The sequence below is a fragment of the Rhinolophus sinicus genome, linkage group LG04, assembly GCF_036562045.2.
Source record: "Rhinolophus sinicus isolate RSC01 linkage group LG04, ASM3656204v1, whole genome shotgun sequence".
NCBI lineage: Eukaryota > Metazoa > Chordata > Mammalia > Chiroptera > Rhinolophidae > Rhinolophus > Rhinolophus sinicus.
Window position 1 is genome coordinate 35344650 of NC_133754.1, and position 72089 is coordinate 35416738.

The 72089-nt window shown below is 33.6% G+C and overlaps 1 protein-coding gene across 3 annotated transcripts; it reads left to right on the top strand.

The window, feature by feature from the left end:
• The first annotated feature begins 17344 nt into the window (after window positions 1-17344).
• Window positions 17345-36851, top strand: SLITRK5 (SLIT and NTRK like family member 5). 3 transcript variants are annotated; one of them, XM_019752888.2, is made up of 2 exons: window positions 17345-17482; window positions 20578-36851. In XM_019752888.2, exon 2 carries the CDS (start codon window positions 20586-20588, stop codon window positions 23457-23459), a length of 2874 nt encoding a protein of 957 aa, XP_019608447.1. In that variant the 5' UTR covers window positions 17345-17482; window positions 20578-20585; the 3' UTR covers window positions 23460-36851. The 3 variants fall into 3 exon arrangements, with proteins under 3 accessions (XP_019608447.1, XP_019608446.1, XP_019608448.1); XM_019752887.2 differs by lacking the exon at window positions 17345-17482 and adding an exon at window positions 17746-18056; XM_019752889.2 differs by lacking the exon at window positions 17345-17482 and adding an exon at window positions 18666-18732.
• Window positions 36852-72089: the final 35238 nt, after the last annotated feature.

Below are 72089 nucleotides of genomic sequence, written 5' to 3' on the forward strand. Positions count from 1 at the left end.
AATGCTAAGCGAAATAAGTCAGACAGAAAAAGCAGAGAACCATATGATTTCACTGCTATGTGGTATATAAATCGAAAACAAAAGAACAAGACAAATAACTAAAAGAACAAAAACTCATAGACATAAACAATAGTTTAGGGTTACCAAAGGGTAAGGGGGCAGGGGGGAGCAGGGCTCTAGAAGAGGGTAAACGGGGTCTAATATATGGTGATGGAAAGAGAGCTGATTCTGGGTGGAAAGAGAACTGACTCTGGGTGGTGAACACACAACGTGAGATACAGATAATGTATTATAGAATTTTACACCTGAAATCTATGTAACTTTACTAACAATTGTCGCCCCAATAAACTTTAATTTAAAGAAAAAAAAAGCAAATGTAAGAAATGAGGTCAGGTTAAGGGTGAACTGTAGGGTTTTGTGAATATGCCTTGGAGCTTCATATTAAAATCAGAAGAGGCAAGACGTAAAATCTCCACAGGACTTCCTCTTCTAAGTTAGGCAGTACCAGGTTTTAGAAATATCAGGTTAGAAAGATTAAATATTTATCATTCCTACAGCAACTAATGTTTGAGCATATTTTGAATTTGACCAGTGAATTTACCAAAATTTACTTCTTTTGTAATCATTTTTGTTCCTAAATTGCATTACTTTCGCTAATACAACAGACTGTATTAAAATAATAATAATAATATATTTGCCTACTGACTAAGCTTCGTCTTAAAGTGTAAATTTCTTTATATAATCTGCATGTGTTGGCAGTCACCCAACTCTTATTTTGTATCACACAATCAAAACAAATCAAAACACACAATCATACAATCAAAACAAACAAACAAATAAACAAACAAACAAACCAAAACCCATTTCAGAGTGTCTCATTTTCCAAAAACATTCATCAGACTCCCTTAACAGTTCACACTGGAAATTCAGGAACTCAGGAGGGCAGAGTACTTTAGCATCACATATTGCTCTTAGCAGGCAAGGAAGAGTTTCTAGAACTAATTGCTCTAACAGCTGCCAGAGTTTTCTGCAGTTTTTTTAAGCTAAAATAAAGTGAATTTAACGGTCAGCGACAACCTGCCTAGTCAACCGATCAGGATTTACATAGCTATACATTTCTGAAGGGTTTCTTCCCTCAGGAGCCCTCTGGATTATTGAAGGAGTTCTTGGGCCTCAAAAGCTACAGTTACTATGACCCCAGACTCTCCCTCTTCAGTGTGCTCAAGCTCTGACCCCTGGGTTATTCTACATTCTGTAAAATTATGGCCGGGGGTGTAAGAAATAAAATTTTAAACAGAAAAAACAAAACAAAAAAAACACACACACATCCTTCAACTCAGGTTTTAGGACGTAGCAAAGAATAGATAAAACAGGCTTGGGAACTTTGACTAAACGTGCCATCTAAATAGTTCCCCAACATATGACCTTGGTATAGATCATCAAAGCAACAGAAATATTTTATAAACATATGAACCCCCCCCAAATGCAGTAAAATCTAAATCATTGGATTTTTCCCAGCAAAAAGTGTCTATTAATCAACATTTGGATATAATAAAACATTATTTGAAATGACAGCCAATGTAGCAGATCATAATCTTTATGTGAAAGTCATCAAGTAGCTTGACTGCTGAGAGATATAAGTATTAGTACAATATTGTTGCAAGCTACCACCAATGTAATTTCAGATTAGCGAGAAGAGTTTATTTGCATACATGTGGTAAGTGTCTTTTGAAATTGGCAGCAAGAAAAGAATAAAAACAAAAACAACCAAAAGAACTGTTTTCAGGATGACATGCATGGTGAGTGCATTTATTATGCTCTGATATTTGAAAATTGGGTACTCCACATGTGGTATATACATTTATCATTTTCACTCACTTTCTGCTAGCATGTGCATGCATGCATGTATGTATGTGTGTATGTGTGTGTGTCTGTATAAACTCCATCTTCACAGCTATGATAGCAAAGTTATTACACAGATTGATGTCATGTGCAAAGTAGTATCTGTAAGTTAAATGCACCAAAATTAATCTTAGTGGAATTTTTCTTCAAAATATTTTCTTCAAGAAGGAACACATTTTTTTCTTATATGTGACTTTCAAGGTCATAAATTGCACTGTAACAAAAGTATGTCTCTTAGGGGCTTTTAAAAAAATAAACATATTAAATAACAAAGTTCGAAGTTAGTAATGTTGTGTACTTAAAATACAAACTAAAGGAGGACAAAAATCATTCAAAATATACAAGCTATATATATATATATATATATATATATATATATATACACATATAGATATAATAGCAATGAAAACAACATTTCTGATATATATTTGGATGCATACTGACAAAAATTAATGGATAATAGATCAACATAATAATTTGAATTAATGCTAAGCATATATAATGTTCTATATGCATGATAAACTAAATAATTTACACTAATATTTAATATTCCTAGTAATTTAAATTGGCTGTCCTATATTTCTGTATAAAATTAATCTGCACTTTTATATCTCAACATGAACTATGGTACTACAGACTTATTTTAAATATATCCAAATTATATATTTATCATGAAAACAGTTATAAAAATTGCTTTTTAATTTCTTTAGTGTATCAAAGTATATTTCACATCCAAACCTAACTTAACTTCCCATACAATTTCATTATAATTTTTCATTGTTTATGATGTCCTAAACTCAATACACAAAATTGTAGTTTCTCCTCTACTCTGTCCTCTAGACCTTTGGGAAAAAAGTACATGCATGAGTTTTATAAAATTCATCATAGGAAATGTGGTCTGGCAAGCACTCCCATTTTCTTATTGCAGTAGCCAAAAGGAGATGGTGAAATCTGCAAGCCAGCAGCCACTTAATCTATGGCAGACTCTTGGTGCTATAAATCCATAACTAATCAGAATCAGGTGATAATGAATGCAATTTGTCCTGAACAACGTCTATTCTGAGGGGAAAAACTTGGCTGCAATCCTATGTGGCCTCCTCCAACTCTTTGCTTTACAGCATTGACTTAAACTATGTTGGTGCCTGTAACACCTAACACTATAACAACAAAACAATAATAATAGCTAACACTTAACTAATGCTTACAATGTGCTGGGAAGTGTGCTAAACCTTTCGTATGAATTATCTCATTGAATCCTCACAACCAATGTAGGATTTATCTGATATAAATAAATTAACCAATACTTTAAGCAGTCATTAAACGGCAGAGATGGAGTTGGGGTCCTAGGGAATGTTTATCTAACCTTCTGTTTTCAATCACTGAATTGTTTGTGGAAAATTCCATCACACAGTAAAAAGCAACAATGCAATAAAAAAGAACACATATCTCTGAAAACATGAAATGGATATATTTTAATAAAGAATTATTGGATAAAAACTGCAATGACAAACATGTCTTTTTACACCTATTTTTTCCTAAACAATGATTTGAAAAAAATAACACCACTATACACTTCAGATTTTTGTCCAATCTCCTTAAATAATCTATCCTGAATGCTCTTTGGAAAAGCATTCTGCATTTTAATTATGTCTTCTGTTAAAATGTTATCAAATTCACCCAAAAATCCAAAATATAAAGTCCTTATAGTCATTTAGTTGATATCAGAAATGTACAGATATGAGTCCCTGATATGAATAAGGGTCCCTAAGCATCATCTAACCAACGCGCATAACTTAACCAGTATTATAGGACACTTTCATCACAGGCCAACTTCATTTATCTCCATAAAGTTAACCATCCTTTTGGCTTGATTTCTTTCTGTCAGTGAACATACATGTTAAGACTACAATTTAATAGCTTACCTATTGCTCATCTAATATGACAAAGTTCTTCTATAAACCAAATGGACTTCTAGGATCATTCAGTATATGAAGTTCTTAAGCAAAGGCATAGAATGCTGCTGAAGTAGCATGGAACCAGTGGTTGTTAGTGTTATATTTTTATTTTGTGCTTTTCGGAATAAGTCAATTATCAAGTTAACTCACACTTAGGTTCAGTCTAATGTACACTGACTAAGGAATCAAAAAATTGGGGGACCTATCTAATCCTTCAATAACCAGAGATGAACTTTGATTAAAACGTTCAAATTGTCTGGGTCCTTTAAATTAGGGTGTAGTAGTCCATGATTCCCTACAGCCACTGCCACTTTTTGAAATTAAATGAAATAAGCTTTCCATTTTTATTCATTATTTCTCATACTCACAATTACAAAAACATATTCAAAAACTGACATTTTAAAAAGCTTCTAATTGATTTTACTTTTAGATGTGATTAAAAAAAAATTTTCCCTTGAAGTAAATCTCCAATAAGTCACTAGATTTGAGGAATCAGATTTTTATATTTAGGCACTATTGATCTGCTAAGTGACTCAAAAATTAAAAACTGATACATTTTCAAATGGGTTTCTCCATTCAACCATGAAGTTGAATAGTTACCAAATAATGAGCTAATCCACTTACCTCCATTTGGACCTCACCTAATCTATTACAGAAACAAAGATTTATAACGTTTAAAATTTTTCAGATAATTTCTAAAAGTATATGAAGCTTTAAAACAAAACAAAACAAAAATGATTAAAAGTCTGAATAACTTGTTATCTCCATATGGGCATATGGATAAACATTTTCAGCATAGTAATCATTTGTCCTGAAAACACCTGATAATAAATTGGGACAGATCATCCCAAATTGAAAACCGTGTTTGCAAATTTACCTTGTTTTTTCTATTACTCTGCTCAGTTACATGACACATTTCAGAAAAATAAAATCAGTTTGTTCATTTTATCAAGTATACATGGAAACACAAAATACCTGTTCATGCGCGCATTTCTTCACTGTCATGCGGGAGACCCTGCTCGCTGCGCCATTTGTCGTGCGGGGCGGCCTGCGGGGTCTCTGCTCCCGCTCCCCACATAACGCAGGATATGGTGAGGCCAAAAAGGACACCTACGGAGCCATAGATGGGGGAGTCATATCACTATATTCTCGCTGGCGGCATCTGCCTCTCTGCAATCCGTTCTTGCCAGCTCAGCCACCATCTTCTTGCTAGCCCCCATTTTCTTGCTAGCATAACCACAGCAGTTATATTAGTGGCCAATGGCTCACTGGTTACAGCTGACGGCCAACTAGCCACAGCTGATGGCCATGCAATCACAATTGATGGCCATTTACTACCTGAGCCAGCACCTGTCTATGTGAGGCCGAGAGCCTGGAAACTGCTTTCTGGGGCTCTGTCCCCACATTCACTCATTCATGCTCTAACACACTCTGCCATGTGGGGCAGACTGCGGGGTCTCAGCTCCAGCTCCCCACACAAGAATGCAGGATATGGTGAGGCCAAAAAGGAACACACACGGAGCCACAGGTAGGGGTGTCATACCACTATATTCTCACTGGAGGCTGGATTCACATGATGTGCGACCTGCTGTACACTTTTCTGCCAACTGACTGACTCTCCTCCCCACCGCAGCCGCGGCAGTTATATTAGTGGCCAATGGCTAACTGTCTACAGCTGACGGCCAACTAACCACAGCCGATGGCCATCTACTACCCAAGTCGGCACCCCCCCACGTGAGGCCGAGAGCCGGGAAACTGCTCCCTGAGGCTCTGTCCCCACAGTAATGCAGGACAATGATGCTTCATCTGCTGCAAATACATAATTATTTATTACCGGTCAGGCAAAGATTAATCATTCTTCTGTGGTTATTTTTTCCATGGAAAAACTAGTTGTCAAATTCTAGTTTCCACAGATATTGTCAGTATACTGGAAGGACTGCAGCTGTACTATGAGTCTCATGGACATTTAACTTCTGACAGCTGTGAATGCTTCTTTGTGAATGCAGACATTGCTCTTTGACAGAGTTTCTGGAAGAACTCCAAGATGCATTCTCAAGTGCTGCTGCAGGCTCTCCGAGTGCATATTAGGAGAAGGTGGTCAGAAACATCATGAATTGCTAAAGAATACAAGATACTTGTATTCTTTCTTTCTACACACATAATCAGCATAGTTATAAATAGATGAAGTGATAGTGATGAATCTGATATTTAGAACTTGGAAAGCTTGGAGATTCATAATTATGCCAAATCATTCCATGTATAACTTTCCTTATACTGAGGAAATACTGACACACCCACTGAAATATTTTCTTTGAGTTTGATGGCGATACCCATATTGCATTTGTAATAAAATTCGACTATTTAACTAGGATGATCAATAAGGTTAAAGTCAGATTTTTTTTTTAAATAACAAAATAAAATGTAGCTGTTTGGAGTGGATGTTAGTCGATTGTGATTAATATTTTCATGAACTAAAATGATATATCAATTAAGAAATTTAGTCATGAGATTGTCATTGTGTGCATTCCATTGAAAAAAATTAGAAAATACGTCATGCCAGTTTCAATATTAAATTATTTATATAACATTCATGTCACAAAAGGGTAAAGGGTTGTATCCCAAAATTTATGCTTGTAAAGTTTGATATGATCCCTCCTCAAAGGAACCATTTTAATATTGATTTTTTAGGAGGTATATAATGCTTGCTTTGCCTACTGTTTTATTAAATATAAAATAATAATTTGTAACAAATTCGGAAATAGGAAAAAACTATTATTAGAGACATTTTCTACTTCAGGAATAAGTATACTGTATATATTTAAAATGTATTGTTTTATGAACCATATGTATTCAAGTTACTGTGACAACAATTTCTGAGAATTAATAATGTTTATAATATTTAAGGTAGGTCAATATAGAAACAGTTTATTTATAAACAAATCTTATAATCAGTTTAAGATATATATTATTGCTATAATAGTTAAAAGAGTAATATTATGTAGTATTAGTAATTTGAAATTATTTCTTCAGTTGACTTTCTTAGAATACATTTGATATTATATAAATCATGAATCACTTAGAGTATATCTTTATTAACCCTAATTACTAAGTATTGATATATACAATTTCCACTTTTCCTTTAAACTGTGGTAAAAGTCCAAAAGTGTGGATTTGAATCGGCATAGTTAATTCAAAAAGTGGATACTGAGATTACTTTTTATTCATACCATAGTCTGGATTTTCTATATACTGTTTGTATGAAATATGGAATATCACCAACTACCTTAAAACTCAGTTTTCTCATCTGTAAGGAAACATAACACCTCATGAAGTTGTAATAATTCCATGAAAGAATGAGACAATCTTATAAAATAGCTAGCAGAAGGAAATGATTATATGTGTGATGTTTTATGTATGCACACATTTTATTTACCTTTGATTTTGAATTATAAATAATGAGTGAATTGCCTGCTGATGCTTGTGTTAACTGTGGCTGGTAAATCACATTACAAAATGAACAATCTCATCATTAGAGATCCAAGATGGCGGAGTAGACAAACTCTGCGTGCATGCTTCTGTGAACACATTCAAATTACAACTAAATTATAGAACAATCAACCTGGAGAGCCATCTCAAGTCTAGCTGAACAGAAGTCTTACAACTGAAAATATAAAGAAGCCACGGCATGAATGGTAGGAGCGGTGGAGACACAGAATGGGCCCAAACCTCCCTGTGGCAGTTGAGAATCAGGAGGGATATCTCGGCTGCAAAAGTTTCCCCTAGAGAAGCAAGGGACCCCAGCCCCACACACCAGGCTCCCCAGCCTGGAGTACTGATGTCAGGAAGAGGCAACCCCACACTTCTAGCTATGAAAAACAGTGGGGATTCCAACTGTTTGGGTGAGACAGAAGGCTGCAAAAAAAAAACACAGATGTTCTCTTAAACAGCTCATTCGCAGACTCACTCGCTTGCAAGCACTCACCTTGGGTTCCAGCGAAGGGATTGTGACTGGGGTGGAGGAGCTCGGAGACATATGGGCAGACTGAAATGTGTGTCTTCGTGGGGAGTACTGGAGGACAGTCACCATTTACTCTCTGTGAAATCCTACTCTGTGCAGCTGGCAGACAGGAGGCAGCTTTATTGTGTTGAGCTCGCCCCCCACACAGCCAAATCTGAATCTGATTAGTCTGATGAGCTCTGCTGCTCTGCTGTACTCAGCCCTATCTAACTCACAAACCACTGGAGGTGTTTTCTCTGTGAGCAGACAGCCCCTCAAGAAAGAGCATCACACTCTTTCTTGGAAAATTGTCAGAGAAAAAGTCTATCAAAAATATGAATAATAAAATGGCAATAGCTACATATGTATCAACAATTACTTTTAATGTAAATGGATCAAATGTTCCAATCAAAAGACATAGGTGGGCTGAATGTATAAGAAAAGAATGCCCTTACATATGCTGCCTACAAGAGACTTCAGATTGAAAGATACACACAAATGGGAAGTAAAGGGATGGAAAAAGGTATTTCATGAAAATGGAAATGAAAAAACAAAAAAAATTGGAGTAGCAATACTTATACCAGATAACATTGACTTTAAAACAAAGGCTATAATAAGAGACAGAGAAGGACCCAGTAATCTCACGTCAGGGTATTTATCTGAAGAAAGCCAAACGCCACTTCAAGGGGTTATGTGCATCCATATGTTCATTGCAGCATTGTGTACAATGCCCAAGATGTGGAGGCAGCCTGGATGTCCATCAATGGAAGAATGGATAAAGAAGAGGTGGTACATATATACAATGGAATATTTCTCGGCCATAGAAGGGAATAGGTTCTTGCCGTCTGCGATGGCATGGATGGACCTGAAGGGTGTAATGCTGAGTGGAGTATATCAGACAGAAAAAGATAGACATGACATGATTTCACTTATATGTGGAATCTAAGAACAAAATAAACAAACAAAACAGAAACAAACTCGTAGATACACAAAACATTTTGATGGTTGCCAGATGGAAGGGGGGTTTGCGGTGTGGGTAAAAGAAGGGGGAGGGTGTGGGTAAGAGAAGTATAAATTGGTAGTTATAAAATAGTCATGAGGATATAGAGTAAAGCTTAGGGAATATAGTCAATGATATGGTAATAACTACGTAGTGCCATGTGGGTACTAGACTAGTCAGGGGGATCATTTCTTATATAAATGTCTAACCACTTGGCTGTATACCTGAGATTAACATAAAATAATGTTGAATGTCAACTGTAGTTGATCAATATAAAAAGGGGGGGAAAGGGGAAGGGAAATAACACATCCAAATTTCCAGGTATAAAACATATAAGTCATGGGGATGTAACATATAGCATGAAGAAGTGATAGCATAGTATGGTGTCAGATGGTTGCTGGACTTATGGTGATCACTTCTTTAGGTATGCAAATGTTGAACAACTATGGCATAACCCTGAAACTAATATTATATTGTATGTTAGCTATATTTTTAATAAAAATCTTATAAAGAAAATAAAGAAAACTCTCATCAAATAGATTCCTATTCTTTGGGAAAATTCAATTTATGTCTCCCTATCTATATGTACTAGATTATTTCTAAATGTTACCATTACAACATTATAATGAAATATTTTTAAATATAATAATACCTAGAAATAAATTCATGAGTGTCTTCGTACCAATACGTGGCAGTGTAGTCATTGATCAAAGTCTATCTGCATAGAAGTCACTACTTACATAACATAGCAATCAAAGACATGGATTGATTGTACAATGAATTGTGCATATCATACTGATGATTCAAATTCGAACTGGTTATTTGCTCATTAGGATATGTCACAATCAATTAAAATTGCAGCCGACATTGTAATATGTCATATGGCAATAACTACAAATCTAGTATCGCTACAAAAGCTTTATTAGATTGATGAAATGTTTTTGATCATGACATAAAAAATGCATCATGTAATATCAAACAAAAACTGAGTTGCCAGAGATTTGTTTTTCACAGAAGGTACACCATTCACAAGTTAGCATTCGGTTACCAATATTTGTTTAAATGAAGATAACTTTACATTTCAGGATAAAGTAAATAATTTAAAATCTACAATTTAAGAGCAAAAATTCGATATTATTTTCCTTCCAAGGGGAATATATTTTAATACTTATCATTTGATTACCCAGTGTGGTAGTCATATGGTCCGTTAAAGAGAAACTATAGTAACGTCTTTACATATAAAATACGTGATGAACCTAGAAAGGTGTCTCATAAATGTAAGTGCATAATTGATGCAAAACTAGAGTTAAGAATGGATTTGAGATCTCAGAGTTACTCTACTTCTCTGGATCAGGTAGCTTCCTACTTATTTTGGAGTTAAGCCCTTAAGCAATCAATGCTCGTTTATAAGCTATATTGATTTTGCCCATAGAAGAAGAGTAATAGTGAAAATATAGGTCAATTTTATTACTAATATTTAAGATACATTGATTTTAAACAAACAAAACCTAATCTCAAAAATTACACTCATTTTCTCGTAACTGGGACTGGTCCAAGCTATTAAACTTTGTTTCAAATCTATAAATATGATTTTATTTAAACTGAGATCTATTGAGATCCTCATGGAAATTAGAGGCCATATTTGCAGTTTTTAAATTTATTAATTACAGTTTGTTTTTTAAACTCTGCCCATTCTAATTGTACAAAACACCACTAAGATTCAACGTAGAGTTTTTATATTCAAATTGATGGAATGTGAGAGTTCAAGTTTTGTTACTGACTGAAAGACTTCTCTGCACAGAGGCTATTCTAGATAATTCTTGAAGCAAAGTACCCATTTAAGACTTTCTTTTCCAGTTCTACTAACATCCCGCTGTGTGATCTGGAAAAAAGTGCTTTAGAGAGCACTTCATCGTACATAAAAAGGCACTTATCTTCTAATAAAAGTCTATTGATAATAAAATAATCTACCTTTCCTTCTTAATAGGGGTGTAATGATGATGTAATAAAGAAATTTTAAATGCACTGAAATCTTTAAAAAAAAAAAAAAAAAAAAAAAGCAGTTAAAGCCCTCAACCCAATGCAGTTAAAAGAATTGACTGGAGACCCTTAGCAGAATGTCAATCAGTCCCCTTGCCAAATGTGAATCATAATTGGCCTTATTTATTGAAGAGTGTTATAATTACCATCATTACTTACAAGTGTAACAGTTCATATTGATTGAATTTCCAAGGTATCCCAGAAATTGCACAAGAAACATAGTTTTAGCATTTATATTCTAAATTTGCATTGACCAATATGGTAGCCACTAACCACATGTGGCTATTTAATTTGAAATAAATTGAAATTTTTAATTTAAATTGTATTTCCTGTGTCATACCAGACACATTTCAATTGCTCAATAGTCATTTGGGGCCAATGGTTATCAAATTGGACAACACAGATATAGATTACTCCCATCACCACAGAAAGTTCTATTGTATAGCATTCATCTCAAGGCTTGGCAAATATATGATACAAAAAATATTATTCAAATATACAATTTACGCAATAGCATTTTTATATATTTTCCATTTGTTTTGACAAGAGAATGCAGGTAATTTGTCAGAAAGTCAAAACGTTTCCGAAATCATCCAACTACCCTGTCATGAATTAACTAATTTTTTCATCTCAAGCATAATAGGGTTTAACACAATACAGATACTAAATAAATATTTGTTGAATGAATAAATTCATAAACAGACAAGCATTTGTTCTGTGTACAGAGTTTTTTGGAGCTCATTTTCTCACTATTGAGGGGTAACAAGCACAATAGAAATATTTTCTCAATAAAGAATGATAATTTAGGCCAGAAGAAAATGATAACTTTAAGCAGGAAGTGAAATACTGTGCTAGATCAAGTGCTAGACAATGAAGAGAATGTTTAAGATGAGGAAGTTCAATGTTGGTTAGTGGATAGGGAAGGTTTTTCTATGAAAAGAGGATTTATGGTGAATACTCCAAAACAAGAGGTAAAAGAAAAGTGAAAAGCCAGTTAGATGAAAGGGCAGTACAAACCAAAGTTTCAAATTAAGCGAAGGAATGATTTATTTTGAAGGGATAGATTATGGGAATCTCCTGTTGAAACAAGGATTCCAGTTGATAAAAGTTGAATAAAGTATGGTCAATTTAGGCTTTCTCATATAAGTAATGATCCTTCTGAAAATTCTATGATGAAACTGTGTTTTAGGATGATTGCTTTTCTTTGAAAAGCCAAAAAGGGTACAGATAAAGAGGCATAATATGATGCCTGTTTGAACTTGTTTCCTAAAAATGACTAAAGATATGCAAGAATCAAGAACTGGTAAATCCCAAGAGACAAATCACAACTCTAATAGAAAGATACATAGAAAAGTTAATCTAGATATATAAGGAAACTGCCTTTTCCCAGTGGAATGTGCATATTTCAATGTAAGTATAAGCCAGATGGCAGAAGCCTTTGTTCTAACAGGGTCTAATGATAGTCTGTATATTTAAAATATATCACAATTACACACTCACTTATTTTCCTGCAGACAGCAGTAAAGATCTGCTGCTGACAATTTCAAGTATAATAACTTATCCTCTGTAGAGAACCATTTTGATCTTTTCCTTCACACACCAGAGTATCAAATAAAACTAATGTCACTACACAGCATGGTTCTGTATAGTGAAGATAATGGAAGCTAGCTCCTAATAATTATTATTTCATTAATTAATATAGGCAGCTAGAATTAAACGTCACATATAAGAGCTATGAATTTTTTTTAACTAATCTACACTCATATATTTAGATATTCAGTGTCCCCATTGATAGCAATGTGTCATAAAAAATAAAATAGTTTTGAGAAATATGAGACAGAGATAAATTTGGTAAGGTCATCTTCAACTCTTTATCATCTTATCTTTTTTCCAAAAAATATCTTCATTTTTCCAGTACAAAACTTTCTCTTTATTTTTTATTGAAATGTGCATGTAAATTTAAATTTTCAAATAGTAAAAAATAAAATATATGATGAAAAATAAATCTCCATTGAACTGAAAACTTCCCAGTTTTCCCCCAAAAGGTGACCATCATTACTGAATTTATGTATCTTTCCAAAATAGAGATAGAGAGATTATTAACATAGATATAGATAGATAGATAATGCTATAAACACTATTAATAATGACAGAACCATATTCCTATATGCACTGTTATTAAGGCAGAAGAGTATTCCAAGGTATACATATATATGTACCACTTTTCATTATTCAGACATGTAGGCTGTTCTTAGCCATTTGCAAATGCAAACCACTATTACAATGAATATCTTCTTACCTGTTGTTTTGTACATTTTAATTTGGTACACCTGTACACAACTTTCTGAAAATACAATTGTTCAAAAAATATATGCAGTTTAAATTTTGGTAGCTATATCTCATTGGTGCTCCAAAGAGGATGTTTTAATATATGATTCTAGCAGAAAAATATTATTGTGTATTTAGAAGGAATTTTATGAGGCAAGGAAGAAAAATGTCTATTTTATGCACACTTTTCTCTTATGCCTGTGAGAACATATTTCTAAGACTGTAAATAACTAATTAATTCTATAAGCAAATAAATAATCTTGTTGAAATTAGTCAGTTCAGCTGGCCATTTTGGATTTCATAAGTATCACTGAATGATATATATTTGATTGTTGTAATCCCAGATGGATCAGACTGATTAAAAACATATGTGATATGGTTATTTAATTTAGACATTGCATAGAGAAACAATCATAAATGATGACTCATGTTTTACCCTTCAGGAGAAACTTTTCTCCTTTTAGAGATATGTGGTATATAATTTCAATTTCAAAGACATTAAAAATAAAATTTAGTTCTGAAAATTAATGTTCATTAAATATGGTGTATAAACCTCTTAGCTATTACTACCACAAAAGTAATCTAATAGAGCTAATTTTAGAGGAATCTAGCACTAGATTTCTATAATCTTACCTTACCAGTTAGGTTAACAAAAAGAAATACAAGGTCTACTGGCTTTAGATTTCAATGATGTTGACTAGTTCTTATGAAATCTAAAAATTATTACCAAATTATTCCTTGATTATAATCTCTGTCAGATTGCTTCATGAGGGACTATAATTCTTGACTAAGCATTTTAATATTTTAAAGAAACCACACAATGATATGTAATATGGTGAGATATTTTAAGAAGTGCATTTAATATAAGAATTCCTCCAAAGATTTCATAAAACACTAAAACACGAATTTCAGATAACAAAGATGTATTTGTATATTTCAATTTCCAGTGACAAGTATGCTAATTGTGGTTTGAATTCACATTTTAATATGCAAGTATCAAATTATGTCCATAATTTGCACTAATTATTGCCAGATATATTAGCATATATGAAATATATGTATAATGACGCTACATCATGAGCTAATTACAATATGCATAAATATATTCACAAACATTTGGACAAAGAGTCTCAGCTTTTCATATCCAACTCAAATAATGTTTAATTTAATTTTAATTCTGGAGAAATCTATTTGATCAATCATTTCATTTTCTAGTTTCCATATGTGTTTATGTAATCATGTGCATTCATTTGGGTTCTTTGTGAAAGCAAGTAGACATCATACGACTGTATATTGTTTAGTATGGACTGAAACATAAATGTGTTTTTCTTGTGGGTAAAGTCTTGGCTCAAATTTGATAACTGATACATGAGTTACATATTTCAATTCTAGGCAATAGTCAACATTTAAAGAAAATAGTAGTCTACAGACTAATAAAATAGGCTTTTCCTTATTTCTATGATGTGTTCCCTCCCAAGTTCTTCTGTGGTCTCTTCATTTCACAGTATTTTGTCAAAATTCACTTTCCCGCAGAGCAGCTTATAGAGACACCTAGTGGAAAATCATAATAGTGGTTTCCCAGGACATCCTTAATATTGAGTTAATAGTAGAAAGTTGTCAACATTTATTTATTTGAGCCACAAGAAGCAAACTGGAATATTTTTAGTGTCAGTGTTTCTGACAAAACTATAACCTCAATAAATTGCAAATATGTTTAATACATCTTAGCTTAACAAAATTTATTTTAATCAGGATAATATTTAAAATAAAAATAACAGAAAAACCATAAACTGAACTAAAATTTGATGTTGAATGCAATTGTGAAGATTTAGGAAAGCAGTAAAATAATTAAATAAAGTAGCTATATTCAGCTATTTTTATAAGTCCAATAACTGATTAAGCCAAGTTACACCCTTTCAGAACCTCTATAGCTTATCAACATTGAAAATTGTGTCTATGGTAGAACTTAATATCTATATAGCAAAAGTTTCTAAGTGTAATTAATATGTGATTTTAAAATTATGGTACTTTAACACTGTCATTTTGAAAATATAGAGGTTATTTTATACTTTAAAAAATAAATTTTCTAAAATATTGAAATCATTTTAGAAGATGATGACTAAATAAAACATACAGTAACAAGACGTCTGTGGGTGCAGTTTAACTTGTGTGTTTATACCATGTACATGTAGCAAGTGTTGTCATTCCTAAGCCAAACGAAATTTAACAGAAAGTTCTATTATAAGATTTTATTTTCACTATCTGATATTACAGATTATTTCTTTTGTCTCTCTCCTACGTGTCCAAATTTAAACAAAATAAACAAAATTGTTTCCAAACAAAGTATGTATGGCTTAAGAAAAAAAATTGAAAAACATATTCAGAGGAAATTTCAAGAAACAATGCGAAACCTCAGGAGACTGCAATATTCACTACCTCTAGAAAACTTCTAATTCAACATCTATAAAGAATGTGGGAAGATATATTGTTTTAATCCTATATTTAAACAGGATATTATAACCACAATATTATCCAAAATATTACCAAGAAAGAGACAATATCAATCAAACAATGTTTATCAAAGAGGCAATGTTTAAGATGATTCCAAAAATATACGATATAATTAATTCCAAAATAAAACGGGTAAAAAATATTTAAGTGGTCAAAGTACCCAGTTATCAAAGAAACAGGTACATGTGCACTTAGCCTGCATTGGGCCACTCATTATAATCAACTTTTTTTCCTATACCAGGAATGGACTGCAGGTTTAATATTACAAACACGGGAAATAAACCTCATGAATGTAAAGACCCCCTTTAGGGGAGGGCAGTGTCTGGTTTCATGGAAACAGACAGGAATACTTACTGTAGAGATGACTCTAGTGGAGTTTAGCAGGTGACTCTTCAAGAAACTCGCTTTCTATCGATATTGCATGTATTTAGGAGTTTCCAGCTTTTTAGTACACACCAAATATATTCAGAAATATTCCCTCTGAAAGTCGTTCACATCCCTTTGTATCACCCTGACATATCTATGAAACGTAATTCTTAAACAAACAAACAAAAAAATAGCGCCCTTGTTTTCAGCTAGGACGAACCACTCCCTCTTCCAGGGTCCTGTACAGTAAGTACGTGAGACAGCAGCAGGAGCTGTATTATTCTAAATAAGAGGAAGGCAGGCGATCAGCACAAGGCTGCAATCAATCTGTCCCTGACCAGCAACAAGCCTGGCACCGTCGGGGTTATTTCCACTCCTCCCTTTTTCAATCCAAGGATCGCACAGTCCCACGTTCGTGTTACGCACATGGTCCAAGACTCCTCTGTCCCCCGCGAATGTGACATCCAGGGGGGGCTCCGGTCGTGCCGCCCGAGCCCAGCAAAGGGAAGCCTTCGCTCTCGGCTGCCATCTATCGGTCGCCGAGCGCCCGCTTCGCCCCGGGCCCATCATGTCTGCTGCAGCTTGGCTCGCACCAGCGGCGCGACAATAAACAAGTGCACTGGACTGGGCCCTGCACCCGCACTGGAGCAGATGTCTCAGAGACCCCTGCGATGCTAACCGCGTTGCCACCTTCTCAGAGCCTGGGAGGGAAGACGCGACTTTCTCTGAGTTTTCAGTTTCCCTGCTGCCGGGACACGCCACAGGCATAGGACAACGCTGTTTCTGCCCCCTCCCCCCAAGACCCCTCAAATGATGTTGGAGATAGAGACTTCCAAATAATGACGATCGTGCGCCGCATCTAGGGAAGGGATAGGGAAAAAAAAAACCAAAAAAACCTGCAAACATCGGGAACGATGAAACCGCCAAGAGGATGCGGGAGCCGTACAAATACTAATTAGGGGCCGCCGCGGCTGCAGCAGCGGGTTCTGTGAGGGGACAGCGGCGGTGGGATCCCAGCGCTGGGTGGCCGCTGCGCAGGGGGCGGAGGACGGTGCAGGAACCGCAGCCGCCGCGGGAGCAGCCGAAGAGCCGGTACCACCTTCACTCGCCCCCTCACTACCATGTACAGTGTGCGCTGCAAGAAGAAGGCGGGCGATGCACGCACACCCCCGCGCCCCGCTCCCTCTGGCTGGTCCCCGGGCGTGCGCCACTGACCAGGGGGGAATGTGGTGAAGACCGCAAGGAGGAGAGCCGAGGGGGGAGGGGAGGGGAGGGCCGGCCGGCGCGAACCCAGGCCCGAGGGTGAGAGGAACCCGAGGCGGCTGGAGGGGACGGCTGCTGCTGCTGGCTTGGAGAAAGTTGCCCCCTATGCAGATGGCAACTGTAAGTACCGGCCTGGGAGGGAGCCGGGTGTGCGGTGAAGGATGCCTGGGACCCACGGTCGCGCTGTGGCGCGGGTGGGAGCGAGTGTGCGAGTGAGCGTGAGTGTGAGCGAGTGCGAGCGCTCGGCTGGGCTGACCGTCACGTTGGCGGAGCCGGCGATGCCAGGCAGTCTTCTCCGCGTCCCCCTCCTCCAACAGCTCCCTCCCCGCCCCGCCCGGCTGCTGCTCACAGCCCCTACCGCGAGGCTCCTCTACAGGGGTCCTTCGCCGCCCCTTACCCCTCCCTTCTCAACCCGCCACTCACGATCGCCCCTCGTTCCCCCCAACCCGGGTGCCCGCTCCGACTACTGCGGAGAGCGCCGGGGAGAGCCGTTTGGGGAACCCCTGAACCCGCGGTCGCCACGGCGGCGGCGGCCGCGGGCAGGCGGCGTCCGGACGCCTTTCCTCCAGCGGCTCGGACCGCACTGCTCGCTGCCTCCTCGCTTTACTTGGGCTTCAGAAACCCAGAGCACACCCCAAAGAGGTATTTTTTTAAGGGTGGCTACGATGAATGGGCCCTAAAGATGTGAGACGGGGTAAGTCTGCCGTTTACTTTGCAAAAGAGGCTCCAGTGTCTGTGCCTGTGCGTGTGGCGGCGGGGTGGCTTTCTTTCCCTCTCCTCCCTCCCCTTCCCTTCGGGGCGGGGTGGGGGAGGGGGAGCCTCGCGTCCTGGTACTCCCGGTGCTTCTGCCTGGGCCGCTGTGGGAGCAGCTGTGCCTGGAGCTCGCGGGTCCGGCCTGGGTACTGGGCTCCAGCCGGCGCGGCCCCAAGCTGCTTAGTGTGTATGTGCAGGGCGACGATCCAAGGTCTAAATTCTTTGGGGGGAAATAAATACAGCTCCCCCACCCTTCAAAAAAAAATCTGAGTATATGCAGCGCACCCGCGAATTTACATCGGAGGTGCGTTTCCCAGTCAGAATGTCAGCCTTCTTCAGCTCAGTCAACTTTATTTTCTCAAATTTCGGGCTCCTTTGATGGCAAAGAGGAGGAGAAAGGGAGTCGGTTGAGAGGAGCTCTTTGACCCTGGCTAACCAGAACTGAATTAAAGTTGTAAATGCTCGAGTTTAATACCGGCTGGGCACAATTTGCAATGGACTGTCAGAGGGGTGGGAGGTGAATGGGGGCGGGGAAGCACAGGGAGGGAGGAGGAGGGGACCCAACCTCAGCTGAATGGATGTGCAGATTTGATCTAGTGGAGAACCGAAATTTCAAGGTAAACATTTTGCTTTCATGGAGGGTGTTTTTGCCGCTTTTATGCCGAGAGGTGTTTGCAGTTGCGTTGGGAGGTCGAGGATACTTGCGAGATGTATACACTGCGATTCCGATTCGTCTTGACACGTCTGGGTGGCCACACGTGAATGATTCGCAGGCACACTTGCACATGTGCATGCGAATACGGGGGCTCTTAATAATAACGCGGGCTGGATTCGGCTCGGGGGTCAAGATCGCGGTCTCTAGGCTTGAACCCTTGACTCAAAAACGTCTTGGCTTTAGTTTGGGCTGAGATTGGACATCAAACTTCGATGGTGGTGAGGCGAAGGCAAGGTTGACCAGAGAAAAGGCATTGGTTCCCCGAGCCCAACATCTCTGCCAAATATTCCCTCCCCCTCTCCCCCTTCCCCCAACCAAAGCCACACACACTCACACATTTACAAACTCGCATCATTTAGGTCCTTTTCTTTATGAGTGCTGCTGTCGACCCGAAGTAAGAAGTCGAAGAAAGCCTTTAAGGGGTCAGAAAGAAAGAAAGAAAGAAAGAGAGAGAGGACGAGAGAAAGAAGGGGGGGGGGAGGGAGTCAGATTGATTTCTTGGGCAAATGAAATTCGGATATTAAAGCACTGACCTATGTCACTGTTTATTCTCCCTTCCACCTTTCTATTTTGCCTCTAATCAACCCAAGTGCCCTTTCCCCAAAGGAAAAAAAAATGAGGGGAGGGGAGTAAAGCACTGACAATTAAATGTAATAAGCAACTCCAGAGATGGGGCTGCCGGCACGGTGGTAGTTCAGCTCAAATCTTGCTAATTCAATAAGGTTAGTTTTGCATACCATAGCAAACAGACGTGTAGCCCTTGGTAAGGGAGGCTTTGGCGCTGGTCTTTGGTTTACTTTAAGCTGATTCCCGGTAAGCAGTTGGAACGTCCTTTTTAAACTCCAGGTATCGGAAGGTGTTCCGGGATTGCGGATGCCTTCGCAGAGTTCTTTGTAATCCATCGTGCACAACTATTTCAGTGGCTACAAGATGTGGTTTGGTAGCGTCGCTGACATGATCAATGAGGAGAAGTGGACGCAAGGCGTTCTCTGGGAAGCGCTGCTAAGTGGTACCGTGCATGCAATTAGGACGCTGATATGCTTAATAGCGGTAGTGAAGTCCACAATCAAAGCGAACACGCTCTCCTTTTTCTCCACTCAAAGCTCCTGAAGACAATTGGTGATTTAAAAGCTTCTTCTGGGTCCTTTTGATGCATTATCTTACATCCTTTTTTGCCTCTGAAAAGTATTCTTTGGGTTCTCACCTTGGCATTTGGAGCGATGGTTTAAAATAGCCCAAGTATTGTGGCTCCTTCCTTTTCTGTGAAACTGGGAGACCTTCATAATGAATTGTTGTATGAAGAGATTCTGAAAGAAAGGCAGAGGGGTTTGGTATAGGTGAGGTGGGGAACCTTGTAAAATGGTGTTTCTTTTCTCTTAAATTAGAACCATGAAACTGAACTGACAGCCATTTTATGTATATTTATGGATTGGTTTTGAAAAGGGGGGAGCAAGAAGAACACTAAAATGGGATTTTATCTAAACCTACCCTTATCTTGTAAAGAGTGGCATTTCCTGTTGTACTCATTAGGAAATGAAATCAACCTTTTAATCAAAATGAATATCAGATTTTAATAAAGTCTGGATAATGTCGATGTTCCCCAGGGGTGTGTGTGGGGGGGATGTCATTCATAGACCCTCCTTCTGGATTTCAGAGAAATAGTATTAAGGAAAATAGAGACTTTCTGACTGATCCCTTAAATTTTTGTCATATTCTGTTGTTTCCTTTTTCCCTTTCTCCCTTGCAGGAGGTAAAATGCACACTTGCTGTCCCCCAGTAACTTTGGAACAGGACCTTCACAGAAAAATGCATAGCTGGATACTGCAGACTCTAGCGTTTGCTCTAACATCTCTCGTCCTTTCGTGTGCAGAAACCATCGATTATTATGGGGAAATCTGTGACAATGCATGTCCTTGTGAGGAAAAGGACGGCATTTTAACTGTGAGCTGTGAAAACCGAGGGATCATCAGCCTCTCTGAAATCAGCCCTCCCCGTTTCCCAGTGTACCATCTCTTGTTGTCTGGAAACCTTTTGAACCGCCTGTATCCCAATGAGTTTGTCAATTACACTGGGGCTTCAATTTTGCATCTGGGTAGCAACGTTATCCAGGACATTGAGACGGGGGCTTTCCACGGGCTTCGGGGTTTAAGGAGATTGCATTTAAACAATAATAAACTGGAACTTTTGCGTGATGATATATTCCTTGGCTTGGAGAGCCTGGAGTACCTACAGGTCGATTATAATTACATTAGTGTCATTGAACCCAATGCTTTTGGGAAACTGCATTTGTTGCAGGTGCTTATCCTCAATGACAATCTCTTGTCCAGTTTACCCAACAACCTTTTCCGTTTTGTGCCCTTAACGCACTTGGACCTGCGGGGGAACCGGCTGAAACTTCTGCCCTATGTGGGTCTGTTGCAACACATGGATAAAGTTGTGGAGTTACAGCTGGAGGAAAACCCCTGGAATTGCTCCTGTGAGCTGATCTCTCTGAAGGATTGGTTGGATAGTATCTCCTACTCGGCCCTGGTGGGGGATGTGGTTTGTGAGACCCCCTTCCGCTTACATGGCCGGGACTTGGACGAGGTGTCCAAGCAGGAACTTTGTCCAAGGAAACTTATTTCAGACTATGAGATGAGGCCGCAGACGCCTTTGAGCACCACGGGGTATTTACACACCACCCCGGCCTCAGTAAATTCCGTGGCCACTTCTTCCTCTGCTGTTTACAAACCCCCCTTGAAACCCCCTAAGGGGACCCGCCAACCCAACAAGCCCAGGGTGCGCCCCACCTCTAGGCAACCCACTAAGGACTTGAGCTACAGCAACTATGGCCCCAGCATCGCCTACCAGACCAAATCTCCGGTGCCTTTGGAGTGCCCCACGGAGTGCTCTTGCAACCTGCAAATCTCAGATCTAGGCCTCAACGTCAACTGCCAGGAGCGCAAGATCGAGAGCATCGCAGAGCTGCAACCTAAACCCTACAACCCCAAGAAAATGTATCTGACGGAGAATTACATCGCCGTGGTGCGCAGGAGCGATTTCCTGGAGGCCACGGGGCTGGACCTCCTACATCTGGGTAACAACCGCATCTCCATGATCCAGGACCATGCCTTTGGGGATCTCACCAACCTGAGGCGCCTCTACCTAAATGGCAACCGGATTGAGAGGCTGAGCCCAGAGTTGTTCTTTGGCCTGCAGAGCTTGCAGTATCTCTTCCTCCAATATAATCTCATTCGAGAGATTCAGTCTGGGACTTTCGATCCCGTCCCAAACCTCCAGCTGCTATTCCTGAATAACAATCTCCTGCAGACCATGCCCTCAGGCGTCTTCTCAGGCCTGACCCTCCTCAGGCTCAACCTGAGAAGTAACCACTTCACCTCCTTGCCGGTGAGTGGAGTTCTGGACCAGCTGAAGTCACTCATCCAAATCGACCTGCACGACAACCCTTGGGATTGTACCTGCGCCGTGGTGGGCATGAAACTGTGGGTCGAGCAGCTCAAAGTGGGTGTCTTGGTGGACGAGGTCATCTGCAAGGCGCCGAAGAAGTTCGCTGAGACAGATATGCGCTCTATTAAGTCGGAGCTACTCTGCCCAGACTACTCGGACGTTGGGGTTTCCACGCCCACGCCCTCCTCCATCCAGGTCCCCGTGAGAACCAGCGGAGTGACGCCCGCCTTGCGGTTGAACAGCACTGGAACCCCCGCGGGCTTGGGCACGGGTGGAGGGGCGTCGTCTGTGCCCTTGTCGGTGTTGATCCTTAGCCTGCTGCTGGTTTTCATCATGTCGGTCTTCGTGGCCGCCGGGCTCTTCGTTCTGGTTATGAAGCGCAGGAAGAAGAACCCGAGCGACCACACCAGCACCAACAATTCCGACGTGAGCTCCTTCAACATGCAGTACAGCGTGTACAGCGGCGGCGGCAGCACTGGCGGCCACCCGCACGCGCACGTGCACCACCGCGGGCCCGCGCTGCCCAAGGTGAAGACGCCCGCGGGCCACGTGTATGAGTACATCCCCCATCCACTGGGCCACATGTGCAAAAACCCCATCTACCGCTCCCGAGAGGGCAACTCCGTGGAGGATTACAAAGACCTGCACGAGCTCAAGGTCACCTACAGCAGCAACCACCACCTGCAGCAGCAGCCGCCGCCGCCGCCGCCGCCGCAGCCCCAGCAGCAGCCCCCGCCTCAGCTGCAGCTGCAGCCAGGGGAGGAGGAGAGGCGGGAAAGCCACCACTTGCGGAGTCCTGCCTATAGCGTTAGCACCATCGAGCCCCGGGAGGACCTGCTGTCGCCGGTGCAGGACGCCGACCGCTTTTACAGGGGCATTTTAGAACCAGACAAACACTGCTCCACCACCCCCGCCGGCAATAGCCTCCCGGAATATCCTAAATTCCCGTGCAGCCCTGCTGCTTATACGTTCTCCCCCAACTATGACCTGAGACGCCCCCATCAGTATTTGCATCCGGGGGCAGGGGACAGCAGGCTGCGGGAACCGGTGCTTTACAGCCCCCCCAGTGCTGTCTTTGTAGAACCCAACCGGAACGAATATCTGGAGTTAAAAGCAAAACTAAACGTTGAGCCGGACTACCTCGAAGTGCTGGAAAAACAGACCACTTTTAGCCAGTTCTGAAAGCAAAGAAACTCCCTTGGAGCTTTTGCATTTAAAACAAACAAGCAAGCAGATACACACGGTGAACACGTTTGATTAATTGTGTTGTTTCAACGTTCAGAGTGAAGTGCCTTGGCACGAGATTCTCAACTTCAGCGGAAGATACTGAAAGGGTGTGCAATTTCCTTTTAATTTTACACGTGGGGAAACATTTGTGTAAACTGGGAACATCGCTTTTTCTTGCGTGTAGGGGAGAGAGGAGAAGGGCTTTTTGAAAGGTAATTGGCTGCGCGGGTGACTTGTTAAAGGTCGCAGTCATTTTTGTAGTGGTTGGAAGTGCTAAGAATGGTGAAGATGGATAGATTCTACTCTTCCTCTTTTGCTCCCTTCCCCCCTCCCCTTCTCCCCCTTTTAAGCCATGGGTGGGTATAAATGGCTTTTGTGGAGAGATTAGCACACCCCAACTTCAATAGAAAGTTAATTCTCTTACTTTTCCCCTTGTCTTACCCCCTTCCTCTCTCCTTGCCTCCCTCCTCTCGCATTCCTTTACTTTCTTTTTAAAGGATGTATTTGTATGCATTCTGGACATTTGAATTAAAAACAAAAGTATTGTGATCTCGGAAAGGATCACCATAGATGTGGACAAATCATTAAAATTACAGAGCTATATGATCCATAATTGATTAGTCAAAATAACTTATTGATGAAATATACAAATATTTTATTGTAGCACCTATTTTTATATGCACATTTAGCATTTCTCTTTCATTCACTATTTAGCCTATGATTTTCACAGAGGTGTCGCACTATATTAGGAGCTGCATTTCCAAAACTGAAGTGATATCAGGAAAGCATTTTAAATCATTAAAAATATGGAGAACTTAATGGCAAAGTTTTAAAGCCAATGCAACCCACCCAATTGGATCTGTAATTTTAAAAAAAAAAACAAAAAAAAAACTGTGTCCCAATGTATAAAAGAAAAAAATTTAGGGCAATTAATTGGGCCATTCGAGTGAGAATCGTGTGCAAGTTTCTGGTTTTATTAGAAAAGATTTAAAAGTATTTTTATTAGTCAACCAAAATGATGTATTGATTTGACTACTATTGTAGCCGATTTTTGATTGTTTAACCAAACCCAGTTGCATTTGTACAGATCCACGTGTATTAGCACCTCAGAAGACCAAATGATGGACTGTACAAATCTCTATACAATGTCTTTATCCCTTTGGGCAGTAAGCAATGATGATAACCACAAACAGGATTTCTGTAAGATGGGGCTACTGTTGTTACAGTCTTATATGTATCCCAGCACATGTAATTTTTTAAATAGTTTCTGAATAAACACTTGATAACTATCTCAAATGAGGGATTGAAGTAATGATTACTTAAGGTGCAAAAGAATTAGCTATGTGTGATTGACTGAGTCTCCATTATTAACAATTCAGGATATAGTAGGTAACGTTCCTAATAGAAAAATGTTCCTCATAATTATCAAATTAAATATATACATAATATAATATAATATATATATACATATATGTGTATATATGTATATATATATATATATGGCTATGTTGGTTCAGGGAATTATGTTTTTCTAAATGTGTCTTTTAATGTGTTTATTAATGAAATTGTAATTGTATACTTCTTTTCCTTATGGAATTATTCATCTAATAATACATGGAGCATGGTAAGTAATATATTTCGTATTCATTTTTCCCCAATATTATGTATTTTGTCATGTCAATATTATTTATTCAGTCTACAAATTTCCATAGTTTCCATGTTTTTACTTGTGTAAAACTACCTTCAACAATTGTTATGGATAGTTTATCTCAAGTTGATCTATATCCTAAATATTCAAAATGCTGGTGGGAATAAGCTGTTCACCTCTGAATAAGGTTTGGCATTGAATTTAGATTAGTACTTAAAGGTAGGAAATGTTTGAACTAATCAAACTTAAAGAGCCAGGTGCTTCATTGCTATTGGTGGGTGTTCCCATAATCTCACCTGAAATGTGTACCATATCAAGGGCTGTTCATAAACTTTATGTTTAAGGAACGCTTTCCATGGCATTCTGCCACAAAGAGGCAGCATTTACCCATGAGTAAATTGAGAGTAACTATTTGAATTTAGGTTGAACAGGTGGTAATAGTTTCACTGAGGAATTATAAAAATTATATATGGTAATGCTGTATTGGCCAAGTGAAGTAAACTATCCCCATTCTGTGCAACATTTTCCCTTTTGATTTTTTTAAAGGGAAAAGAACAAGATTAACAATGCCATGTGATAATATCATGAAAAAATAAAAATGTATCTCCTACTTTTCATCTACCTCCTCCATATTAGATACAGGATTAGAAAGGGAAAATATACTAGCATTTGATTTCACAATTGGGGTTATTAATTTCTCTTCACAGTGAGAGTCATTTTTCTTTTAAAAATGTCAATATCACTTCACCAATATTATTATATGTAGATATGGTAGTATTGTATAAATTATAAAATATTTATGCAAAATGGAATCCTCCATGTAACTAAGTTTTGTTTCTTAATTGACTCATAAAAAAAGTAGGAGATAAGAATTACATGAGATTAAAGATGTATTTCTGGACAATATAAATAGCTTCCAAAGAAAGTTGATGTACTTTTCAAAGATTTACAAAATAATATTTTCAGAACTAGCACTATTGCACATAATCTTGTCACATACACTCGCTTTAGGTGTCTCATTTATATTTCCACTCTTACTAAGGTGTCCAACATATTTTTTAATCTCAAAAATAATGATTATATGATTTATGGAAAGAGGTTACTTCTAATTTCTAAATTATATTTTTCCCAACTGTATTAAGAGGATAAAGGTAAGCTCATCATTTTGCTAATAAACTTGAAAAAATTTTAACATGTAGAGTCATGAAACTGGATAGAATTAAAAATGAATAATTTTCTCCTTATACATAGTTTCCTATCAATACAGTAACATACAATAGAACGTAAGTTGTGTAGTTTTCAATATTTGATTTTTGTTTTTTCAGGTGTTCACTGAATAAATAATTAAATTGGGCATATCAGTGGTATATGATTGGATTAAGGGACCCTGCAAATTTTCTCCATAGAATTTTGGAGAACAATATGTAATGTTTCAGGCATCAATTAAAATTTGGATGCATACTAAGCTTACTCTTTGTGCTTGTTCTATTTGATATGTTGCATAATCTTATACAAATATATTTCCAGGTAGATATTACAAAATCTTATTTTTATCTACGTATGATGATAGTGTAAATACTTAAATTATCTCAGAGAAAGTAAATATATTACCTGTAAATGTGGATAGTTTGTATGCTAATATTCAAAATCATTTACAGCTAAACTATTGATTGAAGTTATGAGTTAATCAACTTTAGCACAAATATCACACTTGGAACACATCTTTTGTTTAGGCATTATCACCTTTATACATGTGAAGTGGAAAATTTTGGTGAATGCTTTGGGTACCCAAGTCTGTCCCACTACTGTTCCCTCAACCTCAATAGGAAAATCAAACTAGTGTGTAATGAAAAGATCCACAGATAGTGTGGAAAAGGTTAGAATTGAAGACCTTAATCTAATATACCAGTTTCTTGCCCTATATCATTAATTATTTTTTTGTTACTGTTATGTTATTGGCAGATTATTCAAATTAAATGTGTAATTTTCTTTCCATACTCTAATTTTTTGGACTCCCTTCCTTTTTCCTTACATCTCCCCATTTCTTCCTTCCTGCCATTTTTTACCCATTCTCTTCATTATTTTTCAGTAGGGCAAGGTAAAGAGTGGGAATACTCCTTGTTTGAAATGCCAAAAACTGGCTACTTAAATTTCAAGAGCTCAATAGATTGTTTCCAAGGTCGCAGAATTCCAAAATAAGGAAAATAAAACAGACGACTAATATTCTTCTATTTCATTCCGAAACATGCACTTGTACTTTTCAGTTGGCTCTAATTTAAGATATTTTTAGGGATGGCAAAATATTTATTATAACTAATTTTAAGAATAAATTTTACACTGGAAAAAGGTCCTAAAAACAACAAAGAACCAATTGAAATGCTAGAACACAGGAACATTTAATTAATTGACTTTCAAAGGGAATGAAATATTGTGAAAGTGGTAATTAAACTGCTGTTAAATTAACTATTTAACTTATGGATAATGTTCCTTAAATCCCTTGAAGTTCTCTTCTTTTTGCAAATACAAATAAATGACAAAAAAAAAAAATCAAAGCAGTTTGATGACCATTAGTCATGTGCATAAAAATAATTATCTAACATCTGTATTCAAAGGAACCTTATACAATTAATAATGCATTTGACAACTGTGCATTTTATCATTAATTTTATTTAATTCAATTAAATGCCTATCTCTAAATATCCATATATATTTCCATCACTATATGTAGCATGTATATGGCATACAAAAATAAGTATTATCAAAGAGAGCATTACATACTCAATTTTCATCTAGCGTTCTTTATATTTCAATTTTTCCATTGATTTTTAATTACACTTCCATGTTCTATGGTTTAGGCATGTTAGACTGTGGTAAAGAAAAGAATTTTATGTAGAATAATGTTTGATTGTGAAAATAATATAATACCATTTTCTTCTTCTGTTTATAGCAGACCATTTGGCTTAAAAGATGCAGGTCAAATATTTCTCATGGTAATTGTGCCAATATTATAAAATGAATAGCTTTAGTACTCATTTTTTAAAAGACAAACATTTAACCTTAATTAAATTTAGAGTGATTTAAATTATTTCTTATTAAAAACATCTTTTGAAGATCAAAACAAATATTTCATAGAGAATTGATGTAATGTAAATATAAAATGATTTGCTTTCTCATTTTCTATTTCTGTAAAAATAAAAATTTAATGATATATTGAATAATGCTAAGTATATGAGATATATTTTTTATTAGACATTAGGAAAGTCATTTTATAGGAGAAAATTAATATTGATAGTGATATGTTCAACAGAAGCCTTCCAAATTATTTTCTTCTTAATTAGGTAGCATTTTCAGTGATCATGAAGGAATATTGTATAGTTCTAAAATAAAATAAACATATACATATTTCAAAATTACATATGTTTCTAAAACTAAATTATGAAACAATGTTTTCAAGGATTTTTTCTATTTAACATATGCAGATATGGAATTGTGGCTTGACTGAACTCCAGACTCATTAATATCATAGTCTACTTTCGACAAACTTCTTTGCAGATCATTACATTTTAAGCAATGTGTCAACATATAATGAAATAAATTCGAATTTAATTGTAATGCTGCAATATTGAATCATATATATGCAAGTAGCAAAATTTGGTTGCTTTTCAGCATTCTGGAATACACATATCTTAGATTTTTCTTACACATTTATTTCTACCACCAGTAATAATGTTTACTCTCTCCAAGTCACACATTTTTTAAAGAATCTTATTGCATAACTCATTTTTCAAAAACTTAATTCTGGGTATTGAAACCCAAATTTGTGTATATTTTCAATTTGGAATTAGGTACGTAACTATATAAATAGAACATGAAGGGTGGCAGTAACCCCATGTTATTTCATTAGAAAGTTCCTTTCCAGGTACTGTGATAGAGACTGACCAGAATGCTTTATTTATGAGAGGTTCATTAGGCTCATGTAGACAAAAATTTAAATTTTAAACATAAAATTTATATGTAAAAATGAATACTTGATCAATAAATATATTTTACCTGTAATGTTCTTGTCTACATAAATTATCTGTACAGAATCATGCTTTTAACATTACAACAGTAGAATATTTTTGCTGTATTTAAGTCCAAAGTCAAAGGATGTTTCACTTCTGAAAACCCTAATAATAATGGGAAGCTCATAGTTATCAAATTTATTTAAATCCTGAGTTTTAACATCAACTTTATCTACAATCCTAAGAGTAAAGGTAACAGTACATGTTTTTCTTTATTTTACTGAACTCTGCCCTTGCTAAAGTTCCCTTAAAGCATATAAATACACATAACATTTTTTTCTTCATGTTTTTCTTTTTGTTTGACATTTAGGTAGCAAATAGTAAAATAAAGAATTATGAATTAGCACTTGCTAAATTGTCAATTAATTTTTTTTCACTGAAACCGATCCTTCAATTTTATAATTATCCCCCAAATTTTAAATCTAGTAAATAATATATTTACATGGGTGCCTCCAAATATGAACATTCACACCCCAAAATTACTCATATATGTCAGAGAATATTCAAAATCATTTACCATACCATCATTTAAGTGTAAGTACAATGGTATTTTTGTTACTGGTTATCATTAAAGAACCCTGAGTCTTAGAAGAAAATTAGGTATCTCATCAGAAATTTTAATAAGAAAGAAGGCAAAAGATAGATGTTGAGTATTCAGATTCTAAATTTAAAATATCTTCTCCAAAGCTGACAAAATTGTATATACTGAAAACCATTTACAAAGGGTCTTTGAATAAAATTATACATTTTATGATGTGGCTAATTCTATATAGCTTGAATAATCTTTTGAATTTTAACAACGAACTCTCTTCATTTAGGAATTTTTATCTTAGAGAAGTTTTTCTTTTTGTTTTGTTTTGTTTTTTGTATAGAACAAACTTGAGTCATCTAGTTGTTATTATGGCTTTGGTTTACACTTTCATTTTAAAGCTCTGTGCCCAATTTTAAACATATTGGAAATGTTCTCTATTTTTTATGTTTGATTCTTGCAACTCAAATCATTTCCCTCCCCCCAAAAGATTGAAATTAAAAATTTGGTTTATTTCTCCTCAGGTTGTTAAATTAAAAATATGATTATCTTACATTATACCTAGCGTAACAATCCAAGTACTATTTAAGCATGACAATGTTTGAGGATGTGGGTATGAAATTATCACTGTGGACTTGTCACACATTAATAGTCATCTTTATCACAGAGCATCTAAATATAAAGGTGAAAATTTCTTTAAATGTTAACATACCTAAAATTATACACTTTGATTAACTGGGTAGCTCATACAATTTACAAAATGCCTCTACTATGTGCTTATAAGCACTAAAGCAATGCTCACCAACTGGTGACCCACAACTCAATCCTGAAAAAAATCTGTGTTTTATTTGATCAGAATAGGTTTATTTTCTTTTAAAAAAAATTTGAATTTGAATGCCTTTAGACACCCTCCATATTGTCTTAACCTAGGAGCTTCATATTATATTATGTGCTGGACCATGGCATTTGCGCTTTCAACCATGTTTAAATATAATTTGTTCCTCCAATATTAAAATTTATGTATCATAATCATGTATTTTCAGGCATTGTTCTCTAGGAGCTCACAGTTTATAAATGCTTTATATATAATATTTGAAGTAACAGATTCTACATTGGTTTACGCTATAAAGAAATCAGAGAAAATAAGAATGAATTATTTTACAACCAGAGGAAACTGGTTTACTATAAATGATTATTCTATTAGAAATGTAAATGTGTTAAAGATTTAAAGTGACTTAGAGTCTCCCAGAGCAGAATTTGTAAACTGCCCTGACTCCGACAGGCCCCTGGACATCCTAAGGGAGCTGCAGTAGTAACTTAAGAAGCATGTTATTATAGAGGGAAAATTATAATCACAGGTAACAACAGAAGCTTTTCTCCGAATGTGTAACTGCGGATGTACTTGGAAACTTGAAAAAGGTCAAGTCAATGAAAATGTATCAAACATCAAATATGAGAATCGCTGGATGGAAGATATAACTTGGAAAGTCTGATCCAATAAGTGTAGGACCAAAAATGTTTAAAAAGGAGACACAGACTTGTCAAAACATTTTTTTTTCCAGTGTATTAGAACAAAAGAATGAGTAAATATATTCTTCAGTATTGCTGTGTTAGTGATAAGCTGTTTGTAATTTGAGGTATATCTAGAGGAAGTAAGATAGGACATGGTAAGATTCCCAAACTCTTCAAATCTGTTTTAAGGTTTTATTTCATTGTGTTTTTTTTGAGACTAAATACTAATATACTTTGTAAAGAAATTTTGGATTTCATCTTCTCTATTATTTTTCCAACAAAATGTGAATTAGATTTGCTATACAAATATACTGTCAGTTGGATTTTTATTTTTACTGTTGATCTGATTTAGTGATCATGTAATCTTAACTTTTCCCTTCATTGAGAGTTGTTTAATAAGTTGGGTCTAAAATAACAAAATAATAGTTGTGTAACATTTGCTGCTATTTTATACCAAATGATAGCCAACGGCAACAGGACAGAAGGATGATTCTAAAATTCTGAACTATGTTCCTTTTTTCATTACAGATGATGTGTACTTTGGCAACTACTTTGGGTCTCTGCCTTTTCAGTTTTTAAAAATTAATACAATGCACAATCAAATGAAGAGCTTAAAAATTTTAGATTTCCATTTTCTCTACTGGTTGTATGTCAATTGTAATTCTTTCTAAAATTAACGTGGTAATTAATTATTGCTATTTACACTATATACATATGAAAGATACGATTATGTCTTTCAGATGAAAACCTCTCAGATAAAAACCTCTCTCTCATGCTACACACACACACACACACACACACACACACACACACACAGATATCACAGCTTTAAATGTATTTTAACATATTGTTGTTTACAAAATTAAATGCTCATTTGTAAATACTTCACAGTAAATTTAAAGGTACAACTTCTTTGAAAAGGAAGGAACTTAGTGTAGTTTTATTGACTTATTACATATTCTCACACTATGAATGATTACATTGAACTTTTAGTATATTTCAAAAATATATGATAAGACTTTCTAAAAAATTGAGTGCTGTTTCTAAATTATTGGTAATTTTTTCTTACATTTCCTTTTTTAATTTGCATTTAACACATGTTGAAATAATGTATGAGGTAATTTTTTTCCATTATTTTGGTTTTAATTCAAACAATCTTGGGCATACTTATTTTTCTTAGATAAGATTCAATAATAAATATCGTACAAAGATGTATCAATACTCTGTACTATATATAATATTTAAGGATCTTTGGCTTATTTTTTCAGAGTTAATTACAAAAGGCAAAAAAACTATGTGATACATCATTTATAAATTTAATATTCTATATTTAACAACTGTTTTGCATAATTAATAATATAGGTAGTACTAATTTTCTCTTAATCCGGTGGTATAAATTTGGTTATTAATTCAATAATGAAATCATTTCCATTCTCAAGGTTTTCAAATATCACTAAAGTACTATTTACCAGTCTCAGTAAGGATCTGAGCTTCCCCTCAAATGATGAAAGGACTCTTTATAGATTCTTATAAAGAGAGAGCTGTAATGTTTGGAATTTAAAATGGTAGCAATGATAAATCCACTGTAAACATAATAATTAAATCACTATCTTCTCTAATAAGAAGAGAACAGAAACTCAAGTACATTAAATGTCTTGAAAGATACAGAATTGTAGCAAGCTGACATCGATACTTAATAAAAAGGTCTTATTAATATCATCTTACCACACATTGTTCTATACAAATATGTTGCTATTCAGTGAAATAGATAATTAATTAATTCAGAATTATTTTGAACATACTTTCTCTACCTACCTTGCCAAAATTCAACTAAATAAATGTATAATAGGAAAAAGAGATATTTGGGATAATGGCTGTTATCATAAGATCCTAAAACTATACCTTGCGTGTAGAAGTCACTCCCCTAATGAATGAACAAATATGCATCCATAGATGGTTATAGATTAAGGTGAATTCAGTGTATGTTATAAACTTCCTAAGTTGTCTATCACACCATTTACCTTGGCATTAACTTCAAGGAAGTCCAAAATATCAATATGAGTATTAGGTGACTGTTTAGTACCTTATAATGCAAATTTGTACTTGAAAACCATTGGGGACACTGCTAGTGCATTTAAAATATATCTATAAAATATGCAGGAAATATTTTCAAACAAACGAACAAAAAAAATCAAATAGTTAAGAAAAACTGAAATATAACTTGAGCACTTAAGACATAAAAGTCATCTCAATTTTTAATTTTAATTGTTAATTTTACTTTGTTGGCACAATTGGCTAAGTTTTTTGAACAATTAAGGAAAATAATGATTAATGTCCTGCATTTATATTACTGTTCAAAACCTGCCTTACTCAAGATACTGATGAAATTTTCAGGCATTTCGCAGATATACTCCTGGTGTTTTAAGCCTGGCGAGGTGTTTATCTATTTAGAAAGCTTTTTTGGACACTGTGTGCTTTCCCCTGGGTATAAGAAAATTAGTTCATCCTTTTAATGAGAATGTTACCTCCAGAGAAAAAGCAATCCAGAAGGAATAATACATTACTCAGGGCACTTTCCTACACAGGGACACATTTTTCTCTGAGGCCGACTCATGTATATTTCAGTTGGAGAGTTTTAATATTTTAAAAAATCATTGCATTTAGTCACAAGGTACCATGACGATAGGATATTTTTTGAATATATATTGACATTTTTTCTAAGCATTTTTATACATCAATTATAATTTAGGAAATTTTATTTATTGTTAAAATTTTAGCTGTCTTCATATTTGAGGTACAATAAAATAGATAATTATTAATATGTACTTTATGTATTTTGTTAAACTTGAAGAACAATAGGCTTAAATAAAATGGCTTTAGAATTTCACTTATGAGCCCCAAACAGCACAGTTTTAGAAGTATGTAAGCTGTTCTGAGACCAAAAAATAAATTATTTCTTTCCATCCAAGATGAACACCTGGAGGATTAAGTAATTACTTCTTATGGTGACTTCAAATATTTTGGAGAGTTGAGAATGTGAAACTGTTTGATATTATAGCCACATGTTTTAATTCCTCAACATTATATTTAATATTCATATATTTCAAAATTCTGTTCAGTCACTATTTTTGCCCATTAAAGAATATTGGAGTACAATGATATAACTTTTTGAATTTTAAATACTTAGCTATTTTATCTTTTATAAACTCATAATTTCCTTTCCAAAATAAGAACCAATTATATAATATGTAATATCAAAACATCAAGGTATGTTGATGTTGTACTTAGTTTGTAAAATACACTTTTAAAACAAACAAATATAGTAAATAACACTTTGTTTCATAAGGTGTATCAATATTATAAAAATATTTCAATAGAAATCTGATGCTAAATATGAAAATGTATTTTATTTTATGGATACTAACATGTGTTATAATGAGGGATAAAAATCAAAGAAGCATCTTTTCAAAATATTTAGCAGAAACAAAATGAAAGTTAGATTTTCATATTTGGGAAAGATCTTATCATCCCGCTAATTTTCTCTTTTCATAATACCAAATCAGTTTCCTATTATTAATATTCATTAAAAATTGCTTAATTTGAATTACTATTTATTATGCAAAAATAAAATCACTATTTTTTATTTAAAATAAAAATAACACATTGACTAATTCATAAATTTGATGTAGCTATTTCTTTGTGCATTTAAATGACATAATTAATTAAAATTAATTCAGATCAGTTGTTTTTGAAATGAATTTCACAAATTAGAAATGTAAAACCTATTACATACGTTGGGTTTTGGAGCCATTTTATCATATGCTAGATCACAGTGAATACTTTTAAATATAAAAAAATATATTATTTTTCTGTAGTTTGAATTTCTTTAAACATTTCAACTGCAATTCTATAAACAATCCTGACATACAGATTTCTGTTTACATGTGTTTCTAAATAGAAATGTGGGTATTCATATGCATGCTTTACAGACTGTCTTATTAGTTTTAATTACATTTTTGTTTGTTTTATTGGAGAAAAATAATATAACATTTAGACAACTAATTTAGAAAACTTCAGGACATTATGTTGATAAAATACTACATCATATTATATGTCATTGTGCACATTTTTGTATAGTAACTTGAAAATTAAAACCACATATTGGCAGAATTGAATATTTGTGTTAAATTAAACAATGTGTAGATATTTAATTCAAGTTTTATATGGTTACATTTCTATTTGCAAATATTTTAAAATAAAATTACATTAAAAGTTATTATATTATACGTGATATGAATAACACTAAACACAACATTACTTATAATACCAGAGAATGAAGACAAACATAATTTAAAGAATATAAGTAATTTTTATTTAAAACTAATTAGAAAAAAATAAGTTTATGTGGCAAATTTTAACCTAAGTCTGATCTCTAGATGTTTTGCATGGTGATTCAATTAGTAGTATGTATTTTCACATATTCTTTCTATTCTCTTATTTTAACTAATGCCAATATTTGACACACATGATAATCCCTTTAAAATGTTATTTCAAAATAGAAAAAAAATTATATTAGACAATTATTTTTGCATAGTCTGTATCACAGCTATGACAAATTTGTAAATATTTTGGAAGAGTAACATTTGGTTTAGTTTTGCTTCCAATGTACTATATTTATATGTTAGATTTCTCTCCATTTGAAAATCTTTCTGTGAAACAGGAAATTTCTCATGTGAATGGAATGTGGCTATAATGAATCAAAGGAAAATAAGAATGGGGCTATGATCAAACCAAGACATTGTTTAAAATAATAAACCTTAAATTATATTTAAGGAGTTCTGAATTTAGTATCTATCAGGTAGTAAATAAGTAAATACATAAATACGATAATTACATTGGAATTTTGGATAATTTTAAAACAATTCTTAGTTCCACTACATTATAATCCATTGTAACATTGCTATTAGATTCATATTTGAAATATTAGAAGTATTGGACAAAAATTCCATTTGAGGTGATTTTCTTCAAATAGATCATGTTGTTATTGCTGCTGCTATGTTTTCCCCTTAGAATCATGCCCTACTGAAATCTATTTAGGTCTTATCATCTGGAACTCTTGTTGCACTAGATGTATGGGTGTTGTATGTTTGGCACATATGTTTTCTCATATTTGGGGAGCACCATTATTTTATAACTGGAATGGTGCATGTATTAACTAGGATTGAGGGTTTGGGATCTCACATTTTCCTCTTTATCCCCCCCCCCCCCGCCAATGAATATAGAATGTTGGTGCAAGATTAGCTATATAATGAATTATTCACATTAACCAGATTCATGTTTACATTATTGTTAGACATTTCATAGTATATTATAATGGTTTCTGTTGTTTTAATTGAATTTAATTCATGGATCTTTAAAGATTTTACCCCTGTGTCAAGACTACCCTATTATTTTCTTTAATTGTATAGAAAATCACTTTTTTGTCTGATAATTTTTTTGTAATGCAATGAGCCAGATAGGGTAGGTAACTAAATCCAATAAAGTGTAAGGATATGGCATCTGTGTATATATGGAAATAAAAGGTGTTATAAGGATTATTGATCTTTTTACACTTTGACAACTGTAACTCAGTGAAATGCTATACATTGTGATTACTTTTTAAATAGCTGATTTACATTACTTTGAATTTTGAAAAATGTCTATATTTACATTTTTCTAGTAGCTCACAACATTATGAATTGGTTCAATCTGGTTGGACTTAATCTAGGAAAACTGTGAAGTAGATAAATCATACTTCCCTGACAGTCTTGTTCTCCCTATTTTGGCTTTCTTTTAACCTGCAGTTGACAAGGAAATTTATAATCATGTTGTTTCCAATTTATTCTTTCTAAAATGTAATTTGTTCATGACATTGTGTTTCATGAAAGTGATGTTATGATGAAGGTGCCTCAAAGATCAAAAAGGATTTCAAAGCTATTAAACATATCCATACCTATGGAACTCGGGGTTCCATGACTATAGTGATAGTAGGCAATGTGCGACAGGAAACCAAGCTCAGCACCAAAGACAGAAACTATGCAGATTAGTTCACTCATCTTATTGGAAGACTAAGCATGCCAATTATGTAAAAATGTAGCTACCTAAGACAATAACCTTTTTTGTGGTTTACATTTTCCATTTTGGGTAAATAAACAAATTGGGGTATAGATGGGACATAATCAAGGAAAGGTATTTTAATCACCAAATCTAATTATTTCTAACTATTATGTGTAACTGCCTTTCCTAAAAACTATCTTTTAAACTGTATTTGCCACATTTTTCATGCGGTATATTAAATGGGAAAAAATGGAGTGCATGTACAATAGTCACTAGTTTTTCCACAAATCAACAAAATTTATTCTGATATAAATCTAGAAGTTTAAAGATTATCAGCAACAGATATATAACTTTTTCATTAATTGGCTGATATAGCAATGATGTATAGTTACTGAATAAATTACAGACTTGGGTGAAATGCATTTTGGTACTATACTATTCAGTTATACTTTATTTACTAGTAAAATGAAATCTTTTATTTCTATCTCTACAAATATAGTGTGATTTCATAAAAGCTATGTTCAAAGGAACTAGTAATTTTTTCCTTTAAAATTTCCCTTTTGATTCTAATTTAAATAGCTTCTTAAGTAAAAGCATAACTCCTCAATAGTAACACAATTCCGTGATTCTTTCTTGAATAAAACAAAAATTTTGTGCTTATCCTTTTGAAGTGTAAACAAGTGATTTTGGTCTTACAATTGGGATGTTTGAAAATAAAACCTAAACTCATGCATTAAATATATTTTCTATAAGATAATATAACTAAGCATGATAAAATGATTAGGTAATCCTCTATTTTCAATATTTCAACATCATGAGTATCTTTAAAATATCTTAAAACACTCCAGTGGATAACAGATAGAGAGGAATTTGCATGGCCAACAATTTTAAACTGGTGCACTAAACTTATTTTTTTGTGTCTGCCAAATATGAGAACTGAAGAAACATACAGTGATTCCTTTCAGTATGTTTTTCAGGTTATGATATGTGTATGCATGTTTGTGTTAATGCAAGTTTTACAGGAGGGGTTACTTGTTTCTCAGTTTTTGTTTGTTTTTCATATTTTGTAAGCCATCGTGAACATTTTCATTATAGGCTGTATACACAGGAACATGCTGAAAATTTGAAGGAACGAAGGAACGGGCAGCACAATCTTTTAGCAATGCTTTTATCCCATCAATTACCAGCAGGAAATTATGCCAAGATTTATGAGATATAATCGCCATTGATCATGTTCTCAAGATAGAGTGGGGCTCACTAATGTAGCATCGGTAGGTTATACTTCGTTAACTGCATATATGTTTGTTATCTGATTTGTGGGATGTTAACAAGATGTTAGTGATAGCCACTCATCTTCAAATTTCAGTGTCAAATATACTAGTATTTCAAACAACAGTTTTGGTCCAGAAAAAAATTAATCAGATTTTCAGTGAGAAAATAGAACCAATGCACATCTGCCTTAAGTAGATTTTTTAAATCTCTTTTTATCCTTTTTACAAATAATGCATAATAAGATATATAATTGAGACAAAAGAGCAAAAGCATGTAAAATATTGACCTCTTACTGTGAATTAGTCTCCCTTTACTCTTTGTTTTGCCTACTTTGATATATTTCTAGTGTGCCACAGCAGGATTATTTTTTATATTCTTCCTTAGAATCATTTATTTACATATTTCTCATTTTCTCTACTATTGACAGAAAAAAAATTATATTATTGAAGCATTGAAAAATAATCCTTATTATATAATTCTGGATCATTATTTGTTTAACTTTATACTTTATGTGGATAATGATTCAATGTACAAAATATAGGTCTTCTTTTTTTTCCTGTTTTTCATTCCAGTGCCCTATTTGTTATGTAATATTTCAGCTTTCCTTTTCCTTGATATTTTGCTTAAATTGGATTCCATTTTATTACAAGATTTATATGATGATGTGAAAGTCCTTACTGAGTTAAAAAATTGAAAAATCATTTTTTGGAACCCTGAATGAAAATTTTTATTACTTTGTTTTATTCATGTGTGTGTTTGTGTGAAACTAAAATTTTGAAAATTGGGAAATTTTATTTTTCATTCAATTGTATTGGTTTGAGTACAAGTGAAGCTTGAAAATACTTAGGGAAATACTATGAAACCTATTGTGTACAAGTGAAAGTTGTATTATATATTATGGAAGAATAATAATTTATTTGTGCTTTTTTTCCTGGGTCCTTTGCTGTTATTTCATTCCCCTAAACTCCTAAAATTAGTTAGGTTTGGACTACAAATGGCTATTTGGTTAGATAATTGACTTTTAAAACTGCACTATTATTAACTATTGAAGATGATATACCCTGACAATTTCAGTAATCTGAGTCACTCAAATATTTTCTTTTAAATAGCCACCTAAGAAAAGTCATCACAGTTCAGTGTTTCTTGAATCCAAGCATTTTTCTACTTTTGAACTCGAAATTTCCTGTTCCTTTCAGTGTCCATTCTCAACTGCTGTCTAGGATTCTTCTTTTACCTCCTATAGACTCACAGACTCCTTGGGTTGGTACAAGGTGGAGCCATTGGTGGTAAAATGGAGTTAACAGAAAAAAAGAAAAAGGAGAGTAAAGAGAATTGGAGAAAGGAACTCTTTTTACCACTAAGTTCACTAGCCCTAGGACTATGAACATGCGTGGAGCATTCTAGGGCCTATTCCATTTCTTCATTCACAGTTCCTAGAAAGTAACCCAAGCATGAGTGTGAAGCTCTGGGCCGAGTTTCTGTGATGATATTTCTTTCTGACATATAGTTTTTATTTCTCTATTTCTTTGTTTATTTGTTTGTTTTGAGTCCATGCACTCAGAATTTAGTGTGTGTGTGTGTGTGTGTGTGTGTGTGTGTGTGTGTGTGTTAATTTGTTTTTACTACTCTCTATCTATATGCAAAAAGAGACTGGTAGGTGAAGAACAAAAAGAAACAGTTAACCCTATGTCTATTTTCCTACACTAACAACAACAGATAGACAGACAGGCAGACAGACAGACACATAGATAGATAGATAGATAGATAGATAGATAGATAGATAGATAGATAGATAGATAGATAGATAGATAAATGGACTGTGGATTTGTTTTAGGTGGGGGAGATACTGTGTAGTTGTAACTTTATTCTATTATTTGGTGGATTAGGGAGGAAAGGAACCCTGACTAGAGTAAAGAGTAGTGGCAGGAGAAAACATTAATAAAAGGAAAGAAATTGGGTGAATGTTAATTGGCCTAAAATGTGCTGTCTTCTGGAGTCTCATTTTATTCTCTACTACCTGGAGCTGCTGATCTAACCCTAGTCCCTGAGCTGAATATTCATCTACAGGATTTTCATCTCCACTTCTCCATATTCACCCAATCTTACTCACCTTGAATTCTTTCTGCAGTCCTTGAAATATTTAATTACTTTCTTAGAATTGGAGACATCCTTGTGCCTTTACATTTGGAGAAGACAGGAGTTAATAACCTATAATCTGGCTGGAAATATGTTCCTGGTAACTTAGACTATTGAATTATTTTGAACATTGTCACATATGGTTGTCTGTAATAGTCACACAACATAATAAATACTTAAGAAGCATTAATGATTAGATTATCTTTGTTGACAGTTACAAAAATGTTTTTGTAGTTTGATTATATCAGAAAAAGATTTCAAAAAGGGATTATGTTTGATAATGTTTTAAAATAACATATTTGTAAATTCATTGATGTGTGTTTCTTAACTACTTCACAACTTTACATTTAATCTATTAGTGACAGAAATACATAAGAATATATGCATGTAGAATTAAAATTGCTAATACTTTTTATTTAGTATTTGAAATGCTGAGGTTTTCTTTTCTTAAATATCATTGGTGACCAGGTAAAGTAAATGATATGTTTAAGAATGTACATCCTTGAAGATACTTGATCATTGAAAAAAGGCATAGCCACAATGCGTTATGCAGCTATATGTAGATTCCAATAGAGCAATCTGGACACTTGCCATAGGTATCTTTATCTTTGTAAGAGCACAATATGAAAATTTCTGTGAATTTTGTTCTGTTCATACTAACACATCTAAATCTAAAAAGTACTGTATCTTTTAGAATGGCTTTAATTTTTAAATGAAGAATATATTATTAAGCATTCATTAAAGTAAGCTTTGTCTCATCAGTCCTTAAGAAACCGTCATGGCCTTGGACATTTCTAGGTAGGGGACATTAACTTCATTTGGACATCATACTATCTAATGACTTCGTCAAGTCATCAATAAGATGACCTGCCTTAATAAGTGATTTAGACTGTGAGTGGATTTCTAATTATTTAATAATACTATGAAATTCTATTGTTTCTATCATGTGAGTCAGATAATTTTTATATGAACATTTTTCAGCCTGATATGAAGCAGAATATTTATGCCTATGAAATGACAGCAGCAGACAGATTATGCTGACAAGAAGGAATAACTGTATTTCCCAAAAAATCATGGTATGAAGACTACAAGGCAAAAAGAAAAAGTAGAGTCAAATGCTTTCTGAAAATGAGAAGACAGCTACCAAAAAGTAGCAAACCAAGTAAAGCAAAAAACCATATACATGTGACAAGTAGGTGACTGTCATTCTGAAGAAGAAGCAGTATGTTAAGCAATTCTAAGGTATATTTTGTTCTTATTGTCAAAAATATGCAGGTTTTCATATTCAGCTGGGAAGTGAGGTCGTTGTGGGGTAAAGTAACCAGGGACATTACATTTATTTCCATTTATTTCTTGACAACTGACAGTAGTCCTTGTTAGAAATTGGCCAATTTTGGTTGCTTTTTTAATATAGTGGACAGATTATATATATATATATATGTTATATATATTATATATATATCATGTATATTATATATATGCAAATGAGTGAACAGCTCTTGTCTTATTAGATTAATATTCACATATCAAGCATCAAGGAGACACTCTACAGACAATACATAATAAAAAACAATAAAATAGAATCAGTCATTATTCTCAATGCACTAGCTATCTAGAAAGAGAAACATACAGAAAAATAGATAATTTCAATACACCAGAATATAAATTTATATTATAATTTCTTATTACTTTAATTTTGGAATTTGGCCAAAATATTTACTTTTAAAATATTCATCAAATATTGATTTGGAGATTGATCACTTTGAATTCTTTTTTATTTTAATGATTCTGTTTGTCATATTTATGTCAGTACATATTGCTGAACCCATACTACGTAGGTATCTCTAAATTTTCTTCCCGTCCCCTATTAGAATTCATCTTTGCTAAATATTTGAGTCGCGTGATTAGTGTTACTATTAAAACCGTTAAAGATAATACTGTTTTTATTTATTTGAATTCATTATTTAGCTTACGAATCATGGTTCTTGTACACAATTTAATTTTCTTTATTTTACTCACAAAAAATTCAATTGATTGGGAATGTGGTGTGTTTGGGTACTTAAACAGTGATTATTAAAAACAGAAATGATCATAATAATTGTGACCTGGACCTCATGCTAAGTTAACTACTATCTGGGAATCAACTAATTATCTAAGTGAAAGAAATTCATTTCTGGGACATACTAAAGTATTCATTCTTCTCTATCTCTTCTCCTTCTACTTCTTTATCTTTTTCTTCATACACTAATTGTTTGCAAATAATTAGTTGATTCCAGTTACAGAAACAGTTTGTAACCAGATAAGACTTCACCAATGATGTATCAAGCTTAATAACCATGATTTATCATTTTATTGTAGATAAACTATTCAAACTAAAGATATTCTAGGTTCTTTGGAATGTTTTGTTTGAGCTATATAAATATAGCTAATACATATATCTTAAAGAAAATTTAACAAAAATCTGTTAATTAAAGTATATGATTATACTATTCAATTCAATGAACACTAAAATAGAAAATTGTCAATTGTCTTCAAACCTGAAAAAAACTGTGAATTTCATTTCTGTAAATTCAGATAGATTCAGCCTAAGTCTATATCAAAATTCAAAATGATTAAAATTCAAGTAACCTTGGGAATCTTATTTAATAATAGCTGTTCAAAATATATTAATGGAATTGACAGAGTTTTGTAATTATCCTCTATATGTGTTTGGTATTTAGAGAGAGATGAACTTCATATATAAAATAGTCAATATTTTTATTTTGGCTGAACTCTTAAATTAAAATAAACACTTTTTTTTGAGAATTATGAGTTATCAGAAACTGTGCTAAATTATCTATTTTGATACTTTGTATTCAGAATTGTGTATGTTTATAAGTGCACACTATAGTGTTTTTGTAGATATTATTAGAACACTTTGCTTTCTTTTGCCACAAAAAATGTTCATTCTCTTTACTCTCCCTGATAATACACATTAATGTACTTGTTTGCAATGCAAATCAGTAGAGTAACATAAAATGATATTGCAGTAAGTTGAATTTTTATATTTATTATCATTCCTCTATACTCAAAGTCTTATTTCCTTTGGATTTGGACAATTTCGTTTTATGAGATTAAAGAAAATGTGCCATAAAGTTAATTTCCACATCTAAATTGTAGGATTGTTGGTCCCTGAAAAATAAGATTCTTTTCATAGGAAATTTACCTATAGTAATAAAGCCTTAAGGCTTTAATTGCAGCTAATTTTTGGAAAGTCAGCACTGAAAAAAAAAATCGAAGGACAGCAATAATAATATATACTGTATAGGATTAGTCAATGTATAATGCACTATGATCTAGCTTACTTATGTTTCCTGCATTAGTATAATGGATCCCTTCCTAGGAAGGGGAAATCTGAGGAAGAAATGGAGAAAAATTAATTAAAACAAAATTACAAGCATCTAGATTCCAAATTTTAGGTAGATTTGTGCTTGAGGTCTATAGGTTTTATTTTAATACCTAGAATTGGAAATAGGCATAAATATAAATCAATACATTTTACAAAGATGTATTACATACCTAATATGAGCCAGAAACTGTGAATACAGCTATGAAATACCCTAGCATTGTGTCTATTCACCTAGTGTACACAGCCATTATTTCTCAAAATATAGTCTACATGTGGATACAAATGCCTTTTAGATTTCTATAAGCATGATCTATCCAAAGTGATCTATTTTTACTTTGCAGTGGGAAATTAAATGATAGAGAGGTTAAAATTTTAAAGATCACCTAGTAAGTGATGAAGTCAGAATTAAGAGGTCATCCCCTCTGCCTCCAAATTCTTTTTTATTTCATCTCATGAATGCTAAAACCTAAAAATATGTAGAAAAGTAGATATACGAAAATAAATAAATAAATAAACAAACAAACAAATAAATACAAACAAACCTGAGATTTATTTTAGAAATGCAAAGGGAGTTTGTGAGAATTCAAATGGGGGAAGAAACACTACACTGGGGATTGGAAAAGGTATCATGAAAGAGGTGTTATCCTTAACTGACTCAAAATGTAAAATTTTGGTAAGGAAAAGTGGGAAATTCTGATGTACAGTAGCGGGCAAGGCAGGAAAGTTGTAAATCCCAGGGACAGACCTGAGAGTAGGAATCAGTCCTATTTAACATTAATATTAGTCATAGTACAGAGGTGTAATTTCAAAACATTCTGGAAAACCATTTTTTTTCAAAAATGAAGAGCCTTAAAGCAATATTGGGGAATTTCCAGAAACTGGGGAGCAATTAAATGTTTTTTTGCGCAGGATTCTGACATAATTAAAATTTTATTTTAGAAAAAAAAAAACTCTTATAGAAGAAGGTAGATTGGCTACAAAAGGAGAAACATTAGAAAGAAGAACATTGCTTGGGCAGGCATTTCAGTAGCGCAAGTGTGAAATAGAGAAAGAGACAGACAGTACAAAAGAAAATTAGATAGCATTTAACAAAGACAATGCATAGAAAAATTGACAAGTATAGGCAATAGAGTGCATTTACTAGAACTTAAAGTCCAAGAACATAGTGTATTTTTTTTTTCTTTGTCACTTTTGTATCCCTAGCACTTAGATAAGAATCTGGCACAAAGGAAGCAATCAGGAAATATTTTTGAATTAATAAATACCGTGGGTGAAGGAGAGAAACTAGTCAAATATAAATAAACTTGGATGACAATGTTTGATATAAGAGAGTGAGATGTTTTTGAAGTATATTTTTATGATTCTCAATTTTGATATCAGAAATATTACTCTCATCACTCTATTTGTGATTAGCTTTTAAAACTGCCTTTGAATCTTGCTGAGTATGTATATCTCTACCAAAGACAGAGAATTAAGATTGGTAAATACTTTTTGTGTTATATTTATAGTTCTTACATAATTAAATACTAACTGAAATATTCCATTACTGTAGAACACCACAGTGGATTTTTAAAATATTTGTTGGATATGCTTGTAGTCATACAGCCGGTATAGACACATAACTGATGTTTTCATGTGCTTACAATGGAGAAAAACAGATTAAAAAATATTTTCCACTCACTGGAAAATACACTAAACAAGTTCAATATAAGGGCCATTTTGATAAACTACTCTTGCTTTTGTGTGTGTGCATGTTTGTGTCCTTATAGAAAATGCATGTTTTATTTTGTTATTCACAGTAATTAGTTTACTTACTTGAATCTATCAGTCCTCTAGTTGTATTAGCCTGAATAAGATTCCTATTTTTCATACGGAAGAAGTCATTTCTAAATTTCTCTAAGGCTGTCAAAAATGTTAACATACAACCTTGGGTCTGCAATATTCCTTCGGAGTTCTTTTGTGACTTACAGATTTAATGGTTTCATTCCCCAGAAGAGTTCAGGTAAGATAATCCATGTTTTTCTAGTAATTTAATAGATTTCTTGCATCAAATTTTCAAAAACTAATTTCCCAGAGCATATTTTATAGCCTAAGTTGAATGTGTCCTTCCTTCAGCTGCTCCTTTTCCTGAAGAGGAAATGGACACACAGTGGCATAATTTTTTCATGGTTCTGGAAGTGAGATTTTCCTTTCAGGGTTCTCTTTCCCATTTCTATTATCACTGAAGCACTCCTTAATCACTTGTGCAACTTGTATATTACAAACGAAATGACAGTAGGATCAGGATTCAGTGCCTGAAAATGAAGCTATCTCTGCAAGGACCTTATGATTTCTTATAGGAGATATTGCTATAATAGCTGCGCTCTGGCCAGCTGGCCCCATTTTAACTCCTCACTTGGAGTAGAGCCACATATGCAACGTTTCTTTTCTAAGTGCATGTATAGATGTGCCCCTAGGCACTCATCCTGAGAGAGGAAGCAAAATTAAAAATGGAATATAAACTTTCCCAGGCTTCTATTTGAGTCTCAAATAGAAGCAGAAAAGACACCAAACTGGGATGATTAGAAATGTTTAGATTCTGAATTTCTGGAACATCGACCTAAAACTTGAAGCATGATGTAAGTGTTGTCATAGTTCTGGGGAAGAAAAATAGTTACAAACTGAAAGATTTTCATTTTGACTGAAGAAATCTGTGGCTTGGTACATACTTGCACAATACACAGGATTTGGATATCCAAGAGAGGCATTTGTTCAACTAAACACTTCCAGTTCAAGGTCATCAAGTCTGCCTTGTTTCTTGGCTGGAGTCCTAAAGTTTCATCTCTCTTCTTTCTCTTCTGTGTATCTCTTCACTCTTTCTACTTGATCCCTACTTTCAGTCTATAAACATGCTTACATTACTTGTCCATGAATAAAAAATAGATTAATTTTATTTAATGACTTCTTCAGCTATTGTATCACTTCTCTCCCTCTCTTCTCTTAATTAAATTTTGTGTTTAAACCATGAGCTGCCATTCACTTCTTGATTTCTTATCAATTGATTTGAATTTGTCTTCAACCCATCAATTGGATTTATGTTCCTACAATTGTTTTGATAATGTCCCTGCTAATGTCACCTAGTTTTAATCCAGTTATTTAGTGGACTTTCTTGCTGCATTTGACACAGTTAATTACTCTGGTATTTCACGAATATGTCTGTTTAGCTTCCAACAACCTCTAATGATTCATCTTGCATCTGTTTGATCATTTCTTCTCTCTCCATATTGAATATAATTTGACCCTCTTCCCCTTAATGTTGGTGTTCTCCGGATGTCCAAATTCATTCTTCTAATCTTTCTTCTCAAGCTTTACGGTTCTAAAACTTTGATGTGCTTTTGAGTCATCCAAGGAGCTTATTCAAACTTGAGATGCTTTGGAGATCTCCCACCACACACTGTCATTCTGATTCAGCTGGTCTGCAGATTCTACCATATGAAAGAGAATGCTATGTACACTCTCTGGTATATATAGACCACTACTGTTGAAAATTTCCAAGGAGGAAGGTAAAATAGAACCTACCCATATAGATACTTTTGTTTACCCTTCTCTTTCCTCAAATTCTGCCATTTTATCTTTGGGATATTTCTAAAATCATTCTATGTTATCCCTGACAGTACTGTTCATATTTAAAACATCAATTTTGTTTTAATTGTGGTAAAATATACATAATATAAAATTTATCATTTGAACCATTTGAACCACTTTTAAATATAGAGTTCACTGGCATTAAGTACATTTACATTGTTGTGCATTCTCAGCACAATCTGTCTCCAGAACATTTTTCATCATTCCAAACTTAAACTCTATACCCATTAAACATAAATCTCTATTCTCTTTTACCCCCAACCCCTGACAATCACCATTCTATTTTCTGTCTCTATGAATTTGACTACTTAAGGTAAGTCACAGAAGTTAAATCATATAATATTTGTCCTTTTGTGGCTGGCTTATTTCACTTAGCACAGTGTCTTCACAGTTCATTCTTGCTATAGCATATGTCAGAATTCCCTTCCTTTTTAAGACTGAAATATATATTATATGTATTTTATTTATCTATTTATCTATCAATGGAAACTTGATTTGCTTCCACCTTTTTAGCCATGGTAAATAATGTTACTTTGCACATGGGTGTACAGGTATCTGTTTGGGTCACTACTTTTAATTTTGGGGGGTACATACCAAGCAGTGGGATTGCTGGTATTGTATATGCTAATTGTATTTTTAATTTTTAATTTTTTTTTAAGGAAATGCCATACTGTTTTCGATATCAGCTACACCATTTTATATTCCCACCAGGATTGCAGAAGCATTCGAATTTCTTCTCATCATCACCAATAGTTGTTATTTTCTGGTTTTGTTTTTTATTTTTGATAGTAGCCATCTTATGAGTGTGAAAACTTATATCATTGTGGTTTTAATTTACATTTATCTAATGATTAATGGTGTTGAACATATTTTCATGTGCTTATTGGTCATATGTATATTTTTTAAAGAAATATCTATTCAAGTCCTTTGCCCATTTTTATATTGCTTTTTATTGTATTTTAGGAGTTCTTTATATATGCTGGATACTAATCCTTTATTTAATATATATCTTTTGCAAGTATTTTTTTTCCCATTCGCCTTTTTACCCAGGTGATAGTGTACTATGAGGCACAAAATTTTTAAATTTTTATGTAATCCAATTTATCTATTTGTTGCTGTTGCCTGTGCTTTTGGTGTCATATCCAAGAAATAACTGCCAAATCCAAGGTCATGAAGCTTTCCCTCATGCTTTCTTTTAAGAGAGTTTTATAGTTATAGATGCTGCATTTAGGTCTTTGTTCCATGTTGAGGTTCATTTTCTTTTATTTATTTTATTTTGTGTTTTATATAGTATAAGGTAAAGATACAATTTCAACATTTTTTGACATTTTGTTGAACTATTATCTATCTCCATTCATTCTTCTACATTTTTATCAGAGTCATTTGTATAAATTAAAAATCTGACCATGATTAAAACCCTTCTGCTATATCCCCTTTTCCTGTGGGAAAAGGCTAAAGTTTTCATGATGGTAAATATGATTTCCAGTGTTACAGCCCTTGCCTTACTCTCTACGCACACTAGTAGTTGATTGCCTCCCTGCCTTTGGTGATACTGTTCCTTTCCCTAGAATGCCATCTCTCTCTTCTAGTCAATATGTTAGGCCAAAGTTCTCACTTATAACTTATCACTTTCTGAGCATCATCATATTCAAATAGAGTCCATTTCATGTGCACCATTAAATCTAATGCCTATTTTTCACAATGACTTTATCAGTTGCTATAAAATAATACTGTTTGTCTCTTTTCCTGCTAGACCACGAGCTTTCCTAGGGAGAGGATTACACTTTATTCATCTTTATATCCCCTGTGTCTTAGCATAATGTTAGGCTTAATATTAAATTAGTGGGTGATTAAGTAGAAACTTGACAAGCATATAGTTTTTGAGATAAGCTGAGGTAAAGTAGGTTAGAAAAGGGGTTATGGAGGAACTATTGGCAGGACAGGAATCTCTTAGAAAGGCAAAGTTTAAAAGAGCATTTGAGAGTAGTTCAGTGCATACGAGTGAGGAATCTGGATAAAGGTAAAAAAAAAAAAAAGAAAAATGGATATATATGTGGGACCAGAGAAGATTTGAGGAGGGTCATCTGATATTGGAGGTTATGAACATCTAGAAAACTAAAATATTTATTTCTGGGCTAAATGACAAGTAGAAAACATGTTCAAATAGAGGTATAGCTACCTCCCTATTAGGAAACAAAAAGGCCTGTGAGCAGCAGTTGGTCAGCAGCAGCCACTATAGATGTATTACCCATAAGAGAATGAAATTATGGCCATATGGAAAGAAATAAATCCTGACTCAGCCTTGAAAATACCCAGAAGAAAGGACACACTGCCATTTGGCCCACACTCATTTGGGTTGAGGCCCGTTCCTTATTATACACATTAGGATTAAAATAATAGGGGAAGCGGAACATGAAGATGGAGATTCTTGGTTTTGCAGGTGATTTAATCCACTACTAATCTCAGTCTACAATTATTTGAATAAGTCTCCCTAATTTGGAAATTCTGAATCAAATATTATTCTGATAAACCATTGAAATATAATGTCACAATTCAGATCACACACACACATATATATATATATATATATATATATATATATATATATATATATATTTTTTTTTTTTTTCTGATTTATTGAAATGGCAGTTATTTTGTACTGCTTTATGCTGAGACTTGAAATAATTATCTACGAGGTCTGACAATTAAGTACGCGAACATAGTGCAACGACTTGCTAACATTTTTTTATATCAGAGGGATTATTCATTATGAATTTGTACCAACTGGACAAACAGTTAATGAAGTTTACTATTTAGAAGTGTTGAAAAGGCTGCGTGAAAAAGTTAGATGACCTGAACTTTTTGCCAACAATTCACGGCTCTTGCATCACAAAAATGCACCAGCTCACATGGCACTGTCTATGAGGGAGTTTTTAGCCAGTAAACAAATAACTGTATTGGAACACCCTCACTACTTACCTGATTTGGCCCCTAATTACTTCTTTCTTTACCAGAAAATAAAGGAAATATTGAAAGGAAGACATTTTGATGACATTCAGGACATCGAGTATAATATGATGACAGCTCTGATGGCCATTCCAGAAAAGAGTTCCAAAATTGCTTTGAAGGATGAACTAGGCACTGGCATCAGTGCATAGCTTCCCATGGGGAGTACTGGGAAGGTGACTGTAATGATATTCAGCAATGAGTTATGTATGTAGCACTATTTCTAAGATGAGTTCATGAACTTAATTGTCAGACCTCGTATTTCATTTCAGATGGTTTATAATACAATATACACTAGATTTGTTCTAATTTGTGTTTTTAGCTTTGACTTTGAAATTGTTTGTGGTTCTATCTAGGAGTATCATTTCCTTCTATACCTTTCCTAACTGATAAATATATATATATATGTTTTTTTTTTATTGTTGGGTCAGGAACTGACTAGAACCTACAATTATTTATTATACATATAATCTGGTTCTAAAATGAACTAAAATACTAAAAAATAATAAAAAATGCTATAGCCTTCATTATACATTTGATTTGAAAGATAAAATCACATAAAGTAATAGTATTGCATATTAGGTCAAGTATCCAATCTTCCTTCATTTATCAAACCCTATAAAAACTTCAAGAAGTATCATTCTTCATTAGACTACCCCCTTTGTGCTTCACTTCTGACTTGGCAGATCTGTAGAAAATCATGTTAATCTATCATTAGTCTTCTAAAAATATAGAACTATAGCATTGACATGTCTAATATATTTATGGTAACATAATAATGTGACTATATCTACATATCCCTTATTTTTTAAAGTGATTTCAATCTGCAACATTTGCTTAATAAGAAGTATTTATTGTAGTTGTCAAAGCAATGTCATATTTTAAGAATTGGTCATGTATTCATGCTATATCCCTTTTTACCATGAGCATTATTTGGTTTATGCAATGTGTCATGCAGTATATCAGGAATAAGGAAAAAAATAAATAAATGGTGATTTGAGAACCTAAGAAGCTTGCCTATTAATACTATAAGATATTGGCAAAAAAAACTTTTTGTTTTGTCATTTGATTAATAATATGGGAACCCAGTCTACTGGGGGTAAAGGAAAACAGTTGAGAGAAGAAAGCAAGATAAACTTTGCAGAATCACTATCTTCTAAGATACATCTTGAATAAATAGTAAATCTTAGTAGTTTGAGAATTTGTTAAGAATTTTGTGCTTTCTAGAACTTAAATCTCTCTCTCTCTCTCTCTCTCTCTCTCTCTCTCTCTCTCTCTCTCTCTCTGGTTTGGAGACATCAATGATATTCTTTTAGCCACTTTATTTCCAGGCTGAAAAAATACATAATCATTTTAGTGTCTTATCATTGACTACTCCATGTATTGAGTTATTTTAATTGCTTTCTTTAAAATTCCTTTAAATGGGTCTTATTTTTACTGTTTTCTAAAAATGTAGTAAGAACGTCCAAATTCTAAGGTATCAGTTGAACAAGCAGATATCACAATCAAGTACAGTGAAATAATAGAACCTGTTATGAGCTGCCTGACCTCTACAGATGGATGGTTCCCGAATGTCTGGGCCAACTGTAATTACTCACATCCATATATCTGTCTGCTCACCTACCTATTTCTATGCTTAGCTATTCAACATAACATAAATTCCATTGTAATGGTTCCCATATGATATTCTAAAATTTAATAATGTAAAGTTATTCATTTTTACATTTTATGTTTTAGCATAGCATTAATGCAGAACATTGAATGACACTATTCAAAAACTAACATACGTATGTGTCAATGTATTTTAATTTAGTTTTATGTGCAGATGACAGAGTGGAAGAAGAGTATCATTGGAAGAAGAGTATCATAACAATTGTAAGAATGCTGTATCATTAAACAAATTTATCATACAACCTTTCATATCTTACACTTAAGTAACCTAACAGGCTTTGAGCATTTCTCAGATGCCAGAAAACAAGCTATATGTCTTGCAAAACTATTTCATTTTATCCTTACACAAACACCTAGAGAATTATCTATTATCCCTGTTTTGTAAAAGAGGAAACTGAGGTTTAGAGAAATTAAGCAAGCAGAGAATCAAGGTCATAATATGAATTAAGTTTGTTTGGCTGTAAACCTCATAATGATTTTGATATATCATATAACACCCAATTATAAAATTGATTTTTCTAATTAATATGAAACTACCTAACATACTATAAATAAATGAAAAAAAATATATTTAAATTTTTAGATTTAAATAAATTCAGAATAATTCTGAAACTAAAGAAAGTATCATGGAATCTTCCACATTTGTTCTGGAAAACACTACTGTGTCTTGTAGCATTGAGTACATAATGCACACTCAATAAACATTGTAATAGGATACCAATTTTCATTAATAGCTGCATTCATAGAATGCCATTTAATTTTTTTATGGTAGTGATATCCCACATACTTCAGGCTTTAAGTAGTATTGACTATTGCTCAGCCCAGGCCCACCAAAGGCATCTACTCCTAATCCTTGGAATTTGGGAACTGTGAATGAATTCTTACATGGTAAAGGGGACATCAAGTTAAAATGTTTAAGATTAGGAGATTATCCTGGATTACCTAGGTAGGCTTAAATGTAATCATAAAGTCCTTACAACAGGGAGGTAAGAACAGTCAAGGAAGGAATGAGGCAAAATAAGGAGGGAAGTAGAGATGGCAGCAATGTAGCCAAAGAATGGCAGTAGTTTCTAGAAGCTGTAAGATGCACAAAATGGATTCTCTCCTGGACACTCGAGCTGGAATTGGCCATATCAAAAACTTGATTTAAGCCCATAAAATCTTTTTGGACTTCTGATATCCAGAACTGCAAGAGAATAAATTTGTATTGTATTGTTACACCAGCCATAGGAAATGAATACATATTTGGAATGTTATTTCATGTCTAGTTGTTTTCTGATGTTAAATACTGAATAGTCTTCATAAATTAAATCAAAGCCCAGTTGTTTTATTATAATTTAAAGAAGATGGGGTTAAAAATTAAATCAAACTGTAAAAAATAAGTGGGATGTTTTTGTATTTAAGTAACACTCTTGTCAAAGACTAATTATGCTGTTGCAAGTACCAATCCCAAAGTATGGAAGTAACATTAATGGAACTGTCCACTGGAATAGTTACCCGATGCATTAAAGAATTAATTGAGATTTTTATATGTAACTTTTATTAGAAGGGCTCCCAAAAGGATCCTAATTTTTTGCTAGGAAAACTTCAAGACTATGCAGAGTAATTTAATTGAAGCATAAAAATTAGTAGAAATTTAACATAGTTGCATAAGAATAAATTGTTTTTAATAAAATGGAATTCTTTGAAAATGTAAATTAACATGTATACCTTTTGTATCTTACATGATAATATAATTTCAATTAAAAATCCTGTTTTGGACAATGTTTTTAAAAGCTGTTTCACTAGTAATGATTCACCTTATAAGTGAGAAAAAAATCTGTATTTGTTGTTTTAAAAATGAAAAACTTATAGTAAGGAAGGAAATAAAAGTGGTTAGGGGATGTGTAATAGTCAGATTTTCAGAGTGTGTAAAGAGACCACTTTACAAGACACAAAACTACAAAAAGACGTATACCATGGAATTTTCAAATTTGAAGCAGATACTCAGTAGTGATCACCAAGTCAATAGATCAAAATTAAAATAAATAAATAAATAAATAAATAAATAAATAAATAAATACAGAATGAATTCTACCAGGCAATACGTAAAGTACCAGAAACATTATAAATTTAAATGAAATCTTTACTATAACTGAGTTATTTATTAAACTGACTTGAGAAACATTGAAAGATGTAAAGAGAAGCTGTGTCTCAGATATGTGAAACCCATTTATAAGTGGAAAGGAAACGGGATTTTTTTTTGTTTTTTTTAAAAAGAGTAAAGACTAGTTAAATGTACCAAAGATATCCACTAAAACTAAACAGAAGCAAAATGATCAAATCTGCAAATAGTGAATTATTATTATATATGCAAATACAAAATAAGTCAGGAAAGGCCCAAGTGCTTATTAGGAAAAATACATTTCAATTTATAATCTATACCCCCCATGAACTTTTAACTTACTGTGATTCACACTTACATTTTCGCATTGCATGGTAAGTAATCCTTTACATAACTAATCTAAATGATTAATACAAAGAGTTGCATCTTGAAAAGATTACATGACAAAATGCCTCATCAATTCTCTTTAAAAACTAGGCATTAATTCAAACTGAAAGGGTTAAAAAAAGGAAGAAAATTAACAAAGATGGTACCAGAGGAGTTTGGTGACAAGCCACTCAATCATCCTCATTTTCCCTGTGGGATCATATTAAAAAAAAGATCTTCCAAATCAAGAAAGGTGATTTGTATTAGGTAAGTTTTGTTAATAAGATTGTCATCTATGCCGTACCTTCTCCAAACAATTGTCAGAAATTGGTTGATATTATTAAATGCTGTGAAAGCAGCAATTTAGGAATTAAACATCATATTGTTATAATGCTCCATAAAAATCACACCTAGCAGTAATGCATTTTTTAATTTTTAATATTTAAAGTGTATTTATAACATATAACAAAATATATTTAGAAAATAATACCTTAAAACAATTTGGGAAACATTACAGTGAATAATTTGTTTATCCGTCTATGAGGAAAACCAGTGACTTAAATATTTAAAATTTATACTATATGTGAGATTTAATTGTCTATATTTTTTCAAAAGGTAAAACTCTAAGAATGATTAAAACACATTCACTCAACAAATATGTAGACCTCACTTATTATACACTAAGCATTTTGCAAGGTATAAGGATTTTGAAACTAATAAACTACCCAAAACAGCTTTTAATCCTAGGCTCTCAGTATAGTGAGGATCTTTAAGTCTATTGATATATCAATACAATTTATAATAATAATTAATGTATTGATACGTTATTTCTTTTCCTTATTGAATGGCATTGTGTTTTTATCAAAGTGCACACAAATAAATTTGAAAACATTCAAAGCACTTTTGAATATAAGTACTAATTTAGTTAATAGTTATTGTTTGTCAAGTGCCAAACAGCATACTAAGCATTTAAATTAACTATACAGTTGTGACTATTAAGAAAATAATCCAATAACAAAAAGAGCTATTATTATCCTCATTTACCATTAAACATCTTGCAGACAGTAAATAATTTTCTCAAGTTCACAAAGAAATTAATTGGCAGAGCCAGTGCTGGAACCCACATCTGCCTGCCCCAAATGTTCTGCTTTTAAATGCTTCCTTATGTTGATGTCAGTTTTTTTGTTGTATTTATCATCTTGCCTACATAACTATTTACTTTAAATGGCTACCTTTCTGAAACATAAAATTTCATTTTATATATATGAAGGCAATAGAATTGATGAACTGCCAACATAGATGGATTATGCCAGAACATATTTTCTCCCCTAATGTATATAAATTTGTACTGCTCTTCCCTGTGTCATTAGCGAGTGTTCTTGTGATCAAGGGAATAAGTTGGAAGTAGTCTGCACTATGTCATACTGAGGTTAATTATTCTGTCAATGGCTATTGATCAGTGAAAAGTTAACCATTCTAGAGATCAAACATAAGACTTTATATTAACATCATACTGTAGTCTACAGGATTTATTTTTTAGTATAAGCATTCATTATAAATATATAAAGAGATAAATAGATTCCAAAACTGACTTAATCCGATTCTATTTGAATCATAAAATGTATATATTTTAGCATACTCAAAAAGTTATCAGATCACTTAATAAAACAAGGATAAAGTGTGTGGGGTATACACTACAGAGCATTATCATCCATGGATCATTATTTTCCATATATTACCACTGTACTCCTTGATAGTATTTTTTAAATACTGGATACATTTTGAGGATTTGTGTAATTTTTATATCAGATGTCGATATAAAGGAAAGTTTGATACATTTTCAAAGCTCTTAAAATTTATACTCATTTATATAAGTATGTTTTATTCAAGACTGAAAGGTTGGCTGAAAAATATTTTAAAAATTCAGATATTTTTAGTGGTTTAAATATTCATGACTTAAAATTAAATGTTCAATTTAATTGCTTTATACTCCATAGAGATTTTAATAATCCATACATTGTTTATTATGTTTCTGCATTGCATAAGACAGTCATAAAGAAAACAACATGAATGCATCTTGGTCCTGTATATCCAAATAATTCACACTCTTGCTAGAAATATTTATGCCTCTAAACAGTCAATGAATTATAACAGAAAACATTGAAGTTTTCCTTAATCTGTTAGAGAACCACCATACTGAAGGTTTCCAAACCTTTTAATTTTATTTTGAATAGTTGATTTCAACCACTCTGCAAGGAAACAAGTTTTATAATTTACTACCTACTCTGTTAGATAATATTTGTGGTTTCCCTTCTTTAAAACGACAAGAAATTTTCATTATTTTCAATGTAATTCTCTACATTATGTTACTTTCTTGTTAGCCAGTTTTTTGAGGTTCTGCAATTTACATGAAGTATTTATATATTCTGTCATGACTTGTCTGTATCTTCCCACACCTGTCACTTGTTTGATTAGGTGAATAGATGACTTTGTCTTCTCCATTACCTTCTAGAACACCATCAAATTCTCCTAGAATAACTGAGTGGGTTTGCATCAATCTTAACCGTGTACTGTTCTTCACTCTGAGGCTTTCCCCCAGTTTTCTACTTTACCACCTATTTCCATTTGTGTGTTCTCTGTATGGAGTCTATTCTTTCTATAAATTATAAAATTTATAATCTTAGTTATTTCCTGAAAATGGCTTAGGTCTTCATAATTTAAAACCCTCCTTTTCTTCTAAAATTGAAACTTCAAAACTAAGGAAAAGAAATAAGATTCTCTTGAAAAACAATATACTATGTCTATTTCACATGAAAAAGGAAGGAGAGAAAGAAGGAATTTAGGGCAGAGAAATTTCTTCTATGATTTGATACAAAAAGAAAAAAAAGGATCTCAAATACCGGGGGTTGCCAAAAATATGTATACACATTTTAAGAGATGTTATCTATGCTCAAGCAGTAGTTCGCTATAATCAGAAGTGTCTGGACACTGTTGGTAACCACTCCGAGCACCTCTTGTAGTTGCAGAAGTCAAACGTGACTTGTATTAATCTTTGTTTTATCAGTATATATTATTACAATTAATATAATTTATTCCTCATTTAAAATGTGTATGCATTTTTTGGTACCCTCCATAAAAACATTTTACAAATAATATTCCCAACTAGACTTTATGACTAAAATACAAATATATAAATTTCTAACATGCATTAGTAGAAAAAAAATAATTTCAAAACTAGGAAGTTACTGTCTAATGATTTTACCATTTTTATTGGATTAACTTATCATAAAATATAAATTTACCTATATTTTATTTTACATGTAATATGAGACTATGAAGAATAATTTTCATGTAATTAAAATTTATAATCTTGTGACTATTTTTCCATATAAACATTATATGATTATTATAATTTATAAAGTTTATTGAAGTCCTATATGAAAAAAGTCAATATTTGACCAGATTTAGAAATATATATGCTTTCAAAAACTATATCATGCCCATATTTATGCCAAGAATTTTCCTAAAGCATTTAACTAAACTATTAATACTAACCATGGTCTGCGATTAGACAAACATTGTTTGCACTTTGAATTGCTCATAGTCTACCAGAGAAATATTTTTATGTTAATTCTGCCATGATATCGACTCTCTCCCCTCAGCTTCCATAACATACATCACCTGATTTTATCTGAGCTAAATATTTTTCGGCATAAGGTCAATTGCCAAAGGAATTGGCAATGATTATACTTCTTCTTGCCAAGGGAAAAAGAAATAGGATACAAATAAGAAGGGAAAGGAGATGGAATGCTGGATAGGTTTTAGTCATCTGAGAACACTCTCAATTGATATGGCTGCTAACATAGTAGCAGATGGCTAAAGTGAGTATTGGAAATCTGTGGGTATCAGCAATGCACAATGCTGAGTACCTGTGAGCTAAATATTTTTGGCATCAAAGTCCATTGCTTGTGTTGATCCCTTATTTTAATGTGTTGCTATTTCATCTTAAAATGATGGATGTTCATGTCAGGAGCTCAACTAATCTGGGAAAGAGAGAACTGAGCTACCAGGTATTGGAGTAGCCAATTAAAGCAATAAGTCAAAAAAAAAAAAAAAAAAAAAAGAGTTAAGCCTTTAATCACGTACTGCCATGGTACAAATAAAAGTCTAAAACTGAGGAACTCCCAGTGGTCCATTTTTCCCCATGGAATGCCATTATAGGTTAATGGTCAGGTGGATCAGCAGAGATGTGGGGGTCATCCTGCTATTGAGGGAGTCCGAAACAAAAGGTTTGGGCAGTCCATTGGACCCTGGGGTAGTGGGAGACAGAAGGTCCAGGGGGCAGGGCTACGAGTGAAAAAGTACCTGGCACTGAGTGAGGGTGGGAAAAAGTGTCTTCAAGATTTCCCTCACCTTCCCCATACAGAGGCCTCACCAGAGCTGCGTGAAAATAACCTTTCCCCAAGGTCTCATATAAAGAGTCCTAGGAATGAGGGCACAATGGCTAGAAAGGCAAAAAACATGCTAGAAGCATGACTGGTGGAGGGCCTGAGTCCTTGATTGCAGCTCCCAAGAGATTGCAAATGCATTAGCTGTGCACAAGCCTGGTGTGAGGAGGACAGCTTCTCCCTCTGAAGACTGACAGGTAAAAGTTGACATTCAATATTATTTATGTAAATTTCAGGTGTACAGCATAGTTGTTAGGCATTTATATAATTTATGAAGTGCTCCCCTCAAAAAATCTAGGACCCACCTGACACTATACATAGTTTTTTTACAATATTATTGACTATATTCCCCATCCTGTATTTCACATTCCTGTGACTCTTTTGTAACTACCAATTTGTGTTTCCTAATCCACCTCATTAATTGTGAGAATCATTATGGAGAATCACTGTTAGCATTATAGAAGAATGTGGTCAAAGAGTGCTTTAGAAGCTTATCCAAAAAATTCTTTACAAGTGTGGGCCAAGACTCAATTCCTGAAAATAAAAAACAACTAAATAGAAGGTTAATGACATCAATAAGTTGCACATTTTTATATTCCTGGATACACAGGCCTGTCTTTCAGTATTCTGAAAAACCTAGGACTCTCAGTAATTATTATACTACACATTGCCTCCCAATTTTTGAGAAAAAGATGAGAGAAGCAGGAGGGAAAGGGTACACACCAAGGGGATGTGAAAGTGGACTAGGCTTAGTGATAATATTAAGATTATGTAACAAATTATTTCAAGTTTATATGAAGAGAGGACAGAAAGGGCCATGGCATGCTAGATTACATGGGAATTATTCTAAGGATAGGTGATAATGTGAGGAGGCTTCTGTACTGATAAAAAATAAATTTCAAACGTGTGCCCCTGAATGCAAGAAATGTAGTATAAAATTGTTTCCCCTCACCCCGCTTTTATAATAACTTTTTGAGGCCCAGGGGAAATTCATTAAACACTGATTCAATTGTTTATGTCTTATGTTCAGGCTCCTGGCCATTTTATAGTTGAGTGACAGTTGGAGAATCATTCATCCAAACATAAGAATCCTACAGAATGAGAATAATTATAAATGCTTATTATATATTTAAGTTTATAATTACATATCCTGGTTCCAATAGCTTCACACATTGGATGACTAAAACAAAACTGGGGAGCTTCTGGCTCTTGTTGGAGGGATGTGGATTCTAGGAGAAAAGAGCTAAAAAGGTTGCCAGGGCATCCTTTGAGGCAGGCCAATGCACATTTGAATGATAAACTCTTGTTTTGAGGAAATGGGGGCATGGAAATAGTCTGTAACAGCCAATGCAATTTAATCCCACTTTGGAGGACATTGTCCACCTGCATCCCACTGTTGCCTAGGTGAATGACTCAGGATTGGGAAGCAGCTTCTCTTCCCTGGGGATTCTTCACTGACAAATGTTACTAAGTTACAGAGAAAAGACAACCAGAAAGGAAATGAGCCTGAGGGATTTTTTTAAAAATAAGGTTTCCACAGAAAATCAGCCTAAAATATGAATTAATTTTGTATTATATTTATAATAATTGGAACAACATTTTTAAGCCTCATTGACTGTAACATAAATGCATATATAAAAGTACTTAAAACTATGTTTATGAAATAATTTAAATGGTTTTAAAGGACTAGAATGTATCTTATATTTTGTTTGATAGGTGTTTCATGCTATGAAAGAGAATCTTCAAATAGTGGTTTCAAAAGGAACAATTCCAACATATCGAGTCTCTGTCCCATCAGCATTATGAATGACTTCAAGAGATGAACGATGATATTTCATAGATGTATATACTTAAGCACCCTTAAATACTCTTACCGTGAGTCTCAGTCCTGTTCACCGTCTGTACAGAAATAAGTGTCTGCCTGATTGCAGCCATTCCCTTAGTTGATCTCAAAACAGTTCATGTAATATAATCTCATCTTTTATCTCATTCTCTATTTTGCTTTCTTTTTGTACCCTATGTAATGCAAAGTTCAAGTACATTGGGTATGACAGAAAAACATGGAACAGATCATATGTACTAATCAGTGACTTGAAATTTTTTTGAAGAATTTGCTTGTATAATGTACAGAGAACATTTAAAGTGTAAGATACCTGAAACAATATGTGGAAAATTGTATGCAATTACATTACAAAAATTGGTGGAGCTTATGAACTCAACAATTCCAGGAATGGCTCGAAACCTGACTAAAACAGGTGCAGTAGATATACCAAAATGAATTTAAAACTGGTGAATGACCTAAATTTTAATTGTAAAATCATTAGAATAATAGAGGGATACAACGTAAGTATTGCTCTAGTTTTTATGAGCATGAGTCCAAAAGTAGATATCATGAAAAAGATAAACTATTATACATAAAAATAAAAAAATATATTTCTATATATCTGAGGAATGGTAAACTAAACTTAAAAGCAGATCAAGAAACCCTTGATTGCAACATACATTGAAGGTAAAGTGTGTATTTCCTCAATAAGTAAAGGATTTCTGCAAATAAGTAAAAGATGAGCACCCAATAAAAAAATACATAAATTATATGAATAGGCCATTCCTAAAGAAGAGTATATAAAACAATATAAAAATTAATTGCTCAACAAAATAAAACAAAGAATAGAGACATCGTTTTATCTTCCTATTATAGTACCAAATATTAAATACATATATATATAATCGTACATACAAAAATGTGCAAACTTATTTTTTGTTTATGTTGATATTCACATTTTGATACCTGTATATATGCAAATACCAACATAGGCAAAAAAAGAAATTTGCACATTTTTGTATGTACAATTTTAAGAATACATTATAAAAATATAGATTAAATGTGGACAAAAACTTAATTCTAAAGATTTTCTTAATGTCACTGATCTAGCAAAGAATTGAAAATATCAAACAAATTTGGGGTAGTTTGTTAAACAAATGGTGGTATTTCAAAATAATAAGAATATTAAAATTAATATCTTTACATGGAGTATTTTAACTTATTTTATATATATTTTGAGTTAAAAAACATTACAAAAACTTATGATAATGTTTTTATATAAGTATGACAACACAGTGTGGATTATCTTTATAAATACTTTGAAAATTATTGAATAAATATTAATTGAATTGTTTTAAAAACGAGTGATATCAGAGAAATAAATTTTCAAATTATGTAACAGGAGAAACATTGTACTTATAATTTTAGTTTTTAAACTCTAGGCATTTGATATCTATTAAATGACATGGGGAATGGCTAATATATTACAGCCAATCGCATTACTTACTTTCAGTGTATACATACAATTGCAAAGAACACACGTTATCACTCTTCAATGGAAAAGTGAAGATGAGTCTACCACAAATGTTGGTCATCTGGCTAAGACAATTTTTCTGTAATAGATAATTGTGAATATTAATTATCCTCAACAGATGGTTTTCAAATTTGACACTGGCTTTGAGTGTACCAATGGGAGGGAAAAAGGAAGAAATGCCTGTCAAGATAAATTATAATTAGATATAATAAAAGAAGACAGATTATTGAGTTTGTTGAAATAAACTAAATGAGATAGTATGGTTTCAATATGTGTTTTTAATATTAATCATATTTTACCATTTATAAAAATATTTTATCAAAATTCAACTTTTCCCATGAATAAAAGATAGAGATTAAAATGTATTGTTTTAACAAAGAAGTTTTTGACCAATTTAGTACTTTTTAATTTTATATAGGATATTATATAGAAAAGTTTTTAAATGAATCAAAAAAGAATAGCTTAAGTGCTCATTTAAGAAAAAAACAGCACATTGCATAATAAAACCTTGAAAATTATGTCTTAATGTGCTTTTGGTTTACTTATCATGATTAGGAATATTTCAAATAAATATTAATTCACTTATTCATTTATACCAAAGTTTTACCTTTCAGAGAATAGAAACATTTCTTCTCTGTAATGTAAATATGTCATTTTCTACGTGGTTACTGGGTGCATATAAATCCAAGTTTAGCCCTTTTATATCTGTTGGAGTAGTCTGGATCATACAAATTAGCATTTATCCTTTTAGTTTTCATTTTTTTAATTGTCTTAGTATTAATAGTTGCATTAAAATAAGCCAAGTTAGATTTGGAATAACTTCGCATTGGAAAACTAGCTTCTTCCAAGGTCTTTTCTCATAGTCCCAATTTAAAACTTTGTTATATCTGTGGGATTGCCTGGCACCACAATTTTCTCCCTATATGACCCTTTCCATAGAAATGTTACCAATACCTCTTTTTGAAAAATGACCTGTTTTGCTGTCCAATGGTAAAACAAAGTGTGGACATGTAGAAAGAAAAAAATGTTTTTGGTATATTTGTTTAATCAAATATGTTAATCAATATAAATAAATGCATTCAAGACATAAATATTTCATGCTAATATCTTTTCTTATAAGATATTTTCAAAACTTTGCTGGCTGATAATAAATTATATAATCAACCTACCTATTATCATCATCAGAAAAGTATTGACTTCTCATGTTCCCAAAGTTCTGTGTTAAAAATATTTCATAAATCTCTAACCGCTCTTCAACAATCAAATATCAAAATTTATTTAACTCTTTCTATTATCAAGCTATGTAAAGTTATGGCCATAATGTTATGTGTAATTAAAACTCAAAATAACTTACTTATTCAAATTTTTCTAACTTACTCTTTTATACATTTAAAATATAACATTTCTTCATAACTTTTTATATTACTTGTCAAATACACGAAATGTTTTGTTTTGTCTGTTCTTTTGTATAATGGACGAAAATGTACTAAGCTCACTGTTTTCTTTCTTCCTTTCTTCCTTTTTTTTAATGTTTTTAAATACAGGGGTAGAATTAAGACACCTCATTCTTTCAATTGAGTTGTTATGTAAAAATGTGCTTGTTAAATTTGTTTTCATTAACTTGTCTTTTAACCATTTATTACAAATGAGCAGTGAGGTGATTAAAAGATAGGTGGCAAGGACAAGAGAAAAAAACAAAACAAAACAAAAAAGTTTCTGATTACACCAAACAGATCTTTTTATATTTTCAGGGGGACTTTGTTCTAAACATGATTTTCCTTTCAGAAACAAATGATAGAGCAATTTAGAAAAGCAACTCAAATGAATTCCTATGACCTCTAACTGGCTTTAAAGATCTAATTCAAACTGGAAAGAATTAAAGAGAAACAAGATATAACCTCCAAACCTTCAAACTGAAAAATTGATGTCCAGGAAAATCTGAAATCGATGATAATCTGATGTGTGAGATATATGCCTAACATATTTGCTCTAGATGCATTTAGGATATTTAGAAGAAAGTGCAAAAGCATCTCTGCGCATGGGCAGGAGAAGAAATGGAAATTGAGTAGCATCATTTTAGTTAGAATTTAAGCTTCTGGAATGACTTCAAGGAAAGCAAAATTAGCAAGCTATTATAGTAATTAGGACTAGTTTAAACAAAAGAAGATCTTCCCATGACAAGGTCTGTATCTGAGTAAAAGGAATATTAATAAGACACCATATTTTCTGTTATTTTAGTTGCTAAGTTGCTATTGTCATCGTCCCTCATTTTGGAAAAGCACTGAAAGTAGAACATTTACACTGGTGTACCAGTATTTCTGTACAAATCCCAATCATAATTAAAGGTTGCTATTCACAGCTTCTCAAAAGATGTTTTAGAAATTACATCTCATTTAGAAAATTACTTTTGTTTTTATCTAATAGTTATACTTCTTTTTGTTTCTCAAAAATAAAATAAAATAACCCATATTCTAAAGGTTAAAGCCATTGTTCTGAATATTCTTTAGCTCATGAGACATTTTTTTTAAATGAGACTTCTAGAAAACTTTCATAGGCTTTTCTTTCTGAAAGTTAGTCCAACTTCAACATTATCCAAGAACTCAGTTCTTTGATTTATATTTAATAGTGCAAGGAAGGACTCTGATAAATTTGAAAGAAAACGAGAGATTTTTTTTAAAAAAGCTTTCTGTTCACCTTTTTCTTTTTAGATTTTTCATATGTAAGTATAGTTTCAACTAAATCCTTTTCTTCTTATACCTCAACCTTGGACATTTTCTATTACCCCATCCCTTATCTTTTCCTATACTTTTAGTTAACAATGTTTAGAAATATTCTAATAGAATCTGATTACTTGCCACAGATCTAGCATAAATACCTGACATTCTCACCTCTGATTCTCATTATCATCTGCAACTCAAAATGTACATTAGGAAGCACACGTTCAAACCTTTTCTTCCTACATTTTCCATTTCACAAATCAACCCCACAATCCACCTGATCACTTGACAAGAAACTTGTGAGCCGTTCTTATAAATCAAACCTTCATTGCCTCTACACTTTGTTTAGTTAAAAAGCTCATCAACTTTGGACTAAACTATTCAACTAACCAGTTAACTATTCTCAGGATAATATATCTAGAAAATGAACCAAATTATCTGTTTACCCAGATTAAAATCTTTCAATGACAAATTATATTAATTTCTATCTCTCTCTGTAAATATTTGTAGATATTTATTTATTTATCTTTATATGCAATTGTTCCAAGAGTTTCTAAACTATAAGCTACAGATCATTTCATGTTGTATAATATTCTTTTCATAAATTGCTGAAGTAATATATTACAATATGCATTGATTTTTAGTGGGAATTATTGGTTACTTTGATTCAGTAGTCCCCTTTTCAGATATCAATTATAAAATAGCCAGAAATTCACAAGAAGACTTATGTTTAAAGACATTCAGTGTTATTTTGAATTGCAAAAAAATGAGATCCAGCTAACATGTTCAATTGCAGAATAGTTAATAAATTATGGAGCATTTAAATAATATAATATGTTAAGCATTGTAAATACTTCAGAATGTAATTAATGACCTTAAGAATTGCTTACAATATAATTCCAGTGAACAAAGAGAAGGTAAAATTAATAAAACATACAATGAAGATTCTGTTTTAAAAATATTGCATGAATATGCACATTAAAATTGGTGACAAATTCAGAAGTAAGAATGAGAACAAAAAATTGGCTTATTCGGAAAATTCTCCAAGAGATATACAGGTTAAGATACTGGAGCAATGAAGAGAAAGTCAGGTTATGCAAATCAGAGTCATGTTCCTTGAGCTTGAATATTATAAAGATGTTGAGAGGTAAAGTAAGAGTTCTTAGGAAAATAAGTAGCATTCTTAAGGTCAGCAATATAGGGAACATCATCACATTTCAAAGTACTTTCCACCCCCTTTGTTGATGTATTCTGAACATGCACCTACTATGATCCTGAAAATAATTTTCAATAAAATTACAAATATAATGACATACCTGCTGTGACTAAATTTGGTGATGGGTAGATTAATGCTATGAGCTACAGTGTGTATATGTTAGGTGGGTGGGGAAATTATTAAATTACCTTGGTAGATGTAGGAGAATGAGGTAGCCATGTGGGAATGTAAAAAAAAAAAATATCAGAAGAATAATAAAATTTGAGGGAGGTCACTGAGTTTTCTATGATGGTGAAATTGGGAATTTGAGTCAAATTGTATTAAGTAAATCTCCCAGGGTATGGAAATCCCAAAGCAACATTTGAGCAGAGGGAAAATAAACATAATATACACATTTACTAAGTACTAAATCTTTTTTGTAATTCTTTACACCCTGACATATTGGACTATCATGATTGATAAAGTTGTAAATAGAACTTGTGCTTAGAGTCAAGTGGACTAATGGTTCAAACATGTACTGGATCAAACTTTATCTAAAGATCTAATTAGAGACAGCTAGCATAAGGATTTACTTAAATTTTATAAAATGTCAATGTTTTCAGCTATTAGGTAGCCATTAGTGTTTACCACATGTATTAGTTTTTAGGGCTGCCAAAACAAAATACCACCAGAAACTGGGTGGCTTAATTAAGCAAGTGAAATGCATTTCTCACCGTTCTGGAGGCTGGAAGTCTGAGGTCAGTGTGCTAGCATGTTTTGTTTCTCCTGAGGCCTCTCTCCTTGTCCACCTTCTCTCTGTGTCCTCACACGGCCTCTCCACTGTGCGTGTCTATGTCTTTTATTACAAGGACACATCAATCATATTAGATTAGGACCCCATTCTTGTAACCTCATTTAACCTAAATCACCTCTTTAAAGGCCGCGTGTCCAAATACAGTCACATTCTAAGGCACTGAGGGATAGGACTTTAACATATGAATTTGAGGGGAACACTATTTCGTCCATAACACCTATAAAAATACACTGGCATACAGGAATTTTATTTAGTAAGAAAAGAAATATAAACATGAAGACTGCAAACTGGCATCAAATAAAATTGCACAAACCCTTAATTTGAAAGTTTGATGTGTGGTCTTCATCTAGATTAATTTATGACTCCATTAACTCCTTACATCCAAAAGTTTGTTCATTGAATTCTCATCAAATGCAAATGCATTGTTTCAAAATTTCCATTTAAAAAATATTAAAAGTAAATCCGCCAATATTTTTTAATTAAGGCAGTGAGAAGAAAAGGCTAAAAAATATATATAGGTATAATATTCCTCTGAAGACATTTCTCAAGTAGATTGAGGATGATTTTTAACCAGTCTGCAGCAGAAAATTGTATCAAGAGTCTACCAGAAATAAAGGGATGAACTATTCCAAAAATGACATGACCACCTGGGAGAATAGGTAGGTCCAGGTCGCCAGTAGCATAACCTAATCTGAAGAGAGAGTCTCTGAATAGGCAGCTTTCCAAATGAGAACTGAAAGTAAAAAAGGAATTAGCTCCTAGGAGAATGAAGAACAATCCTAAAAGGATAATCCAATTACTACCTTAAAATTGACAAAACAAATTGCTTTTTAAATCAAAGCATCCTTTTTCCATTGCAAAGAAAAACATTTATTTTTATTCTTTAGATTTAGGTAAATAGACTAGCATCCCCACTGTTCTGTTTTACTTCATTTAAAAACCTGTAGTTTGGAGGCTACATTGTTTCACTTATGGCCTAAATAGACTGATTCTATTATTCTGTACTTTTTATGATATATTTAAATAAGACTGATATATAAAACTATATTAATCTCTAATGTTTCTATAGTGCTATGTATCATTAAACTTTTAATATTAATAAAAAAGAGATTAAAATCTCTGAAATTAAAGCAAAATTGCTACAGATACAGCGAACACATAGACTCTGACAGCTCATTAGTTTCACAGTATGTTCGACTGGAGAACATCTGGCACGCATCAAAGGTGTGAGCATACTCAAATGCTTTCTTTTTTAATAATGTGTCATGGATAGTTAATTATTTATTAAATTTAGCATATTGGTGCAACTAAACCAATTCATTGGACACCTGGATTGTCAATTATATTACCAAGGTCATGGAGCTATATAGAAAAGGGGCAGGGACATGGTGGGCAGTGGTGGGGGCTAGATTGGTCATTCAAATGGAACCAGAGATTCATTAGTTGTTTTAGGCTTTTTTCCCCACCAAAGGCAGATAGGGCTTCCTTTGTTCCATTCCTTCAATATAAATACACTTAAAAATGGCACATTTATAAAAGTAATTGGATCATTCCTAATAAGTTTTACATTCATCGAATATCTTTAACCTGTACAACTAAGATTAATATTGCACTTAAAAAATGGATTAAGAGTTTAATTTCTCCATGGTCTATCAAGAGGTAGCACAATAACAATGCAGTTTGTCTTAAGGGAACTCTATTGGCTGGCTGCCTCCTGTACTCATTGACAGAGTTTACATCCACTTCCCCACCTACCCCCAGCACAATAGTCTTCTGTGACTCATTTTCAGTTTAAGTCTGAGGTTGAAAATCTCAGAGATTCAATTTGATATCAGATTTGATCTGTGTGATGTTGTACAATACCCTGGAGCAATAAATGTATCTGTAATGTTTGGGAAGTGTATTTAGGTTCCTGCACAGAAGTCTAGAGGTTACTAGATTTTTGGATTTGGGTTTTGAGCCCAGGAAGATGGTGCTATATTGACTATTTCAAATTGAGTATGTCTTTTCCTTGTCATTGATAGAATCCTGTCTCAGAAAGAAAATTGTGATTGGAATAGTCTCCAGGAATTCATTTGGCTTTCCAGAAATCCTTCTGAGTTATCCAGTCTCCTTTGCTATGGGAGCCCAAATTGGCTGAGGCTTATGTTTTAACTCAGTGCCAAATATAGCAGTGGATAGTAGATTATGGGTATTGCTGTGGACATTATTAATTAGTCGATTTTTAATGGTGGCCCTAATTATGTGGGAACTTTTCATATGCTTGGAATAGGCCCCAGATTTGCTAAGAAGCCTGCACCTGAATGTCTTGGCTTTTAGAAATCAAAGTACCACTAATGTTTTACACTACTATTGATATAGTTAGTCTTCCATGTGAGTCAGACTAGGAAATGAGGCACATTGAAAGAATATACCATGTTTACCCGAAAATGAGACCTAGCCAGACAATCAGCTCTAATGCGTCTTTTGGAGCAAAAATTAATATAAGACCCGGTCTTATATTATAGTAAAATTATAGTAAAATAAGACCGGGTCTTATATTAATTTTTGCTCCAAAAGATGAATTAGAGCTGACTGTCCGGCTAGGTCTCATTTTCGGGGAAACAGTGCAATACAATCATCTAAGTTAATTAATAAATAAATACTTAAGAAAATGAAAGAAATTTATACTTTTTACTCCAGTTTCTTATTATATGAGTACCATATTTATTGTAAATATAGTATCTTCTTCAAAGCTGGATTTAAACTTGACTTCTTTTTTGCACATTTTTTCTTAGTACTTCCCTTTAAATATAAATCCATATATTTCCCAGGCATGCTCTTTCATATCAAAAGGATTTACTTCACAACACCTGGAAACATTTTATATCTGGTTTCCTCTTCTCCCATAATCTGCAAGCCTCTCATTTTACAATCTCCCTCCACCATAAATGCTCTGTGATTCCAGCCCAGTGACTATGACTTTCTTTTTCCCTTCCCCCCGCCTCCACTTTGGCTCATTCCATTATTCCTTTTCTCATGTCTCAGTATTATTTTGGTGCATTCTATGATTTACATGAGAAATAAGTGAATATGCAGACTCTTCTGGGTGGAAGTGGTGGAATTTATGGATAGGTCAGGACTTGCATCAACATTTGTCACCCAATATTCAACAAGTTGGAGGAAGGTGTTTTACTTTTTGTCCTTAGTTTTATCAAAATATAATTAGCATATCACATTGTATAAGTTTAAGTTGTACAATGTAATGATTTGATATACACATATTGAAAAATGATTGAAGACAGCGTTTTCTTAATCTATTTTTTTTCTCAGTGGACACAATGAGTACAAGAAAAAACTATCTTATAAGAGAATGTATGTGTAGGTACTTTCACCTTGAAAGTGGTAGAAATTATCATTAGTTTTTTTAAAAAGAGACCTATTTATTAAAAGATTTGAGGTTCTAGAGAATAATACATATGTGAAAGGAAAATAAGAGATATACTAAAGGAAAAATAACAATGAAAGATGGTCTAGTGTTTTAAATATGGGGCTAGAAAGAGACAGATATTTAGTTGTAAATTGTGAGCCTGATATTTAGTGTGTTCAGGGAAGATTCTGGAGAATGAACTGAAATGATTCAGCTAGATGGTTACAATGATCTCTGAAGGGTGAAAAAATTGATAATGGAAATCAAGTGGAAACTGTCTCCAAATGGGTGGAGCAACTACAATAAGTGTGTACATATGTGAGAATTTTAAGCAAATAATTAACAACATTTTTCAGGTTCTATTCAGTGTGTTACAAGATGGCAAAGTTTGTGCAAAGATAAGCAGAAGTAAGTACGACACATTTAATGAAAGAGCATGCCTGGGAAATATGTGGATTTATATTTAAAGGGAAGTACTAAGAAAAAATGTGCAAAAAAGAAGTCAAGTTTAAATCCAGCTTTGAAGAAGATACTATATTTACAATAAATATGGTACTTATATAATTTATTGTCCAAATTTGTACAGTTGTGAGAGTAAAAAAAAAAAAGCATTATTAATAGTAACATAAAAACAATAAATACAAGCTAGGACTGACCTGGGCAAATTGGTCATGTGGTCCTGTAACAACAGAAGCTGTGTCTTGTGTTAAATTGCCTTCTCGTTAAGGTATCATTGCTCGTAATTTATTTAACTAATACATATTTTTGGCAATGAAATAACTAATTGACACTGTAACTCTTAGTACCTCCACTATGCTGAAAGAAGAAGGACTTTAGAAAGATGTGCTAATGAAACAGTAAGCGTAAAGAAAGGAATTGTGGCTGTATGTCCAAGTTTTGTACTAAGAGTAGGTCTACTAGACAGACTTAAAAGAAAGAGAGCATACCATATAAAAGTAAAGGTGAAATAGTGTTGATGGTAGGATATAAACCTTGAAGACTCAAAAGCTATCAGACATAGCCAGATGAGGCCAGAACACTCCTGGGAGACTAAGTGACTGAGACTGTCAGTAATGTGAAACCATGAAAACTTCCAGGTAGTTTTCTTCCTATGGAAATGGTCTATAACACTGAGTAAAATAGGATTTATTGAGAACCAGTCAGCCATACTGTATGAACACAGAGGTTCCAAAATTTTAGACATAATTTCAGTTTCATTATAGCCTATAA

Bases quoted from the DNA above. Each gene is read 5' to 3' on its own strand.
- SLITRK5 (XM_019752887.2), top strand. From the start codon at position 18,032: ATGGGCCCTAAAGATGTGAGACGGG. The intron at 18,057-20,577 runs GTAAGTCTGCCG...TCTCCCTTGCAG, and splicing joins CCCTAAAGATGTGAGACGGG to GAGGTAAAATGCACACTTGC.